The sequence below is a fragment of the Chaetodon trifascialis genome, chromosome 6 (assembly GCF_039877785.1).
Source record: "Chaetodon trifascialis isolate fChaTrf1 chromosome 6, fChaTrf1.hap1, whole genome shotgun sequence".
Classification (NCBI taxonomy): domain Eukaryota; kingdom Metazoa; phylum Chordata; class Actinopteri; order Chaetodontiformes; family Chaetodontidae; genus Chaetodon; species Chaetodon trifascialis.
In genome coordinates, this window is record NC_092061.1 from 18,670,047 (window position 1) to 18,742,135 (window position 72,089).

General features: G+C 42.4%; 2 protein-coding genes and 1 pseudogene across 3 annotated transcripts in view; 2 read left to right on the plus strand and 1 right to left on the minus strand.

Annotated features, from left to right (window-relative positions):
- The first annotated feature begins 560 nt into the window (after positions 1-560).
- Positions 561-29,554, plus strand: LOC139332196 (coiled-coil domain-containing protein 60-like; annotated as a pseudogene).
- Positions 29,555-39,975: 10,421 nt separating this feature from the next.
- Positions 39,976-42,879, minus strand: xbp1 (X-box binding protein 1). The gene is given in 6 exon segments (XM_070965106.1): positions 39,976-41,039; positions 41,136-41,219; positions 41,222-41,302; positions 41,424-41,540; positions 41,904-42,000; positions 42,521-42,879. Coding segments are annotated over 6 exon segments (1,188 nt in total). The 5' UTR covers positions 42,757-42,879; the 3' UTR covers positions 39,976-40,466.
- An 18,553-nt stretch (positions 42,880-61,432) lies between these two features.
- Positions 61,433-72,089, plus strand: part of znrf3 (zinc and ring finger 3) — a 62,334-nt gene continuing 51,677 nt past the window's right edge. The window contains exon 1 of one of the 2 annotated variants that reach the window (XM_070965274.1): positions 61,433-61,883. In XM_070965274.1, coding sequence (XP_070821375.1) covers positions 61,653-61,883 — 231 coding nt within the window. In that variant the 5' untranslated portion in view covers positions 61,433-61,652. The remainder of the gene's footprint in view (positions 61,884-72,089) is intronic. The other variant, XM_070965275.1, reaches the window with a different exon arrangement.

Genomic DNA, 72,089 nt, shown 5'->3' on the forward strand with positions numbered 1-72,089 from the left:
GCTTTACTGTGACATAATGGAACAGAGCCATAATACTTGCTATTAATTGCACTTGTGCTTTTGCTGTAGGGTGAAGTTAAATAATGAAAAAGGCCTGTATATTAAAAAAAAAACAAAACATCTATTCTTAGAGGAATTCATATCAACTTGCTCTTCATCTGACATAGCTTACTGTGACACAATGTGAATTGTATACACATCTGAATATAATTGGTTCCTGACTAGCAACCATGAACTTGAATTTATCATAAACTAAAGCTCAAATGTTAATAGCTTAGTAGGGTCGCAAACTTTCGGCTGTTTCAGGCTTTCTTACTGTCATAACGGTGTTTAGGAGTGTCCGCATACTTTTGGCCATATAGTGCCACTGTCACTTCCTTGTGGGCTGAGCTTCAGTGTCGTTACCATGGGAAACGGGGGGCAAAAGCGCGTGGAGCTGAAGTTTGGCGTCTTCGCAGAGACGTTTCTAAGCTGAAGCTCATTTCACCAGTTTATTAACGTCAGGGATGTGTCGCTGCTTCTGTGCAACTTAAGTTTCTTTCGTAATCAACAGACTCACCATGGCTAATAGAAATTGTTCGCTGGTTCCGCGTCGTTTGGGCACAGGAAAGCCCGCCTCGGTCAGTGGACATACGGGCCGCCGGGAGACTCATGAAGGCCGCAGGCTGCAGCCGAGCCGGCAGAGCTGCCCGGAAGCAGCCTGCAGACTGAATGAAGCACCCTCACATCTCTGGAAACCAGGCCAGTGATCCTGCACAATATGGGACAACAACATGTGGGAACGGTATTTCTCTTATTAGCCTACATAAACTGTAGAAGTACAGTCAAAGTCAGTTTACTGAAATACAGTTTGTTTTGTTTGTGTTTGTGTGTTTAAAGGAGAATGAGAGACTTCATAATATCTTCTCTCATATGACTTTCCCCACCCCCCCGCAAACACACCATCACCAAATCATTTTGATGTCTTGAGTCAGGATTAACTTCAAAGATCGCTGACATTTTATTTATCTCACCCAAAATAAAAAAGGCTCATTTGAAGGAATGCAGAATCCATCTGTTTCTCTCTCTCTCTCTCTCTCTCTCTCTCTCTCTCTCTCTCTCTCTCTCTCTCTGCTATCTTTTTTCTGATTTCTGATTCATCCCATTCCATCTGGCAGCTGCTAAAGATCAGAAAGTCTTCATGGACCCGTCTGCTTTTCCTGCCTTGAACTGCTAATGCCCTTCTCAGTTGATATTTTCATATCTTTCTCTCTGTGTATGTGTGACACACACTCCACCAAGCAGTCCCAGCCAAGACCCGTCGCCACATCTACTTTGAATGGACGCTGACCCTCCTCTGTGCTCAATCACATCAAATCTGTCACAAATCAGATTTTCTGGCCAAGATGAAAACACATTTCAGACTTGCTGAGAAAGGATGGGAAACAAACCCATGACCCAGTTTACTTTACCATCCTGTGTGTAATTTGAGTTGGAGAGGATCGTCAGAGATAGTTTTGAAGGCCTAGTGGGCTGTGCACAGTCAGTTTTCATAATCAGCATCACAGATGCTGCGTCTGATCCTCCCAAGCCTGTTCCCACTAACAAATGCATTTGAAGTAAGACATTGCCATTTGTAAGATGATTACAGTCACCTATGCTCAGGGGAGGGCTCAGCAGAGGCCAGTCGCAGCAAATCACGAGGCCTCAAACAGCCCGCCACGAATCCACGGGATATTAGCAGCTAATGCATCAAGGGGGATGAAGTGTCAAATGGCTGGTTTGTCCCTGTGGACACTGCATTCATCATAGTTATTGTGAGACCGGCTCTGTCGCTGAGGCAGGCGGACTGGCCGACCAATAGAGAGACGTACGTATCAAAACTGACACATCAGAATGGAGTGGCTTATCTATGGAAATGTATTTTCGGAAAGCCGTTTTACAGCAGCCAGCAGTGAGTCAGAAATAATGGGCAGTGATGCTTGAACCTCGATCTAACGTAAAACAAGACTATTGGTTGAAGAAATTCATTCGCTGAATTGGTTTAGCCATGCCTGTTGCCAATCCATTGTCTCTATGACTACAGTGAACAAGAATAGCCCAGTCTGCCCTGTAAATCACCAAGGACGGAAAACAAGGCAGCCCCATCTTCTGCAGTTTCCTCCTCTATGTTATTGCATCTGCAGTGCTTTTGATTCAGCTCTCTGCGGTGCCGTTAAGACAAATGCAATACTAACAACGTTGTTTGCTGTATGTGTGTCACTCCTGTGTGTTGATGGAAACACACAGGCTAAGGCCACTTTACAGACCCCCTTTTTTTCCATTACTTGTACGTATTGGGAATGTGCTCTTTCTGCGAGTGCTCATGTGTGCACATACAGTATTCATACGCTGAGGTCTCGATTGTCTTTGTCCACCGGAGTAGCAGAGAGGCAACAACAGTGTCCTGGTTTGACTCGAAAGAGATTTGCAGTAAATGAGATCATCCATCAGGAGAAGCGTGCGGGGACAAGGGTATGATGAGGAGAAGGGGGGGTGAGGAGGAAGATGAAGAGAGACGGCGGGGCGGAGCAAGGGCAGAGCAGAGGCAGGGCTGCTCAGAGAGAGGCCTCACGGTGAAATATGACGGCTGTGGCATTTCCATGCTCTCCGGCACGTCCATGTCCTTTAGATGCTGCAGCTTGAAGACTTGAGCTCAGTTTGGTCCGTGTCCAGTTCATCTGTAGCTTTGCCACCAAAGTCATGACATTTAGGGGAGCAGCATTTTTAACTACACCCTTCAGATCCGTTTGTTCCAACTCTTCTTTGAAGGTACTTCATGTTTACACTGAGTGAAATATTCAAACCCAAGACTAAATGGTTTTATGGCTGCAACATCATGAAATAGAATTATTCTAGACATCCATCATTTTACACACATTTCCCTCAAAATTCAGCCATATTTGCTGTCTGGGATCTCCACTAGGATTTCAGATGGAGTTGTATTTGTTTTTGTGTTAATTAAACCAGTAAGTAAACCAGAGTAATGAATGCCCTCGGGCAGCAACAAAATTTGGTTTCTGGAGCTGAAAAGTGGCTCTTGTGTGGAGGCCTGGACAAAGCTAAGCAGGCAGAGGACTGATCGGGAACAGCAGATAATCTTTGGTTTGCTTTTAGTCTGTGGTCAGAGTTTGAGCGGTGGCTTCATTAAAAGTTGTGCCAGCTGTTATCAGGAGGGAAGAAACACTCCTGAGTAGGCATTCTAAGTTTTAAAGCTGAAGTAGCGTTCTTGATGATGGCGCTGCAAGTGGTGCAAAGACAGAAGCTTTTATTTAACTTGCCAATAGTCCAGTAGAGCTACTCAATTATAAAATGACTAACTCCAGCTCTCGCTGACTTTTTGGTGTTTCCAGTTGACTTGTTTTAACAGTCGTGTTAAAAGGAGCTTAACACTATGCACTTGATGGCTAAATACATATTGTGCCAAAAGCCTGAGGCTTAAGCTACATGTCCTCAAGTTAGCATCCTCACAAGTGAATTGATGTAGCAGACATGGAAATAAAGAGTTTGTGTAGTATTATAATGAGGCTGTATTTGGCTGCTTAACGTACATCAGCTCATATTGTCAAATTCTATGTTTTCATTTTTAGTTTGGAGAGACACAATTAAGGGCTTTTTAGGTAGTTAGCCGGACATGCTATCGATTGAAGACATAACCCTCCGAACTCTTAATTGTACGCTGATTCAGCATGTTGAGAAATCTAAAACTGGACAGACCTGCTGTGCCAAGTTCATGTTGCTAAGCTATGATTGGACAGTCACCTTTTGGGGGAGGGCCTTGGTGATTTTGTATTTTAGCATTTTGATACAGATATTTATTTTTGGCTGTGTTCATACTTAATTCCTGCTTTTAAAATCTGTTTTTAACAGCTTGAGATAGTGTTGAAAATAAGTGCTCTTTTGTTATCCCTTGGATTTAATGTGTTTTTTTGTAGAATGAGACTAGAATAAATAATAAGAATATTTAGAATAAATAAAATGAAAAATCTAAATATAAAAAATCCTCCTGAATATCCAGTCCAAGCTACTGCCCCTTTGCTTCCTCTCTGATGATCTCTTCGTCATCTGATGTGACTGTAGATGACCCACAAAAGACTGTCGAGCCGTCCATTAACAGAAACCCTCCAGATTCCACAGGAGGAAGCAAGGTGCGACTGTTAATCGTTAAGCCCACATTTATACTCCTCTCACACCATGTTATCTAATTTATGCTGTAAAAAACATCAAAACATCGGTTTGTCTTGTAAAAGAGTTTTTTTTTTAAACTCAATGCAGTTAATTACGTAGAGATTAATTGCTTGATTTTCTGTCATTTCCATAAGCGATGTCATATTAGAGACACAATTTTTACTCTTGGCCCGCTGCCCACTTTGCCTCTGCAGAGGTCACATGGGGATACGACAGAGTCTTTCATGGGTGAAGAAGTGCTCTGAGCTCCAGAGCAACTCTGATGATGAAAAGATAATAACTGCTCGTCCTTTTGTTTTTTATGTCTTTGTTTTTATGCACTATCCCCTCAGAGTTTGCCGGTTTGTCGTACCCAGGCTGGGAAAAGAGCAGATATCGATTCCCTGAGGAAGCATCTGGACCACGCTAGGTGAGAATTCCATGGGTGTGTGTTTGGAAGGGGCGAGGGCTGCAGTAGCACCTATGGAAAGAGTCACATTTAACAATAACATAGCTCATTAAAAAAGGAAAACTGCCACTGTTTGCTCACTGCAGGTATGCTCAGCTTTCAGTGCCTCTGTGTCCTGCAGGCAGTGGAGTCCTGCCACTGAAAAGGCTGTGGCATTTGGTCCAGTGTGTGTGTGTGTGTGTGTGTGTGTGTGTGTGTGTGTGTGTGTGTGTGTGTGTGTGTGCGCAACCCTGTAACCCTACCACAGGGTGTAGAGACAAGATCCTCTGGGGGCAGCCAAGGGTACTTCCAACCGGCTGACATTTCTGACAGCCTCTGATAGAGCCCAGAGTATTGAATTATTCATACAGGTGTTATGGGGAAAGGTTGCCTTTTTCACAGGAGAAACTAACCCCCAGATGAATTGTGGCTGTTTACCCCCTGCAAGCGAATACAGTAGTAATGATTTGGGGCTGTGATGCCTTTTAGGCCAAATGGCAGCCCATTCTCTGTCAGCTCACATGTGGGAAGCTCATACATCTCACTGCTACTCTGGCCAGCAAATCTCTTAGACTTAATCAGCCTGCTTTTGTTTTTCAGCTTGCACAGTTTGGTGGGAACATTTGACAGGCAGTGATCTGCTTTTCAGCAATGCTGTATTTCATAATGGAAGCCTCCTCCGACCACAGATATCACAGTAAAGGGTTAGTTCACCCAGATCACTAAAAACACATGTTATCACCTACCTGTAGCAGTATCCAGCCATGCTGGTAGTTTTGGTTTTATTTGTCTAGATTTTGAGGTGTTTGGGTTAAACAAAGTCAATATGTGCTAATTAGTGAACTTCAGAGGTGCCAGTAGGTGTGTTTTTTAACTTTGGAAAGAGTAAGGCCACCTGTTTCCCCTCCCAGTTTTTATGTGAAGCTATGATAATTACCTCCTGGCCCCATCTCCATACTTAATGGGTAGACATGAGAATAGTATTGATTTTCTCATTTAACTTGTTGCAAGAAAGCAAAAAAGCTTATCTTAAAGTGCCAAATTATTCCTTTGAAATGCTCTCTAATGGAGAGATTGTGTCTATGAAAGGATTGACAGTGGGTTGTGTGAGTTTCATGCATACAGAACAGTCTCTGTGACATCCTCTTGTGTATGTGAGAAGTGACCCATACAGATACATTTCATACAAAGCATATGCAGATGACTTGTGGCAATGCATCACTTTGCACTATTAAAATAATCAAACGTGCTGCAGGGTCTAGCATCGCTTTTGATGCTTATTGTTAATTGGCCGTGTGAGTGTAAGTAAAACTCACATAACCACGATGTTACACTGACTGCAAACAGATTTGAAAAAAAAAAAAAAGAATAATTTGAACACAGCTTCAGGACATCCAGATACAGAACATAACAGATCTTCATAAGAGGAGAATAAAAAAAAACAATAATTCGACCTCTTTGATTGAAGTCGGAAAGGAAGATCACAATTCTCAGATAAAAGCACAAAAACATCGGAAAAAGGAATGATGATATTACATAATGTCAAATAATGTATTTCAAACGGCCTTAATCCTCTGTAGGACAGGGATTTGTCACATTATTTAGGTAATCCCAAAAACACAGACCCAGCTGTAATAATTGTCTTTCTCTTCCATTTGAAGATGTGGATGGAAATTAGGACACAAATTGAAAGATCTACACATGAATTTGATTGTTTACTGCCTGTCATGTGCACCATGTGAACGTAGGATCACAGAATCCTGATGTACCCACAATCACTCTTTCTGTCTTTTTGCTACATGGAGGCCAACTGTGAATGAAATCATCTGAGGTGTAGGTACCGCGAGAGCCCCGTTTGGTGTCCTATTTCTTCCCGTTTCCGTCTCAGTAGACGCTACAAAGCCGAATCAGTGTTTTGGCTCTTACCCGCGTCTGTGCTGCTGTTTCATTTATGACTGCGCCAGCTTGTGGTGTCGCAGTCTCCCATTTGTCTCTGCCGATGTTGACATGAAACATCCCTTGCTGTCTTCTCAACACCACTGAGAGCCTCGCGTCTCATCACGTCGTACCTTACAGATAGTACTTCCCAATTAACGTTCTTCTGCTCGAGTTCTAATTAGGATTTAATTATGAAATGTGTTTGAACCCGTTGACATGTTGCAGTGTCTTACCCTAAAAAATTCCCCAGGCTGGTGGAGGAAATCAGAAGTTGCATATTGAAAATTCCCGCGTTGGAATTGATGATACTTTGAGAACAGAGGCGATGACTAGATTCAATCCACGTCTTAGTTAGTGTAATCACTGTAAAGATTCTTTACCTACCACCAGCCTTATCTCTTTTGTTGCCTGGCAACAAGCTGCCACCCAAGGGTCTCCATGATCTGATCTGTTAGAAACTGTCCCCCTCTTCCACTACCCTCCCCCAATGCACAAATATCTAAATTTTTCACATTGCAATCAATTTTTAACCAGCTATCGAGTCCTCCTTCCAAGCATTGTCAACTTTGATGAGCTTTTCAAGCCAGTCTCTGATTCGCGCTCATGATTCATCCTCACAAAGAATAACCTGTCATTGACTGGAAGGGCAGATGGTCGTGATGAGAAACGGCATAATGGGGTTTCATTAAAGAGCTTCTTAGCTTTCAAACACAAAAGTTTCATTGTGTCTTCGCGTATTGATGATACATTGCTTCTTCTCAATGCCTTTTATTTTCTTGTCACACCAAATACCGCAGCCTGTCATTGACTCGACAGCTTTCTTCTGTCCGCTTCTTTCTGTCTCTCTCCTCTATTATTGTTCAGCTTTCATGTTACACTCAAGCACAACCAGTGCTGTTGTCACAAACATTTGTACATGTGGTGCATCAAACACAAGTCGAAAGACGCCCACTTGCCAGCCAGTTATAAGATATTGATCAATTTGAATAAACACATTAGTTGAACTAAAGTGAAAAAGTCACTTTAGCACAAAGACCTAATGAAATTAGTCACGTCTGAGGCAAGGTCACTGTGCCACCTCCCACACTCCTGGCAGCCGGCAGCTACTCCGGGGAAAAACTTTTTGCACATTTGAAGCTACGAGTCATTAGCGATGCTGATAGAAACACACTTTAATTAAGACTGCTGCATTTTGGACTTAGATGTCACGTCTGAAGATTAATAAGTAATATCAGGGGTGTGGTGGTATGCAAATAGAACAGACATGCCTCCGAGCTAAACTGGTGCACTCGTATCACTGAACAGAGCCAAATTAGCATGCTGCAACACAAGGGCTTGGTGCCCCCCCTCCTAGAATGAAGTGCTTGGCTCCACTTGTGGGCGAAATATTACCAGCCAGCTGCTCGCTAGATAACAAATAAGAACTGGAGCAGCAGAGGGTTGGAACATATGCAGGCGTTTGTGCCTTTGCTTGTCTGCTTTCACCCTTGCAAAAAAAAAAAAAATCTGGTTTGCCTGGAAAGGAAAGGTCACAAGAATATTGTAAGGTCACTGGCCGCTTCTTCTTGTTGGTTTCTTGTCATGTTTATAATCAGGAAATTGAAGCTGCCTCTAGTTACACTCACTGTAAGTGGCTCTGGACAGCTGGGCTAGCCAAACGATGTCTAACAAACCTAATGAATGCATTTCCCTCCTCATGGAATATTTGCAATTCTGATACTTTGAGCATGTTGGAACCTGCATCATTTACATCATGGCTTTATTAATAGAGCTGGACACTGTGTAGCCCGTTCGTGCCAAAGTAAGTTGCTCACCGGGCACATACTCTGAAATGGTTTTTCAGGCTTGCTCTGAATTTTTGGGCTCATAGAGCACGAGTGCTGGAGTTGTTCTCCAAATGAGCCATTTGAAGGCATGCACATCAGAGACTTCTGTGAGCACATTAGTGCTTCTTCCACTGGCTGGTTCCCACCCGGCCCACAGACTTTCCATTGAGATGACTTTACATTCAGTTTAGTTTAACACTTATAAAACCTTCATGGATTGAAAATCCATAATCCAAAGAGTAATAATGGACAGTTTGTGGTTCGGGGCAGCACGGTGGGCCAGCAGGTAGTGCATGTGCCTCACAGCAAGAAGGTCGCTGGTTTGATCCCCAGGTTGGGCAGGGCCTTTCTGTGTGGAGTTTGCATGTTCTCTCCGGGCACTCCGGCTTCCTCCCAACAGACCAAAAACATGCTCATTAGGTTAATTGGTGACTCTAAATTGTCCTTAGGTGTGAGTGTGAGCGTGAATGGTTGTCTCTGCATGTTGCCCTGCAATCGACTGGCGACCGGTCCAGGGTGTACCCCGCCTCTCGCCCGTCGACAGCTGGGATAGGCTCCAGCCCCCCCGCAAGCCCGAAAGGGATGGTTGGTATAGAAGATGGATGGATGGATGGATGGATGGATGGATGGATGGATGGATGGATGGATGGATGGATGGATGGATGGATGTTTGTTTGTGGTTCCAGTTCAAATACATCTATTGTTTACATCCATTTTTGCTCGTCTAGCTAGCTGTCTTTTTCGTCTTTTGCAGGACTGGCAGGAATGTGTATCACCTGTGTGCACAAATATATGTGTACTCGTGTGTGCTAGTAGAGCATGATGTCCCAAAAAAACCCACTCATCATAAAATGCTTCAAAACTCCACATGGTACCTTTAAATGACTCATATTGTGAATTTTCCAATTACAGTTAGCTTACAATTATTCATTTGGACAGAGGACTACTATACAACATATCACAATGCTCACTGAATTGTTCCCCAACGCTAACATACATTATTCTGTAGATATTGCCTTCGCTTATCTCAGTCACAGTCATATTGAAACTCCAGATGACTGCAGAGCTTCCTCAAACATCAAAAACGTCTATATAAGATGAACCACAGCCTTCATTTCATTTTAAAGCACTTACAGCGCTGTAATATTTCTTGTGAATCCCAGTCAATTCCAATAACAAAGGATCATACAGCTGGTGCGGTGTACCCGCCTTGACTCTCCATTCTGGCTCGCTATAATGAGCTTCATAGCAGCCTGCACTTTGACCTGCTTTTCTCTGCCTCCTTCACTCACAAGAAGCCAGACGACTCATGGAATGATTAAGAAACACAGAGGTGTTTTACCTTGGCTGGTCTCCTGGCAAAGTCACCTCGACAGTTGCTTCTGCGCGCGCGTCTTTAGTAATTTTCCACCACAGCATTAATGCAAAGGTAATTACGCGTGCAGTACGAGAAAAACAAGCAAATAGTATTTGAGGAAAGGTTATGGTTGGAAGCTAAACCACCATAATTAAGTCATTAATCTGGCCAGACGTAACACGTTTCTCCCATAATGCTCCAGTTAGGTGTCATTTGTGCCTGCCTGCTGCTTTGGTGTGCTCTGATTTGGATGATTTACAGTGTGCTTGTGTGTGTGTGTGTGTGTGTGTGTGTGTGTGTGTGTGTGTGTGTGTGTGTGTGTGTGTGTGTGTGTGTGTGTGTGTGTGTGTGTGTGTGTGTGTGTGTGTGTGTGTGTGTGTGTGTGTGTGTGTGTGTGCGCATACATGGTTGTGAGGGATTATTGTAATGACATGCAAGCACTTTTGACTGTAACTCATCGGCTTTGATGGTTTTTGTATGACTGACAAAGACAGGAGATTAATGTGTAGGCTTGACATTTGTGGTTTATGCACATCTTGTTTTTTCCTCTCTGTCATTTACATTGTTGGAAAGTGAACATATATCATTATTAAAGCACGCTGGTGATGCTCCCGTTTTTATGACTCCAGCTTTGCGTCTGGCATCAGCAGTTAAGCGGGGCCAGAGCTACTTCCACCTCCTGCAGAAAGAGGAAGAGGAGGAGCAGGAGAAGGAGAGGCAGCGGACGAGGGAAGAGGAGCAGCTGAGAACAGAGCCTCGACCTCCCAGTTTCTCCTCTGACTCAGACAGCGACTCAGAGGGGTGAGGCAACAACTCACGTCAGCTCAGTTTTATCTCTTCTTGTGGCGTCTCTCTCTGGCGTAATTTATCAGCATGGACGCAAGCCGTGTGTCGTCTATAATGTATGCTGTATTTACTTATTTAGCTTCTGACTTAGGTTCACTTTTTAGCTACTTAAAGCTGCATTAATGAAATTTTTATAGTAATGTCAAATATATCACAGAAATTGATCACCCGCCTCCGTCCCTAGTTTCCAGCAGCGGCAAACAGACTCAGTTAGCAACTAGCTAACTTTTTGTGTTTCCATCAAGGAGGGGCAATTAATGCAGTACTTTACAATACGAAGTATTTTATGTGCGTACGTTTACTCTGTCTATGTAGCGCTATGAGTGTTGCTGCCTCTGTCTACTCTACTTCATGCTCTGATCCTCAGAGTCCTCAGTCTGTTCCTGGAGATTCTCACTTTCTGCTTTTTTACAGTACTACTTGGCCTATATTCCCTTTGATTAAAATATCACACACAACACACCATGCAAAGCCTATACAAACATTTTATCAATATAATTATTCAATAGTTAGTTTTTTGCTTATTTTTCATTTAAATACCTCAGAATAGTGTAGCCTATGTATGAATTTCACTGGACATTTGTAGAGTCACATGATGTACGTATAATCTTGTGATAGCTTTCCTTCCTCAAGGTCCCTTCCACCCTGTACAAATCTCCTATTTTACCACCTCCAAAGCACCCCCAGACCATCACACTGCCTCCACCATGCTTGACGGATGGTATTAAGCACTGTTCTTGCATCTTTTCATTTGTTCTGCGTCTCACAAATGTTCTTCTGTTTGATCCAAAGACCACAAACTTGGACTCATCTGTCCACAACACCTTCTTCCACTCTTCCAGTGTCCAATGCCTGTGCTCTTTTGCCCATCTCAGTCTTTTCTTTTTATTGGCCAGTCTGAGATATGGCTTTTTCTTGGCAATCCTGCCATGAAGTCCAGCATCCTGAAGTCGCCGCTTCCCTGTTGATACTGACACTGGTGTTTGACGGGTACTGTTTAGTGCAGCTGCCAGTTGACGACCTGTGAGGCGTCTTTGTCTTAAACTACACACTCTCAGATATTTGTCTTATTGCACAGTTGTGCATCGGGGCCTCCCACTCCTTTTTCTGTCCTTGTTAGACCCAGTTTGTGCTGCTCTCTGAAGGGAGTAGTTAACAGCATGGTAAGAGATTTTAAGTTTTTTTGCAATTTCTCGCATTGAATAGCCTTCCTTTCTAAGCACAACAATAGACTGACAGGTCTCTAAAGGAAGTTCTTTCTTCCTGGCCATTTCGAGCCTGTAAACAAACAAACAACTGCTGATGCTTCAGACAATAAACTAACCTAAAGAATGCCATGCTCCCTTTTGTGCTCCCTTATTAGTTCAACGGTTTTCAGTTGTGCAACACAATTGCAAAAGGGTTTTCTAATAATCAATTAGCCTTATAAAATGATTAACTTGGATTAGCAGCCATACCAGGAGATTGATGCAGAGGACTGACAGTTGTTGATAGTAGGCCTCTATGCAAAAATGTAGATCATTCTTTGAAAATCATCTGATTAATTTTAATTGTTTGTGAAATGGATGAAAATGTTTGTGAAATGGAAAAAATTGTTTGTGAAATGCATGAAAATGTGTTTTTCTTTGGAAAACAAAGAGATTTGCAAGTGATCCCAAACTTTTGAGCGGTAGTGTATTTGCAGTTTATTTAGCATTTAAGCCATTAGTATTAACATCAACTTCCAAAACATCCAGATTTCGAACTCCTTACTGCAAGCTAATATAGTACAGATGTGCAATAGATCAGCAAAAGCTAATTCTTTCTGAGCTAATGTTACCACAGTGATCAGTTGAATCATCCTCATCCTCATGTTACTGAAATCTTACAGCACTGTGTCTCTGCTGCGATCAGGTGGCCTCAGGAAGCGGCTCGCCAGGTGTGAATGAAGCGAGACCACACAGGAAGAAGAGCCAGTCAGCACGACCTTTCACCCCTGTCCGTCATGAGGTAAGGCTACTATGTAGTGTACAGCCTATTCCTGAAGCAGTATTCAGCCTTTAAACGAGCCATTATCTAAGTATTTTAAGGTATTCAAGATCAGAAGCTGTCCAAGAGCTGGGGTCTGAGATTGGTTTATTGTGCTTATGACAAAATCTTGTTTGAGGGGAAATTACAGTCTTTAGGCCACACAGACCGCAGAGAGCTCACTTTTGGTTGGTGCACTATGCATTTGCGTAGGTGAATGTATGCTTTTTGATATTTCGTTCAGTGACTCTCTTGACTTCTTGACTCAACGGCTTCTACGCTAACAGATGGAAATAGAGTAAGGGTGACTCTGCCTCCACCCCAGCAACAGCTAGAAAACAGCAGCATGTTTGTTACTTCCAGAGAAATAGGTGTAAGCAGTGCAGCTGCTTTTCTTTGTCCTTTAGCCTGTCACTTTCAGTTTGTAACCTTCAGATATACAAAGCTCAAATAATGTTGCTGTACTTCACTATACAAAGTTTTTACAGTGAGTACAGTTGTGTTGTTTACTCATAGTGTGCTGTTCGCTATACGCAGGAAGGGCTTCAAGGTAGCCAGATAACAAAGTTCAAGACAAAAAAAATATATATTTAAACATCAAAGCTAAAAGGTTCAGTTAGTTCCTTTTATTTCAACCATTTCCAACCATTGATTTAAAAGAATCACTGCACTCAGTCAGCCAGCGTTCATCCACTTGATTCATGTCAAACAGATATGTTAGTACACCTCAGCAAACATCAAACAAAAAAAGGCAAACAGGCAGATTGCTGAATATTTCATGTAAAACATGTGAGTGAGAGATACTCCTGATGCTTTCCTTTTGTATATCTTTTGTACAGCTCTTCCCTTTGATGCTGCGAGAACCAGAGCTAACCTTTGTGAAAAAGACACGGTACTAGCTTTTTAACAAAATGGTATGTGTCACAGATTATGTCAGGACAAGTGTCATGTAGATGAAAATTATCAAATGGCAAAGCAGGAACGTTTTAGCTTAAAAAAGATGTGTTTGCACCTCTGTGACCCAAATTGGTAACCCTTATTTTACCCACATATTTAGATAGCATTTATGTAGTGCAATAAGAGGTTTGGAAGCAGGAGTTTATAACACAGTAAAACCTAAGTGTAGCTAGATAGACACAGTTTTGTCAATAACTATAATTCTCCCTCTGAAGCACCCTTAACTGGCATGTTAACGGTTGATGAACGCTCTATAAAGCAGCATAACGTTAACACACGTATATATAATGAGATGTCTTCAGTAGTTCAAGAGCTCTTCAGTCATATTACATGACCTTGATCAGGAGATGGATTTTGCCCCATTGCCATGGAACTGTACATATTCAGCTTTCTGTTTTTGTTAATAATTGATTTATATCAAGCTGGGAACATATAAAGCTATATGCTGATAATAAATGTAACTAAAGGCAGTGGGAGCTCAGGTGTTCTCTCAGGCCTGTTCCCTCATCTTTATGGACACAGGAGTCTCTCTCTGTGTTTTACATTTGTCTGTGCATTGTTCCACAGGGACAAATCTACAGCCTGTGTTTATGATACATCACCTCCGCCTCAACATGCATTTCCTCTGACACTGCATTACTGCCAGAGCCAGAATACAGCCTTGTTTTCTGGCAAGACCTCTGGAAAATAACAACCCTGTACAAAGGCTGTTACCTGACATCTGACAGATCCTAATCTCGCAGACTATCTGCCCGGCAGACAAATGGCGTGGTCGATAATGAAAAGAGCTCGGAGCGACCCGGGGCAGCAGCATTTGTGGGCAGGGGGGAGTGAGGCAGGAAAAGAGGCAGAATTCATATTGTTTTGTTTGATGTGTTAGGAGAGATCATGGGAATGGATGTGGTCATAAAGTCTCAAAGCGTGAAAGTGTCGGGTTGATGGACGGCGCCGCTTGACTGCAGGTGACACTGTAAGCAAAGCTTTTAGAGAGATGGCATGTTTTGCATTTGTTCCCACCACAGCAGCGCCTGTGTTGACGAGTCGGGCCTGTGTTTTCAGCCACTTATTTTTCCTCCAATAGCAGACTTGTGTGGAAGTGAAAGGTGTTTGGTATGATTGGTTTTGCAGTGGCTCGTTTTGCCCATTGGAGGGGGCACCACACCATTGTCTAATCTCCTGACGTCGATCTCAAAGATCTGTGTAACTTGGTCTAAGAGGGGGGTTTCAGTCCAGATAAAGATCTGTTTTCCACATAAAGAGAAACAAAGAAAAACGTTTACAGTCAGGCGCAAAAACACAACCATGCTACCAACGCACATGAAGCTATGACCACAAGGCACCAGACAGGACAGCAACAGTGAAGTTACAGAAAAGACAAAGTCAAATTTATTCATTCAGTCATATGCGTCTCTATATTTTGCTTCAAACAGAAAGAATAATGAGTCAAAACTGAGTTGTGTTCTTGGAAAAAGATAAGATATTTTTCGAGGGCAGCACGGTGGGGCAGCAGGTAGTGCGTGTGCCCCACATCAAGAAGGTCGCTGGTTTGATCCCCGGGTCGGGCCTTTCTGTGTGAAGTTTGCATGTTCTTCCCGTGCATGCGTGGGTTCTCTCAGGGCACTCCGGCTTCCTCCCACAGACCAAAAACATGCTCATTAGGTTGATTGGTGACTCTTAATTGTCCTTAGGTGTGAGTGTGAGCGTGAATGGTTGTCTGTGTATATGTTGCCCTGCGACATGGCGACCGGTTCAGGGTGTACCTCGCCTGTTGACAGCTGGGATAGGCTCCAGCAATGGACGATGGATGGATGGATGGAAGATATTTTTCACCGGACAAAATACTGCACTGAAACTTGAATCTTCTAATATCATATTTATTCTTTAGTCATTGTTGGAAAAAGTGACGAACATGAATCATGAAACCTCCATATGAATATGGTTCTGGAGTTCTGGAATATAAGTTAGACACTGAACCCATCAGTGTTAGAGAGCGCATCAGAATTAGTGGAAAAATATTGAAAAGATGTTGTCCTGTAATGTTCTCCCCTCAAGCAAGAAACTGGTGGAAAATACTCTCAATGCACCCGCTGTGAAACAGTTTGTACTTCACATTTCCTGATTTGTTGGTCCTGACGCTTAAGGCCATAACTACGCACCTGATGTTTCTCTCTCTCCCTTTCTCTCTTGCATTGCCTTTGAATGAAAGTAGAAGAAGAAGCTGTGGACAAATGCAATCAGCGAGGCCGTTTTCAGTTGCTGTAAAACTTTATTAGTTTGAGAATGTGGGGACAAATCTTCATCCAGAAAAGCGTTCAGTTTTTAAAGCCGTAGTTCTGCTCGTGAGATGCTGTGAGCACTAAACAGAAAGACTCTTCTGTTTCTGATTCTAATAATCAGACCCCTCCTTGTGTGTTGTTATTGCCATCCAAGCAATCGTGATGTGTCCTTCTCACATGCTTCATGCTGACCTTTGACCTCTTGAACTAAGACACTTTAGTGACATGACCTGACAGGATTAAAATTTCCTGAAAGTTACTTTGACGGTGCACCATCATAGCCCTCTGTCTCCTTCTGCCTCTCCACCCTGTCAGATCAAGGTAAAATGCCAAAAAATAAGCATTTCAAGTAAGTTACTTTGCCTGCATTTTTTTTTTAAGTTTATTTAAAGAGGACAGCGCACATCAATCATACATTACTGTAAATGTGCCAGTGTTAGCCAAAGGCTAATTTCCAACTGTAGTCCTCCGGCATGGTGTTAAAAGCCATTGAGGCATACAAGGGTCATAATACATAATAATAATAATTTTGAAATGATACATCGATATTTGAAGCTCAGAAAGGGCTCTTTTGAGATGCAGAATGGAAGTGGTACAAAAATTTTTTTTAGCCTAGATTTAATATGGCTTTTTAAAACTGTGTTACTGTGATTGTGGCAATATGAGTGGGATGTTTTATCATAAAGAACAAGTGTTGTGCTCGCTGTATCTTATGGAGTCGGAACCATTTTTATGGATTCTTTGGACGCATAGATGTTGAGCTTTGTGTCTTTGTGTACTGTTGCAGGAAGGTCATTTACCGCCAGCTCTGCTGTCTGAATTGGCTGCTGGAGGCTTTGACTCTGGATTGCTCCAGCAGAGTCAGCCCCCTCACCGCCTGCTGGGACCCCAAGTAAGTTATTCTGGGGTCAAAGGTTCTCACCACACACAGCAACCCAGTGGTCAGTTAAAGTGAATACGTGAATAAGAAGTTGCCTTTTAAAGCTGCCTAAGGCAAAATCTCCATCTAAAAATACACCTGATCGGCCCACACGCCTGTTTAAAACCCATAGACTGATTTGCTCAAACTGTCCAAACAAAATGTAACATTTTTTACTTTAACACCAACAGAAAATGTTCCCAACACCTCTGCTGTGAAGCAGTTTATTGCTGTCATACTTTACAATTTCTTGGTACTGAATCTTAAGGCCTCAAAGGTGCATCTGAAACATTTGTCAGATTATGCTGTAGGTAATTGTTAAAACCTGACTTATGTAACTTACATGTTTATGAATTAGTAATCCTTCAGTTATTAGACAATGTTCACATTTGACAGGATAATGATGCATTCACATTGAGCAATGAGACACAAAAGCACCTGGAGCGTTAGGATTATGACATCCTAACTCATGCTCTCAAAAATCTCCATACATAATACATTAGCTGTCATTTTTTATTAAGGAGTGAGCCCACTGCCCAGAGCCCCAGTCCAGAGGCTAAAACGCAGCAGCATGAGTGACATATCCATCAGCGATCGGCTCATTATGGCGCTGACCTCTGCGTGCTGACAGACAAGTCATTTCTGTCAAATCCACACAGTTTTTAAGCGAGCCACCTGAAGAGATGTTGCATCTGTACTGTAGAGCGCCGGTGATGAAGGGTGGTGGTGATCAGGGGCTGCAGGCGTCGAGCTGACAGTGCTGGATGAAATATAAAGTCCAAAGCTCCGGAGGGGGTCCAGGCTTAGCGAGGAGATTGCATTCTTCCATCTTTGTCCCTCCCCAGGTTTCAGCTCCCATGGTACTGACCCACCACGGGGAGTCCAGAGTGAGGAAATGGAGAGAAAGTGCAGAAGAAGCAGCTGTGTGGTGTTTGAACTCACATGTTTAACCCACAGCATCACACTTCTGTAGTCTGCTTTAATTCCTTAAACGTAGCTCTTCCCTCTTCAATGTTCTTTCTATTCATTTTTTCTTGCCTTGGTATTGATCTATGATGATGTTTATGGTCTATCTCCAAGTGTCAGAGGAGACCGGGGCTGTGAGAATAGATGAATTCATAAAGCTTAAAGGCGACTGCGCGGCGCTCAGTCACAATGGCTCCTTGTAGAATCTAGTACAGGAATATTATTGGACACCACTGTAAGCCTTGAATAATTGATCGTAGAATGAAAAAGAAAAGGAAGGAACGGAAGGAAAGGACGGAAAAGAGCTACAAACAGAATTTTTTTGTACCCAATCGTCATCATGTTACAGCCTCCAGGGCCTTCGTTCAGCTTCAAATCCAATTTCCCAGAAAGTCTTAAGCTTTATGGGCCAAATGATCCAGCTGAGGTATTACTGTACAGGAAGACAGGGAGAGGATGAAATGAAACATTATCACAAGGTTACGACACTGCTGGGCCCTCCACCGGGCGGGCAGCTCTGATGTTGGGCATCAATCTAAAACACTGCACAGTTTTTACGATAAGATGAATTATGATTTTGATAATGGCCGGCGCAACTCCCGAGCTGTCTCTGCCTCGAAGGGTGGTTTTGACTTGTGGTGAGTCGCAGAAGGTCATCGGAGTGATGAATGTATCACAACAGCGGCTATTACTTTCCATTCGCAGAGACCCTGACCGAGGCAGGACCACGATAAAGATGCTGAAAAAAGAGAGAGCCGTCGAGAACAAATGGGAGCAGTTTGTTTAAACCAAGGTATCTCTGCCTGTAATGTCCTCTTTAGATTTTAATTATTATTGTATGAGTTATTTAAACACTATGCGGACACCCCTGTCAGCATGCTTCTGTGTACTGTTGCTATCGGGCAGTTTTTCATGTTTTGACCAGGGACCCTAAATTCCAATTTAAGGATAAGTTTGGAGATATTCTCTTTCCTTTACTGTCACTAAATCCCATGAAATGACCAAAACCAACAATGAACTGATCCTACTAACAACAAAGCGTGACACATCTTATTCCTCTGTGCCACAGAGCTTCATTGTTGTCCAAAAACTGTTAAAACACACATTCATTCATCAGCGTGTACACAGGCACTGAAGTTTATTTTGATGGAAGGCCGCAACCGTACACCGTACTGCTGCTGGAAACACCTGCTGGACCACTGAAGTAGTTGCCAACGAATACGTTTATTTTGTATTCATGACCTGTTTTAAAGGCTTACATTGTCGTCCAATGGGCTTGGATCTGACTGCCACAGACAGGATAGGCTTGCTTACAGACTTTTCATTGGATTTGTTGACAACAACAAAAACAGAGTATCATCAGCCTTATTCTTTAATAAAAGGTCTTCATGCTCTGACATATAGTGATGCTCTAAACAACAATCTGTCTCCATCTCCATCCATCCAATAACCCTGACCTCAACCCCATCCTGCACCTTAAATATGAAGCGGAATGCCGACAGACGGCCAAGACAGGCTTTATCACCCAGCATCAGTGTAGTACTGATGCCCTGGTCGGTAATCCCTGCAGCCATTATAGCAGCACATTAATGGTCGTGGTTATGCAATAAGATATTCAGCAATGATGTATGGTCATGAATTTCAGCCGTCTACATATTTTTGGCCACAAAGAAAATTAATTTTCTCCATCTGTCCTTGTGAGTTCTGGACAAACTGATCTCAGCAGAAGGTTGGAGTTTGCCCAGAACTTGTCTTTCTAAGTCCTGTACCTGCCACACTCTGCAGAACGAGAGAAATCCTGCACGGTGACACCTACATTCACAGGTGCACACACACACACACACACACACACACACACACACACACACACACACACACACAAGCACAAACACACATGGGAAGAAGGAAAAGTCAGAAGCATTTACTCACTTATGCTTGAGCACAACACTTAATAGACTAAACCTTAAATCTTGATGCATAGGCACAGTCAAACGTGTATGTTTACACCCACAGACTGTCTCAAATAAGCATCGTGACACACACACACACACACACACACACACACACACACACACACACACACACACACACACACACACACACACACACACACACACACACACACATGCACACACTTTCTCCTTGGGGATGGCAGTGTGTGGCAGTAGAGGACATTTGGAGAGCTTTTGCTGCTGTTGCTGACGTGTTGTGCTTCCTTCCATCCTGATAATTAGGCTGATGGGAGCGTCACACACACTTAAGGCCCAGGTCTTCTCTGACAGACAGATGGGAGAGAGGGAAGGGCGTAGGGGAGAGAAGAGGGAGGGAGAGACGTGTCTGGTTCCTTTCGGTTGCTCATATGTCGTCTTGAGTTGAGAGATGTTTCTACCTAGTATGTGTGTGCGCACAAAGACAAGCTGCTGCCTGCCAGCTTGTCTATGTGTGCATGTGTTCGCATACTTCTGCACTTGTGAGGATCAGATATCTCCACAAGGAGCAAATACAAGTTTAAGACTTTGCTTTTGGCTTCTCATTTAGAAACAGTTATTATTATCATAGGAATGTTTTGCCATTTCTGCTCTTTTTGTTCTTTGCTGGCCCAACACAGATGGCTAGATATCACACTGAGATGGGTCTTGCGTGGCTAAAATGGAGCTTGAAGCAAAAAACGACACTTTCAAAGACCTAAACCATCAGTTGTTAGACAGATTTCGGACAGTCCCTCAGACGTAATGCCAAGAGCCTCCATCACAGAGAAAAGAAGCATCCTATCAGATTGTCGGTTGACAGAAGCCTCAATGGAGGACAATGTGAGACAGCCATTGGAGATGTTATGTTTTGAGTAAAGGGTGTGGTCGTCATTATTGACACGTATTTGTATGGCGAGCTATATCGTGTTTACATGATTAATGTCTGCCTTTGGAAGCAGCAAATTAATGACCATTCTCATGGGGGTTTCAAAGTCAACCTAGGAAATGTAGGAAATGACTAACCCCATTAAATGATGCAGGTTGAGATAAGGTGGATACAGCAGAAACAAAAATGACAACACCTCATCACTGATTACTGTTACTCCAAGAATGACTGTTTAAATTAATATTCTTTTGACATTTCAACTATAAAAGGTAGAGCTCAAATAAAATCATCTAAATTAATCTGACGTAAATGTATATGCATAAAATTATCTCACATCATCATGTTATTTAAGGGTGGATTTGTCTTTAAAATTACACTTAGGACCCAGTTTAAAGATTAGGATTGGATTAATAGGTGAAGGTTAAAGAAGGGACTCCACTGTAGTCGAAAAGCTTTGTTGTACTGACCTCTATGGGTTGAAAGTCTGTTGCATTTGTGACCACAACAAACAGCGGTTTGTCAGTCCTGTGTGCGTCTGTGTGCATTCTGCATGTAGGTGATACTCTAGACTGGAGCTGAATGTTAACCTGCAAACTACCTTTCAGAAGCCTCAGCGAGCTCATCCCAGGCGCCCTCGCAGCCCCTCTGCTTGCCTCCGCACCCACGGGAAATCTTCCTTCACCTCACCTCCACCACTGTGGGCTGCAGTGTGTCCTGTCTGGTCCCAGGTGCTGAGGAGGACACAGAGTCTTCAGGAGCTGCAGAGGAGGCAGGCTGCCCCCCCTCATACAGTTAGTTGTCAAACGTGGAAAGAAAGTTTTGCTCGTGGAGTGAAAAGCAATGGCGAAAATGGTTAACAGAAGAGGTGAATAATTGTTTGACACTCAGCACCTGACGTGGATGACCATCTGAGCTCATATAAACAGTACAGCTATCTCAAAGAGTAACATAATAGTCAAAATGAGTCTCTAAGCGTATGTATGGAGGGAGGATATGACAGACAAAAGCAACAGAAGCTGGCGACTAATGTTGAATGAATGTCCATAGTCTGAATATGAGACACATAAATGAGTCAATGAGTCACTTCTTTATGCAGTGGCATGTACAGACATTGGCTTATGCAGCAGTGGCACACACACACACACACACACGGAATTTCTCATATCCACTTCAATTACTAACATTACAGTATCTTGCAGATTCAAACTATGTTTCAAATTTTCATTTAAAAGCTAAATAGTCTTACCAATCATAACTCTGCAGAGTGGCGCCATACAGTACAAATATAAATAATATAAAGCTTCCATAATTTGTTCTAGCGGGCTGCATACAAAATAATGCAAATTCAAAACAACTAGTCAAACTGTCGATCCTGCCTCTCAGTGGGCAGATCAGCCAATCATACTTCAGGATAGTGGGGTGGCTCTTGGGGTGGCCAGGCAGATTTCAGGGGTAGCCAATGCACCCCAGGCGTTGCATTCACTCCTTTCCTTCCTGTTGTAGGAATGCACAGCACCCTTTCCCATCAACACTGTCACATTACTGAGACGTGAGTGGAAGGCACGATAATGCATTCTCATTTTCTATGCTTATAAGGACTCTGTTTGATCCCTAAACGCTAAGACTAACCTGTTTTCTGATACTTATTCTTTTTTGTGGGACCATTAACATGGTTTAAAAGAAAAACTCTTGGAAGATTACTCATGTGGTGTTTTTTTAATCTGTAAGTTTTCTGAAAGCTCATGAGTTGTGACATATGACTGTTTTTTAAATAAAATCACCTTTAAGTTATTGTATTAACTACGCCCCTTTCCTTGTGTCTAATATGACGATGGAATACAAAAAAAATAATTTAAGAAAATGTAACAAGCACATTCAAAACTTGACTTCTCATGTCAAAAACACAATTTCACAACTTCTGTTTTCAAGGAGAATCATCTTAAACTCATCCCTTCATCCATACGGTCTAAATCTAAGCTGGACCCAGAGCAACAACAGCACCAGCCAAAACAATCTCTCTTCAAAAAACACCCTGACTGAACATTGAAAGAATTGTTTACAGAAACACACATGCTCGCAGAAAACTGACCTCTGTTTTCATAGAAACAGCTATTTTATATGAACTAATGGCAACAAAGCCTAAAAAAGTCATTTTATTCCAAACATGATGGCACCTGATAAACATGATGGCACGTGAATTACCTGTCCAACCTCATACACACACACACACACACACACACACACACACACACACACACACACACTTACCCACCACCTGCTGAGTCTGAAATGGAAACCAAAATAAGAGTTGGGTCTGTTCGATACACTACTCAGCTGGATGATCAGAGCTTTTATGCCAGGGCTCAGCCCCCCCATGCCCTGCGATGTTTCCCACAGTGCACTGCTTCAGGCTTCAGAGTATGGTATAATTAGTCATCTGATCTCTCCCACCACCTCCACCTCCTGTAGATTACAGGTTTCATATCATTACCTCCTGATGAAAGACTGTTCGGCTCGCTGTCGCTGCCGGAGCCATCGTCAGGTTGTTTCTTCTTTTCCCTCTCCATTACTCTCCCTTTCTCACGTTTTTTTCTTTCTCCCTCTCTCCCTCCCTTCCTCCCTAATCATAAAAGGAGTCCAAAAATCAAAGGATTAATTCAGCGTCATTGGTTTAAAGCAATTAACTGCTGTTCAGGCTAATCCCCAGAGTTATGTTTCAAATCCAGAAATTGGCCACTGGAGATGTGCAGCTCTGCCCACACTACATTGTTTTGCCTGGTAAATGAAGTTGAAAGAGGAGTTCTTTAGTTTGAGGGGGGGAAAAAGTAGTTTTTCAAACTCTTTGATGAAAAAAGCAATTGTAAAACTTTGAATAATTAGGAGATTTATCTTTGCATTTCAATGCCTCCCCCAGTAGTTTTTTTTTTAGCAGCACAGATAGTTAATCCGGCATATTCATTTGGGATAATTAAAATAAGAACTCTATTTATTCAATCTAAAGACAGCCAATTTGCAAAAGTTATTGGCTATTATAGTTTTGGCTGCAGGTTTTTATAGCTACTCCTCATGAGAAATCGTGCTATACATTTTAATAAGTGCCTCATCTGTCTGATTTGCCACACTGTGATTAATTTTGTCACAGCTCATAGAGAAGTAGAATCATTTAGGCTGGTATTTAACATTTTAATGAATGCTTTATGCCCTCAGTAAGCTTCATGAAGATTTATTCTGTCATCACTGTGTGTGACATCTATGTATGAACTACTAGCTGCTGCGCCAGTGATGAGCTTCTCAGTTTCATGGTGTAGTAACAACATGTGAACACTATGGGGAGCTATGAGCCTAAATATGAAAACTATTTCAACTACTTTTTGACTTTTTGTCCTTTAAAATGAAGCCGTGCCTACTTCACCAAAGACATTTTCCATTTGAAAGATTTTTAGGCCTTAAGTGGTAAAAGCTTTCAATATTCCACAAGAAAATAGAGACAAGAAGAAAAAACATCCACATAATTTTATGGAATAGATTATTTTTATTGTTCTTTTTCGTGTTGCTACCTCTCAGGTTTGTCCACAGACCTCTGCGGGGTTCTGACAGCACACAGCACGAAATCTATCAGGAAAAATATTAATAACCATTCATAAGAAGCACACAGGAATCTGCATAAGTCATTCAAAATATGTACTATTCATCATGAAAGGCAAGAGAAATAAATGTTTTAAGACTGCTTTAAAAAGTAGAAGTGGGCACATCTGAAGCCCTCAACAAAGAATTAGGAGCATGAAAACTAAATGCAGCTTCACCTGTTTATGAACTGACCCTTGGTACAGCAGGTGCACCAGGTGACCTGAGAGGTTATCCATTACTGTAATACACTGCCGTGTATAATGAAACAGGGTGGCACACAGTAAACTGCAGCTGCATTTAAGAGTATGAGATTGCATTTGAACAGCAGGAAATGCTCTGTATGGAGGGAAGGCATTAAAAAGTGGCAGACAAAGACGTTTTTCCTGAATCATAGTGTTTAAAGCCTGCTTCCCTTCATCTCCACATCACATGAAAAATAATGCCTTCATCCTTCTAATCACGAACAATTAAAAAAGAGAGTTACAGATCTATAATACAATGATAAAATAAACTCTTTTTTTATTTCAGGTCTAAGCATCCTCTTAGATGTGCAGGAGAAAAAGAACCAAAGTCCACAAGACAACAGCTTATCAGACAGGTAGGCTCTTTGCAAACCTACATTTTATTAGCCCTCCATCTCATGCCTTGTATTTCAGCAGCCATAAATCCTTAAATTCTGCCCCTGGTGACATGTGTTCCTCAGGACTGTGCTCCTATTATGATTTATGCACTTGCTAGAACTGTTAAAAAAAAAAAAGACTTTGTTCTCTTGATCAACAGCAGTGCATTATATAGAGGACAGAAGTCCAGGGCAATATTCCTGTGAGCCTGGGATGATTGTGTAAAGAGGAGAAGATGATGGGAAGACTAAAGTTACAGCTCAGCCTGTACTCTTCTCACCAGCTCTGTGGTGACCGCCCTTCAATTTGTGTTTCTATTTTTAGTCCCCTTCATCATCATTCTTTCTTTCTATTCACAGCTTTAAAAGCAGTGATCTGAAAGGCTATGTGAGGAATTTGTGGTAAGGCGTCAGTGGCATTGTGCTGTGGATGAGGGGACAAAAGGGCACGTTGTAAAATGTTATCACAGACATTTCATTGGTACTTTCTCCCACCTAATATTTACTTTGGCTGTTAAAGGTTTGAGAACATGATTATACCCATTCAATGACTGATCACGTGCCAGGTGACTATTTTCTCAGTAGTGCAGCCCTCAGTATGAGTTTGTGCGAACATAGTTTGCGTCAACATTTGACTTTGAATACTTAATGTGCAAAATTTGAACACTGCAAGAAACACGATGATCAGATGATATTTTTGGGCGCAAATTCACCTAAAACATCTCAAAAGAAACCGTTGATCATTAAACGACACGTGAAAGTGTTTCGCATTCCTATCGCTACATTTTTTAATGGGAAACCAACAACAAATGGCCCCATTAGAACCAGTCTTACTAAATACTACCACTAAAAAGCAACAAAACACAGGACCCATTTAGCGAAAGGTAAAGCTAATATGATTTTAGCCTGTAGACTTAAAATGGAACTGAGATTATTTTGGCCTTGAGGTGCTTTTGGGAAACGAGGCCCAGACGAGTTTAATCTGTATCTGACAGAAATATCTCAGGCGACATACTGACATATCCAATCTCAGTTTAAATAGGCGTGACGCTTTAAGTCAATTTGAGCCATCCCCGTTTTAACAGACTCTATAAACAAGTCTTACTTGTTTTTAACCGTCCCCTGTTCCAGTCCGACAGCGTCCGAGTCCAAGACACATCTTCTATTCCAGAAAACAACCAAACTTGCTCCAAGCCTGCAAAGAGTTCTTGGCCTGAAAGCTGCAACTGTAACCGCACCCATGATTACATATGTGTCAGTGAAGATACAATCCTGAGTCCAAAAAAAAAAAGTTGGGACGCTGTGTAAAATGTCAGTAGAAACCGAACTGTGTTTCCCGACAATGGTTTTACGAAGTGTTCCTGAGCCCATGTGGTGACATCCTTTATACAATGACCTGACTCTATCCTTGCTTGTGAACATCTGACCTTTTCGAGGACGCCCCTTTCATAAAAACCAAAAAACCTGGGCCGTTGGTTTTAGTTCATTGTGTCTGTCAAAGTTTTATACGGTTTCATATTCTTTTTATATTAATGTTTGAATGATTTGTTAAAGATATAAAGATACAATTCTGTTATTTTCTATCCACACACAGTTCATACATACAGTGCAATCATTGAGAATTTCTTCTAAGTATGTAATGTGTTCAAGCATGGTTACATTCACAGCCATTTTTATACATAAACTCCCAGTTTTAGCGCAGTTTGTATTTAGTATACAATAAACTTTTTGCCTGAGACTTGGTATGTGCTTGTGACGATTTTTTTCTGTTGAAAAGCTGACACAAAGACACAATATATAGCATAACCATGACTGTAAATCTATGAACACAACAATAAATATTGTTTGTGTTTTCTACATTCAGCTGTCCTGCCAGGCCCCCATTAGCCATCAACCATGTAATCTGCAACAAGGCCACAATGCTACGGGAGCTGAAAGCTGCCCTTGACGGAAGGGTTGAGGAGATGGCTCAGAGCTACATCGTCATCCTGGAGCTCAAAGCCGGGTCTGGCACACATCCAATCCGAACAAATTCCCAAATTCCTTCTTAATGGTTTTCCCAAACTACCACTCAAGTATTAGAAGGAAGATTACCTGCTAGTGTTGTCTCACAGGCATCGTCTTTACTGAGTCATTCTTTTCTCCCCAAAATGTAATCTTCAAGGGATGAACAGATTGTCAGAATGACTAAACAGAATAGTCTCACGCCTAGAAAAATACAATAAAGAAAAAGCTTCCTTGCTGAGAAGACTGATATCACTGTCATGCCTGTACATTAATATGAAGCAAACAGCAGCAGATTATTGTAGCATAAGGACTGGAAAAGGTTTTAGCACCTCTAAATCACATCATATCTTGTTTGCTTATTCCATACAAGTAATCCTTACTGATGAAGCCAGTCTGTTTTCCCTTGCCTCTAGTCTTTAAGCTAAGCTTAGCTAGGCTAAGCTAACAGGCTACTGGTTATACTGTAGCTTCGTATTTACTGTGCGGGCACTTGCGTAGAATGTGAATGCATATTTGCCAAAATATCTGGCTGTTCCCTTTAATTTCATAGGAACGTCTCTGTTCAGGAATTGGAAATGGCCATGGAGAACAGTACTCAGAATTTGTCCTGCTACCTGATTTAGTTTCTTCACTCATTCATTCTCAGAGATGATGACGAGCTGATGAAATCAACTGGGCTGAAGGTGTTTTGCCATAAGAAATGAGTCACATTTTAACTGACTTTATCTTATGATGTTTTATCATGTTAAAGACTTTGACCCACTTTCTGAGCCTTTTCTCTCCTTTGGCTCTGAGAGTAAACACCCTTAACATCTCTCAGACAGGTACTACTACTTATTGAGCAACCATATTTGCTCTGTCATATCAGTCAGTGTGCTTAATACATATTTAAATAGAAGTCAAACATAGTTAATGTGCCATTACTGTATAAACCGTGTCCACGGGCTGAGTTGAAGATCACATGAGCTCTCTCAGCTTCTTCCAGTTCTTCTTCTTTCATTCAGCTTTCTTCTCCCACACAGGGAGAGGTTGAACAACGGCCTCCAGAGATATCGAACCCTGTGTCACGTGACCGAACCCTATTGCCTTCCTCACCATGTGACCTGCATGCCTCAGGAGACAGACGCAACAATAAAAACAACCACAGCAACAATATGTGGTATGCAGCCTGTTGAAGACATTATGTAGTGTGGAATGTAGATGGGGGGGGGGGGGGGGGGGCAGGTTTGTGGTTTGCACACATCTGTGGAACTGCACGCACATGTGGTATTCATATGTGTTAACATTAAAACTAATAAACACCATATTCTTATTATTCTTATGTGTCATAGCATGATGTTATCAGTGGGGCTGACGCTCATGATGGTTTGTTCTGTCGTTTTATTCAGGCTGTCCGCTCTGCTGAGCAACCTTCCTTCCTGAGGTGGTATGCAAGGAGCAAACGGTGAGCTGGGTGCTGGAGAAGCTGAGTGGTTTTGCAGAGCAGCAGACGCTCAGTGTTCAGCCTCAGCTCTTCCTGAAGGTGCTGGGGGGTCTGGAGCCTTGGGAGCTCTGTCTGCCTGAGCTGTGTGTGGCCATCCAGGTATATGAAACCCCTCATACCACACTGTACAAAGATAGCAAGCTACTGGAAACTGGCATAAAGGAATAACATAAAGGAATTTCTGCAGCAAATGATAATTTAATAATAGAAACAGCTGGTATCGTGGCACATTTGAATGAGGCCCTGTCTTCTGAGCAGGATAAAAAATCTAAATCTCGATGGACAAAATCCAAGATTATTGCTCTTTTTTTTTTGCAGTTGGGTAGCATGGAAATGAGGGATTCAATTGTGGGATTTTGTTGAACTCCTCTGATCTTCCCCCAAACTATAAGCCCAACAGTAAACTCTTGGTCACTCCCACCAAACCATCAATTAAGGACGAGCCGCACTCCAAGACTAACAGACTCCAGACCCTCTGAACACGCCCCTACCGGTCAGAAATTAGGGGTAATGCATCCTTCACAGACTTCTGAGCAGATAGTTGAAGGTGTAATGACAGGAAGCTGACTGATAAATGACACCAACAGACAGCAGAGTTGGCTCACTGATTCAGAGGGTCGGTGGGGAGGGTCGGCCACTGGGTTGGTCCTTTTCAGGACAGTATGTGGCAGCGTCCCTTTCTGAAGCTCTGAGCTGAATCAAACAGACCACAGATGATTTGCTTGGGTTTCCATTTGGGACTCAGCACGGGACACCAGGGTGGGCTGGGTTGGGGGATGACTGGGATTACTGGTGTATGAGTGTCTTTAGGGGAAAGTTTAGTCAGGGTTTGGGGCCACAGTATAATTTGGTTTGGTTGCAAGGAACTGTTTTACAAAACCAACTTAGAGATGGTGTCCTTTCATTTTGTCTGTCATCTCTTACATCAGGGTCTCTGTGATCACCAGTTTCAGTTGTATATTTGTGCTTTCTTGCTTACTTTTGTCTGTATGAGATATCAACACACATTTCCATCAGTCTCTTTCTGCCCGTGCCTGTCTCTACTTAAACTATCCCTCCTCCATCCCTCTTCATCTGTCAGATTGTCACAGAGCACGTGGTCCAGATGCCCACAGAGGAGTACGATGCCTGGCTGTGTTCAAAGGTCACTCTGCCCCCACAGTACCACTGTGCCCCTCAAACACCAGGTGAACCGAACTCATCAAGAGGAAGGCGACAGCCATGGACAAGTAAATAAAGAGAACACACGCACACCAGGGCTGTAAATTAGATGTGAGGTCAAGGCTGAAATAGCTTAAAGTCTTAAAAGTAATGGGACAACAAGTGAAGAATAAACGTGATCATTGCATTTCAACCTATTCACTATTGACATGATTGGGAAACTAGAATATGCTTGCACCACACAACCAGGCAGCAGAGAAAATGTCAAATTGAGACAAACTACTGAGTCAACAACAACTGAGAAATAACACAGAAAAGATATAGATACAGATTTATAAGTAAATAAAATTGTCCAAAGAAAAGGAAGAGTTAGATTAAAGGTCTGATACTGTTACTAATAAGCACATAGTCACAGGTGTACAGGTGGGGATGTGCACAGAACACAGACAAACACAATAAAGGGGAAGCAGGAAGTTGGACCAGTACATACCTTTCAGTCCTTTGCTTTGTCAAGACAATCAATAGTCAATTGTTACAAAGAGCAAGCAAATGCCTTCCTGGATGCCAGCATGCTGTTTTTCTAACGTATTTCACTCTGTCTCTACAGATAACTCACAAGATTACATGTTTTCTTGTAATCTTCAGTTCTTTAGTGCTATGATGCATTTATTTTATATGTGTACACACACACACACACACACACATATGTGTGTGTATAATTTATTTATTTATTTGCACTTTTGTGCTTTCTTTTCCTTACTTTTGTGGTCTCTTGCATTTTGTGGTGACGGTGTTCCTGTATGTGACACTCTTGTTTGTCTTGCTTTGTAATGGCAGCTATCTCTGCTCATGCAACAACCCAGTTTATTCTAAACACACTGCTGTAGATGTTGCTAAATGTGAAATTCAGTAGAAGTCCCACCCCTTCCTGTTTGCAAGAACATTTTTCCCGGAATGACCTATGTGACTCAATGTTTGGACCAAAAGCAGAAGTGATTTAGCTGAAACTACCCAGTAAAACCCAGTGAAATAGACATTTACTTGAAAGTATAACAGGCTTCTATTTGAAATACTTTTGTTTTTCCGCTGAGGCACAAGCCACAGATGGCATGAACAAGCCAGAGTGATAATGGAAAAACAGTCTAATACACTGACACTCTGTTGTGCTTTTGAACCCAGCCAAACATTAACAGTGACCTTTATCCCCCGCCTGGCCTCCTGATGGGGTTGTGAAGAAAAGAACCACAATTCTGCCTGTGGTATAAGACGAACTCACTTATCATGGCCTCGCTCAGCATTTAGAGAAACTGAAAGTGAATATTGCTGAAAACAGGTCTTGTGACTGTGGATATTTGAATCCGAGGTTGTTGAGATCCCTTTTTTAGACATGAAAATAATGTTTGTCTAACATGCTGCATATCGTGGAGATTAAAGAAGTAGACCTTTTACTAATATACATACATGTAGTAACTTGTAGTCTTCCTTATCCATTTGTGATAACATGTACTGTAGTTTTTCCCATGTGACATAGGGCACAGCAAATCTGCTTCAGATGGTGTGTGTGTGTGTGTGTGTGTGTGTGTGTGTGTGTGTGTGTGTGTGTGTGTGTGTGTGTGTGTGTGTGTGTGTGTGTGTGTGTGTGTGTGTGTGTGTGTGTCTCAGTAGTATTATAGAGTAAAAGGAGAACGTGTTGCCTCGTGAGATTGGGAACGGGTTCAGCAGCGAGCTAGCACTCATTTCAGGAATGCCACACAGTCTGGAAGCTGAGCTCAACCCACCCCCATACCCCTGGCGTAGCCCTGGGCAGGGGGGATGGTGGGGTGCAAAATATGAGGGGGAACTTCTCTCTCAGGTTTTAGAGCTCATTCCTCAGGGTGCAAAGTCTAGACCAAGTAAAGAGGAAGATACCAAACTTAAGTGCAAATAATAAATATATATAAGTAGGTTGTTGTAAACTGGTGTTCTTATGCACATAAGTAAAAGATTAAAGAAATTAGAAATTAGCAATTGCATCCTTAGACGACTTTAGGCATCTATGTATGTATGTGTAATAATAATGACATAATAAACATTATTTGTATAGCACCTTTCATACAGAAATTGCAGCTCAAAGTGCTTTACAGGAAAGAAATCACATGCACCAAGTGAGTGCTTTACTTAGAGAACAGAACAGAATGGACATAAAAACTGATTTAAAAAAAAATTAAAATAAGATTGACATAAGGATGAAAATAAAAACAAAGACAATGCATAAAACTACACAAGAAAATATTAAAATCTAGGTAAAAATAGAGCCAAAAAAAAGGCAAATCACAGCATAAAATGATAGGTATGTGTAGGTTAAAATAGAGTACACAGAATGCATAAAATCAAGTAAAATACAACATTTTAAAAGAAGTGCAGTAGTGGATGAGCGTGAGGCAAAGCACAAAACTTTCAGGCCAGTATCAGGAAGTCAAAGCTAGTGAAAGACTAAAGTGAAGAGATAAGCTTTCTTTTGGAAATATTCAGCAGGCTGCTTCCCTGATATCTGTAGGTGGTGTGTTCCAGAACTTTGGAGTGTAATGGACAAAGGCTGCATCCCTAATTTTCTTTCCACTGTTGCTGGAAACCTCCAGCAGACCAGCAGCAGATGATCGCAGTGTTCTTGAAGGTAAATAATAAACAAGGGAGTTAGCCCGAGCTTGGTCCGAGTCCATTAAGGGCTTTGAATACAATGAGGAGGACCTTCAAATCAATTCTGAATGTTACTGAAAGCCAGTGCAGAGCAGCTAAAACTGTATGAATGTGCTCTCTCCTCTTGGCTCTGCTTAAACTCCACCATTACAAACAGCAGAAGTAAAGCATTTCCTGAAATCATTTCTGTTAAAAAGTACCCAAAAAGGTGTTCAGTTAAACCTGACAGAACACAGTTTTCTGCTTCACGGTGTGGACGAGGATGAAGTCATGTAGGTGTTCTGATCTTAAGACCTTGTGTTCTTTCCACCACATCTTATCAAAAGCACAACGGCCGAGCCACAGGCAGGAAAATTCAATATTTACTCTCCAGTTTACCAGCAGCAGGCTCTCCATGCTTGTGTAGTTATGGGAGTGAATTTGGCTGCATGGACAGGAACAGAGAAGAAGTGTTTGCTTAGTGGTGAAAAGTTGCGCAACCGAAAGCCGGGCCTCGAAATGATTACATAAAAAAGCTGAGCTGCAGTGAAATCAGCTTTGAACTGATATTTTGGGCTCGTGAAGTTAAAGCCTTATGGTGCTTTTGCAGCAGTGCTCCAGCAATCTTTGACATTCAAACAGCTACATGGCCATTTGTTCTTCCTAATCTCTTGTGGCTTGTTAGTGATGATAGAAAACAGGACATTACTCTTGTATTTTAGTTACACTCATTGTTATGATATGCTATTATCAGTTCCTTTATTATGTCTTCCTACTCCTGCATGTTAGCCCTTTGTCCTTCTGATAAATGCCCTGCAGTTGACTCTTTGCACATGTGGACACACTCTTATCACTGCTCAAACAGTTAGGAGTTCCTACTCTGCTCAGAAAGTCACGCACACACTTGAATTTTCTGCCTAAATATTGTGTCCACAGGTCACAATATTATATACAGAGATCAGGTCAAAAACTAGTGATTCACTGGATTTTCCTGTCACTGTGACAAATGTCATTAAGGTCAAGCTCAAAGTAACTTGTCACAGTGTCACACAGGCGAGGCTAAAGGCTGTCTTCACCACTCACCAAAATAGCCGTCTAGCATTAGCTTCAAGTACACACATGCTACACTTGTGCAGCTGAGGCCACTGAGGGAAACCACCTGTTGTGGGTGAAAGTGTCTGACCATGACTTTCCCGCATGTTGGCTTGGTTGTGACTTTTTATTGACCACATTCTCTTTATTGGAATATGAAGTAAACATAATATCTGTCCACGTGACATTATGACTAAGGCAAATGTTTTTTTGTAGCTGTAGTTTTGGTGGGTTTATTGTTTGATTACGTGATTGTCTATGGGCTGAGAACATTCTGTGACCAAATCTCCAAACATGTTTTAAATTTTTAGCCATGCTAGTGGCATGGCTTTGTGGCAATGTCTGACCATCGGACTTGAATATCTCAGCATCTAGTGGATGGATTACATAAATTTGTACAGACATTCATGGTTTCCAAACAGTGAATCCGAATGACTTTGGTGATCCCTTGACGTGTTGTTCAGCACCAACTTGAGGTCAAATGTTCAATTTGTCCATTACCTTACAACCAAATACATGCAAAACTAATGACATTCCAATCAGCTTCAGCTTTACTTTCGTGCTAATTAGCAATGTTAGCATCCTAAAACACTAGACAGATTGTGATCATGGTAAATATACCTGCTAAACATCTGCTGGTTAGCGTTGTCATTATGAACATGTTAGCATGCTAGCGTTTAGCTCAAAACACCACTGTGCCCAAGTACATCATCACAGAGCAGCTAGCATGACTGTGGACTCTTGGTCTTTCTTAAAAATGTATATCTCAAAAGGTTGTGTCTCTGAAGTTTCCAAAAAGCTGACACACAGTACAAAGTTTCACCTGACAGCAGTACTATTGATCTATGACCCCTCACCTGGCCTCTGCGGGAGTGTTCAGTATTACAGCAGACAGTGCAAGCTGTGACAGCTACGACATGTTTGTTGTTTATTGAGCGTAGGTGGTCCTGATGAAAACACATGGCAGATGAAATTTCAAAAAGGAATTACTGTTCTTAGCTTGCGTATGTGTGTGCATGCCTGTCTGTCTGTCTGTGCTCTGTGATCATGTTTAAGCAGACTCTGTAATTGCTGGCTGACGCATGAGCCTTTAACCTCAGGGGCCTGGTCGGAGCGAGCAGTGAAAGGCCGTCCAAAAAGTTCTGGTTTGTGGTGCGACTGCAGCGTCTCAAAGTTGTCGAGGAGAAACTCTACGAAAGTTGGGACCTGAGAATTTGAATTAGATTGCAGATCAAGTAATATGCAAAGCTGTGTCAAGGTTATAAGAGCTGAAGCCATTTAGATGATCAAAAGATATTCATGATGTGTAGTTTAAATCCCCTTGATGTGCTCTGAGTCTTTGCAACGTGGGCTTGCTGTCTTCGTGGGAGCTTCAAAGAGAGCGTCTGCCACGCTGTGTAGGAGAAATCCAAGTGATTAATGTTTTCTTCCAGCAGACAGGCTGCCTCTTGCAGACCTGCCACGAGTACAGGAAGTGAAACCATGGCAATGGAGCCTTGAGTAATGCATAACGCCAGTTTGTCCACAGCTTGCATTAGCTCGTGCCTATTAAATATCACTCCAGGAAGCCTCGGCCAGCCTGCTGTCACTGTACAAAATGCCACATCGCCTCATTTTTTCCCCACAGCTGAACTCAGATTTTGTACCAAAGAACATGTTGTTGGTGTTAATTTTTTTTAATGAAGGAGTAGATGCAAGTGATGTTTAAAGCAGAACAGTACACATCCATGGGGAAGTTAAGCAGCTAGTTGACAGAAAGTGCAGGGCAGCAGAGGAAAGCACAAGGGGGAACAAGCGTTCTGTCATTTGAACTTCTCTCTTAGTTAGTAACCACAGGTTTAAGGTCTCATATTATACTCTCACCATTTGGTTATCTGTGATGTTTACAGATGTTTATAGCCTCAAAATGGATACAAGTACAGCCACTTGCTCACACATTAAAGGAGAACTCCACCAATTTGACACATGAAGGTCAGTTTACTGATCATAATGATGAAGAATGACCTCAGTTTTGGCACAAATTCTGTTACGAACTGAAAATGTCAAGTTTAAGACATCATTTTTCAAGCAAAACATAGTTACAGTATGTGGCCTAGCTTTAAGATGAGACTTTATTTCTTCATTTATCTGCTCAAAAATGTATTTTGCTTATCATTTCACTTGGACGGTTGAGCTTCACTGTGCAGAGCGTCAACACTACAGTACGTGCCAGGTTTGACACTTTAAGGCTGTTTTCACATTCATCCGCTGAAGGGGAAAGTTCCTCTGTGCTCTGAACTTGATTTTAAGACAACTAGTTTGGTGCTAATTGTCGTCCAAATGGCAACTTGCACAAGCGTGATGTGGAAACTTGATGCTTCTGGCCTCAGACTTTCAGGAACACATCTGAGTCCCGTAAGTAGCCGTACTGTTCCGTCTGTGGGCTTTGGCTCAGCGCCGTGGATCAGACATGCATTAACACACTCGACTGACCGTCCTTTGTTGCCACAGGTAACTGACGATAACGATCTCTCTCACAACTCGAGGCTCAGCCACCTTGACTGAGCACAAGAGCAAAGTGTGTGTGAGTGCATGCTGGTATGTGTGCGTCACTGCCCACGTTTGTATGTCTGCAGCTCTTTGTTTGCACACACGTTCGAGTTGTGATGCAACTAAGAAACGGTCGACTCAATCCTGACGAGGCCGGGGGTTTGGGATATTCATGCCAGTAATGTTTTCCTTTCGGTTGCTCAAACAGGAGGATGCAGATGAAACACTGATGAGTGATGCCTCTTTTCTTTGAAATGATTTACTGCCTTTTAAATGACCATTTGGAATCCGGAAGAACGAGCCAGGCCAAAAGAAATAAGAAAGGCAACACACCTTTGGAAGCAGGAATGCAGGATCAACAAGCCCTAACCACACTGAGCAGGTGATGGTGTGCAGCAGTTTGCCTTTGACATACTGCTCAGTCGTGTTCCTCGTTGTCCACGCACAGAGATCGACAGATGTTGTTTGCTGGCAATGACGGGGACGGTGACTCACTTTTCCCCAGCTGAATCATTCATAAAGTGCCCTAAATACCAAGGCTATGGCCCCCCTTCCTGTCCCAGCTTGTGATCAGCCACTTATTAATAAAGAAGGCCAAAGGGGGTCATTTGAACGATTTTCATTCCTCATTCGGGTCAGGTGACTGAGCCTTTGAGGCACGGCGACTGCTCAGTGTGACCCCAGCTCACCCCCCCGCCCATCACCATTACCTCTCACATGAGAAAACTGTCACATGAGCCACATTATGCGCTTCTGACTGCCTTGACCTCTAGTTTGTTTTGCACTTGACTAACTTTGTCTTTGAATCTGTATTTGATCAGCTGGTACGTGCTTGTCCATTTCTCAGTATCCTTCTTGTAAGGCTAAGTTAAGATAAGTCAAAACTTAAAAAAGGTTTCTGTTGTTGTGTCAGAGCAGATTCACCCTGTTGCTCTTAGATGAAATGTACATTTTGAGCGCACTGTTTACAGCTTAGTCTGAAGAGCTGAAAGTTCCACCTGTAAAACCTGTATTTACACTGAAGTGGCAGCTGCCAGTGTGGGTTTAGCAATCCTCTTCATAATACTGCTGAGCGTAGTAACTGGAGGCCTGCAGTGACGTTTATCCAAATCCACGCGTAGGTGACGACAGTGTCATATTAGCGCGACAGATCTGGCTCTAATTTAAGCGTGAACTTTGACACCCAGAACCAGGTTGGTTTCATACTGAGTTAGAGGAACACACCGACCTAGAGCCTGCCTTTATCAAGTCATAGGCAACAAGAATCATTAAAAAAAGAAGAAAAAAAAATTAAGCTTGCAAAATATCTCACATGCCAGTTTTGACAATAGCAGGAAAGGGACACAGAGATGTCAAATATCTATAAATAATCACACAAAGAATTTTCATATTTTGGGGCAAAGTAACTTAGATTTAGATGCAGACTTTTTGCAGTACATCAAAGTGTTCACCAAGTTGACTGCAGTGGCTTTTGACCACGGGGGCTGTTTTTTATTTTACAGGCTGTAGCACACGGGAGCACGCTGGAGTGGCATTTGGATTTCTCCGACACATCGTCGCTCAGTGGTTGATTGTTGCATGTTGTTTGACAGGTGATCGTGTTGTATATAACTGCATTGTTTTCAGCTTTTCTTTCAGACACAAAATGTAGCCACATTGCAGCACTCCCTCAGACGGCCTGAACACTGGAAACTCTATATCCCTCCACTGTAAGACATGGACTTTAAAAGCTCAGCACAGCCGCAGGGTGATCAAGAAACCTCCTCATACGCCTGCTGTAAGAGCACTGACAAGTGGCCATGTGCTCTTCGCCTCTCCTTGGCTGTCCTAAATGCTTGACATTTTTGTTTGAGGAGCAAAAAATGTGGCCAATAGCAAGATCCAAATTACGCTATTTGATGCAAGATCGCCACAGATGACGTGGAGTTGGTGCTGACACTTTTCTGCCTGAATGACTCCTTTTGCAATTTTGAATAAATTTGAATATAACAGTTCATATCTTGATTGTGTTACAGCACCCAAAAGATGCTCCGTTGTTCTGCTGATGGTTTGAATGTCAGCTCTGAACCGTGTGTGAGAGGAAATCTTCTGTTCGCCTCAGGGGGAATTTACCTTCAAAATCTCCAGCAATGATAAAAATGTGCTTCATCACAAGAATTTTGGCAGGGCTCTTGTTCTGGCAGGAATCACTTGGGGTGGATCTTACTGGAAAGGGGAAAAACAGGAAGACCAATGGCGGCTGAGTGACTTTACGGACTTATGCATGTTTTAGTATCTGTCAAAACGTCACCGAAACATTGTGCACTTATTTTACCAAACCATTGGGTGAAGAAACGAAAACTGAAACTTTCGCACACATACCCCGAGCAGAAACAGAAATAATGCTGTTGTCCTGAAATACACCAGAATATACAGACTGAAATTGAAAGACCTGCTCCAGCAGATATTTTTCGGTTTCAGCTCAACAGCTGTTAGTCTTTGCTGTGGTTTGCACCTATGAGTCAGGAAGAGGTGAATTTCTCACCGCACTCTTTCGGGGTAGCTGAGGCAAAACTGCGTCAAAGGCTGGCGCTGCTTCCTTCAACCCACCACAAGAACACAATGTGGAGATGAAATAGCTGAGTTGCATTTTTTGTTTTATGTAGTTTCTTCTCTTCAATGTCTTCCAGATAACTTGCTGTGGTGCGCACCTACGTCAAAACTAGAGTCACTGCTGTGAAACATGATGGATGGCGTCACTAATTCAAAGCTTTGCAATCAGTGAACACGAGCTAAAGCTAAAGCGAGTGGAGACAGGCATCCAGGCCCCGCAGAGCAGATCAATTACATCAGTGTTGCATCTGAAAACCTGATCTAATCAGCTCATACAACAACAGGGACTCCAGGGGCTTTTGTTGAATGGGTGGGTCGTGGCAATCACAGCCTCAGGAACTAAAGAGGGGCATCTATCTCCTGCTAACATACAGAATGAGACCTTGCGATTAGTATAAAGGCCTGGGGGGAGAGGTGTGTTCCCCACTCTGCCTATTCTCTTCACACCAGGCCAATTCACCAACAATACTTATGCTGACCTATTTCTGCCGGGAAGCAAAGACTAAAGCGGTCTCAGGTCAAACTCCCAGGAAACTCCCAGTTATATTAGAAGTGTTATGTAATAGAAGCAGGCCCCCTTCTCAGAAAAGCAAAGTTGTTCTGCAACATGAGAGATAGGGAATATAAATGCTGTGTCCACACATGTACAAGGTTATTTCACCAATGAGGAAAGGACGAGTATATGAGAAAAGGTTATACCGATGGATCTTCAAAGACTCAAGAGTATAGTGAAGTTATGTATGATGATTTCACATATTAGAGTTTAAAATAACATAAATAACATTTGTTAGTTTGCTAAACTCATACCATAACCTTTGACCCCACATACTGAGCTAAGAGCTTAGTAAACATTCAACTGTCTAATTAACACTCATTGGCATTGTTGAAACTGCTGATTCCACTGATGGGATTTAAAATGTAAGATCAAGCTACAAGCACGATTCTCAGGAGGCGTTTCACCGAACAGTGTCATGGTTTTGTTTTTTTATGAAACCTCTGTGTGGGCAGAAACAAAATGTTTCATTAAGGCTGAAAACTAACATTTATTTTCAGTGTTGACATATCTGTTAGTTACCTTTATAAGTAATTGCTTAGTCGCATCATTTCCAACCGTTTTTGGCTTGTGACTCCTTAAAATGAAGCTCTTTCTACTTCCAACCGCTCATCACAAGGGGTGGGGTTAGTGTGGAGTTCAAGTGATTTTTTCTTTATTAAATGTCAGACCAAATAAAATGTGATGTTGTGTAACATGTTTTTGTTAGCACCTCCTGGGAAATGTCAAAAAATAGTGAAACACCCACTTCACATCGCTGGTTCTGTGACACCATCAGTCCAAAATCGCAAAATATTTGGCGTACACTGAGTAAAGCAGTAAAATGACATTTGAGAAGCTGTAACCTGTCAATGAACTTTCTGCGAACTAGCTGCTTAACTACTTCCTGCATAGAAATGTGTACAGTTCTACTTTAAACGTTACCTGCATCTATTCCGTCATTAAAAAGTAGAATAAAATCTTGCGCTCAGTCTACATATTCAGGGGAATGATCCAATATGTTATTCAGTTGTAAACAGCCGTCAAAACTTTCTCCCTGTACAAGCAGCTGCAATGAATGAAACGAAGAAACGAAGTGCAATGCAAAAAATTTTTTAATGCAGTAATTAGACTACATAGAGAGCGTTCAACAAATCAGAATAAAGCGTTTTTACATGTGGACATACAATGACTCCGAAGCAGAATACACAAATAAATAATATTTAAATGATCGGTCCCCGTCCCCCTATTCATTTACAGAAATACTGAGGTCCACCCACGTTCATCTTGAACGGCGAGTGAAAGATTTGTCATCAATCTTCAATCCCCTGCAGTAATCAAATGATGCCAAAATAAGCTGTCATGAACTCCATCTCCCACAAGTCAATGCAGCATCGCCAGTGGTACAGACCTGCTGTAATAAAAAGGAGATTATGTGCTTAACTTTAGCCAATATATGAGCAGGTTCTGCAGTGTTCTATGTTACTATGAAGCATTATGTGCTTATCTGTAGTTAGTTAATGAACACTACACATTAGCTCTTACGTGTACATATATATCTTATAACTTATTGGGTTAGGGGTTGGATTCAGACACTGATAAGCTGGGGGAAGAGTTCATTGGCAAACATGTCGTCCCAGGAGCTCTCAGAGCACAGGGGAGAGGACATGTCGCTGAAAGGGGAAGGGGACCCTTCGTATCCGGAGTCGCTGTAGGTGTCCGCCAGGCAGGCTTCCTTATCCAGGCCACTGAGGGCAGAGGAGGAGGTTCCAGAGATAAAGTCATCCACCTGACTCTGATCATTACAGCTGGGGATGACCACTTCCTCCGGCTCGTCCTTGATGCAGACGGTCTCCTCCTCAACCACCACCTCGGTAAGGCTGAAGGTAGCCTCGTCAATCTTCTCTGCCTCACTCTCCGAGTCGCTGCACTGCCCGTCGCTCACCTCCTCCACGGGCTTGGTGTAGATGTGGTCAAAGTGGATCAGTTCATTAAGGGCCTCCAGCTTAACTGATGGGGACCCCAGAGTCGCAGGTGTGGTGGGAGGTACTGGGTCCCCCCCTCCGACCAGCTGCACCTGCAGCTCCTGGCACTCCTGCTCACAAGACTTGAGGAACAGCTCTGGGTCAAGGATGTCCAGAATGCCCAGGAGCAAATCAGACTAGGGAGGAGGGGGAGAAAACAGGAGATTAGCCGAGTAACCCATGACCTGAGCTTTCTTACAAACAGGATTTAAAGCTCTTTATCAGTAACGTACCTCATTGTCTGTAGAGTCAGTACTGTCTGTATCCATTGAGAAGTCTTCAGATTTAAGGACTGCTGGGCCTGCACCTGCTGCGGAGGCACACGTAGCCTGAGTGCTGCGGACTCAGAAGACCCGATCCCCAAACCTGCTTCGTTCCCGGTGGACAACAGACCTTGAACCTGTGACAAAAACAATGGAAAGAGGGTTCTTGAATTAATCTTACTCCACTCAAAAGACTTGACGGTCGCCACACGCCAAGCCCGTCCCGCTCCCCCTTCGCAGCTCGCATTGCGATCTCACCTTCTCTTTTGAGTCGAGGGTGTCCAAACAAAGTCTCTGTCTCAGTTCCTCATTTTCTGTCAGTAGGCCACTTGTCTTTTCTCGAAGCAGCCTGTTTTCAATGTGAAGTTTCTGATTCTGCGGGAGGAAAAAAAACAAACAGATGTTTGTACTCGAAACTTGCAACCGTTTCTTGGGAAGTGATGCATGAAGTGTCCTGAGTGAAAAACCACTAGACATGAAACCGCACCAAACAGAGGAAAAAAAATGCAGCTTCATTTTCCATATGAAATACTAAACACATAAATTAAGCTGATTAAGTTTATTTACTAATGAAATATATTCAGTGAGAGCTCAATAGAGGGGATAACAGCAGATGACACTGATGGGGTGGTGTCGAGAGGAAAGTTGGTGGAGGTGGGATCCTGTATGAGACACCCTGCATTCCTAGCAACACCCCTGTCTGAAGATGACAAATAAAAACAAAAACAAATAAATTACCTCTAGCTCCAACTCTAGGACTTGCTGTTCCAGCTCCCCCATTTTGGCCTTTTTCCTGTCTCTTGCTGTCTGAGCTGCGACTCTGTTCTTGAGTTTCCTGGAGGGGAAAAAAAAAAAGTAGGTGAAGGGAAAAACAAAAAAAACAGGAATTGGACACATTCTTTCCATGATGCTGACTAAGCCCACTGACATGATTTGGGTTCAGTGCTGCGCAATCACCGGCCATGTTGCTGCCACGCAGGCATACAGGATATCAACGTCCTGCTCTGTCTCAGCAGAGCCGGGGGGGCCGCCGATAGTCAAATCACTCAGACAGCAGTTTGACAAGCTAGTTCAAAGTCCTCAGGTGATATGGCTAACACGTTAAAGGAATTTAAATACTTCACGAGGGAAATTTAGCCTAATTGTTGTAGTGTATGACGCAACAATGGCCTTATTCCTCTGAGCTGCGATCTGAGCGTCACACCATTTTATTAACGTTATTGTTCTGCAAATGGATCGATTTCTTTGGGCGTGTCCCCATAGTAATCCCTTGAACAACGGCCGGGGTTACGCTTTAAAAACACAGTTTACCCCTGAACATAATAATAACTAAGGGATATTTTCATGACACTAACCTGCGAAGTGCTTTCTCCTCCGGACTCAAGTGTGTGAGTCTCTGTCTTTTTCGTATGGGCGGCCCCGCAGAGGAGTTGGACTCTGAATCCGACGACGCCTGGCTAGCAGCTGACGGTAAGACGACAGAGATGGGCCGGCTGAAGCCTGCCTGTGAGCCGCCAGAGGAGCCGCTCTGTTTCCCGGATATCAGGAGCACTTTGTGGCCTCCCCCGGTCCCTGCTGCTACCACCACCATGTTGGTATATCCTTCTGGCGCTGTCTGAAATCAGAAATAATCGGGTATCCGTACTGAATTCACTGGAAACCTTGAAGTTTCCCTTGTCACCCGATGCCTGCTTACTCTCAACTGTTCAACAAGATGGGCTGCGCTTGCGATCTTTTTCTACTGTCGTGGTGACATCCGATAGGTTCTCAGCGGCCTTGACGTTTTCGGTTTCTGGCCTGTGATTGGTCGCTGTGCCGATGTAATTTGCATTTGAAGTTTCACTCCGCTTGCAAAGTACATGTAACCCATGTCCCATCAAGTGAAATTTCCAAAGAAGAGCCCGGGACACTTTCTGTTTCAAGTCAACACTATGACATTTCAGCCGTTTCATTCTGTTCAGTTCTATGAGCTGATGGAGAAAAGTGGGGTTTCAGTGTTTACTCAGGTCCCTGTTTCCAGGGGTTGCATCAGATTTTACCCACACACACTTATTAAGTCCACAGTTCGCATATGAGCTGAGAGTATTTTGACTGTGTTGATCATAGAACTGTGATGCTGATTTGATGTTTCCAGGATCCACTGTTACTATTCCACCTTTGGACGGCATTTACAACCTCTGCGTGCAGTAAAAACAAACAGCACTGAGTACTTTATGTTGGGCCAATTGTCTCTGGATGTTTTAGATTTCATATCAGGTGACATAAATGCCACTAAAGAATAGCAGGTCACACTGTTTTTATCAAGGTGGGAAATATTATTCATTTGTTAGTTGACCTCTTTGAGACATTTCAAGCTCCCAGCTCTTTGTCTTGTACACTACAATATCATTTTTCTTTTATTTGAAAGAGCAATGCAAACCAATAAAACAAGTTTTACTACTCTGGTGGCTTTCCATGAAATACTCTTTTCCTACTTCCTGTAAAGGAGTGTTTACCAACTTTTATTTCTTTCCTCCAGTGAAGGAGGAAGCTTTCACATTATTGGCATAATGTTATTATCTGCATGCTATGGCTTACAGAATTTAAAGTTCAGTTGACCTTTGAATTACAGCAACAGGTGTCATGAAACAGTGTCAGATAATTGTTTGGTGTTTTTATGTGGATGATTCATTTATGCACATGTTTGTTACGTTGTGATCAAATAACAAATTATGATAACATTACAATTTTTGTTCAGATTTTTAAAACATTGAACATCATGAAAGATTTGGCATTTCGGAAAGATTTGAAATGAAACTGTGGTTTGCTCAACCCAAACTAGTAGTTGATCTTTAGAGAAATACAAAAACAAGCTGATGTAAAGACAGTGACCTGAAAGGGCAATCACACTGTTGCTCAACTTTGAACAAAAAGAGCCCCCCCACCCCACCCCACCCCCCAAAAAAAGCAAACAAGCATAGGAAGAAACACATGAAGTTCACGAGTACGCTTTCTTCCTGAAACTCCTATTTGTCCTCAAACAGGAATTCACATTTTTTGCCGTATCTGGCCACCGTTATTGTTTACGGCTTATAGCCCTTTGCCCCTGACGTCTGGCACCTCAGCAGGAGTTACTACAGCAGTTAGAGCAAACACTGGCCTGTTTGTGGAGCTTCACCGCCACTACAGAATCCACATCTGGGAAAGTAAGAGCCGTTGTTTATGATGGCATGTGTGTGTCATAGTGTGGTGTAGTTCTGAAGTCATCTAACAGGAATTGATCCAGGATCTCCTTTATTCTTCAGCAATATAACAAATAAGTAACACTCTTGTAGTCACCTGAATGTAAAGTTAACACTAACTTGCCACAAGCTTTAAAGGAAATAGGGAAATAGGTGAGCCTTTGAACTTCCTTGTGAACATTTCCTGTTTTTAAGTTTCTTTATGTCACTCGAGAGACAGAGCAGGCAAAGATAGTTAATATTATACACAACCCTCTTGTCATAAGATGAAACACAGTTAGTTATTTTTGAGTTGGAAAGTCAGTTGGGGATCCCCCATCATGCATGAGACAAGTGTCACAATTGGCATCATGCAATGACCTCCTCTCACAGGCGGAGAGTAACCAAATACATTCACTCAAGTACTGAGGCTATTTTCATTTCCACTACTTAATGCTTTATTTAATCAGTTTGGTTCATAGTTACTTGCAGACTGAAACTTAATAATGCCAAATATAAATATATATATTACTGGTAAAGATGAGACTTTATTGATCCCAGGTGGGATCAAGCTACCCTGCAGTCATTAAAATGAACTTTAGCCACAGCATTAAAGTCATGTGTACATTGATTAATCAGTAATTATAATCTTGTAGTATACGTTATTCTGAAATGGGCCATTGTACATATTGTAGTATTGATACCTTTACTTAAGTAAAAGATATATTGCTTCTTGCACTACAACTTCATATCTGTTGTAGCCTGCATAAGTTATGTAAAACTCAGAGTGGGACAAAAGTGTAACAGCTCCAGAGAATTCAAACTGAAATGACAAATATCCAGAGGGATTTCTTCCTTTGTGTAGCGGACTTCAGCCAGCTACATTCTGCCCTCAGTACATCATCAGGTGTTATCTGTCAACAATCGAACTGTGAGAGCTCCTGCAGGGTGGGCGTTAATCGTCAAATGATTTCTTTTGTTCTGCGAAGTCGATACATTTCACATCAAATCATGCAAATCGTGTGTTCAGTCCATAGTGTTTCACAACATTGCATGGTAAAGTGTCCCAATGGAGTCATACTGCTGTATTAACCCATAGAACAGAGTGTTGTAACACCAAACAAACACTCTGTACTTAAAGTAAAGTACTTAATGAAAATCCTCTTAATACATGATATGCTTACATGGGTGTAACAACACGGTGTAAGCACAAACAATTACCACTTGCTGAATACAGTGTGAGACAAGGAGATTCCAGAAACTCTTCAACTTTAAAGTGTATTTACTGCCTGACTGGTTTAAGAGATTCAGACTGCATTTGGAGAACACTTCAGCTAGACCTTGAACTACAGCTGCATTAAAGATGTTTGCCCTGAGCAGAGGCCTGGAGCTTCTTGATACTCCTTATTCATTAAAAACAGCTGTTCCAATTCAGAACCATCTTCAATAAAATGCAACCCAGGAGAATCTCACTCGGCGTTATTTGTTCTGTCCCTCAAAGAAGCTACAGCCCGGTGACGGTTAGCATAGCTCAGTACAGAGACTGAAAACAGCTCTGTGTGTCTGTAACAAAAACCGCTCACCCTGAATTTCTATAGATCACAAATTAATGCGTTTTATCTTGTTTTTTTTAAATCCTGATCAGGGCTGAGAAATACTCCAGCACATAAACCCTTTCTCCTTTGTTTCCAGTCTTTATGCTAAGCTAAGTTCACTGGCTGCTGACTGTCGCTTCATTTGTAACGATGCTCAGTCTTATCACCTAACTCTACCAGAAAGCAATGGATTGCCCAACATTTCGAACTATTATTACTAACTCTTTGTCTTTTACATGTCGAATTATTATAAGATTGAGTAGTTTGTGATTGATTCAACAGTTTTTATTGTTGGAAGCTTTGTACTTATGTTGCCAGCACTCAGACCAATCTGATGAATTGACATGTATGCAATCTTGAAAAAGCAGGTTAGGTGAGAGTTTAAGGGGTAAACTCTATAAATAATACCAGAGGATTTTCTTTTCTGAACTTTAACTTTCATTTTTGCCTATTTAGCCATGAATTAATAGAAATACTAAAGATTTGAAACCAAGTTTTCAAAGGCTTTAAAATAAGAAATGAATTCAGATACCTTTAAAGTGAGACTTTTCAATGAAAGTAAAACACAGTCTTCCTCTTTAAAGCTATGATTTCACTGAAGGAACTTTCCCCAGAGACTAGGAATCTTTGGAGGAGCTTCACTGCAGGGACGGTGTTGTTAAAAATTCAAAAATTCCAAAAAGTCCCTGCTGGTGGGTTCAGGAACTTTGAAGGTTAGTTTTTTGTTCATTGTGCTTTGACACATTAATATGCAATTACAGAAGAAAGCATATGACAGAACGACAAAGTCCAGGCTTCCTTTTTGTATAGTCTCATGCAAAAACAGTGGTCAGTTTTTCATACATCTGCAGACAAATTAGCATAATTTTCAGGGGTTTTAAACTGTGGTGGAAATGTTGACAACATTGGGCTGAAGGAACTTTTAGTTCTGTGAAAAGTTGTTGCTGGTATCAACAATCCCAGGTACTTTTGGTGGAAACGTTACTTCACAAATTAAATGTAAAATTCTTTGCCAATAAAATGGTTCCAGAAGTAAAAGTCCCATTAATTTTTTTTCAAAGACAGCTCCAGTGATTAACAGCTGATGCACTTCTACGTCATGGAGCATTTAACTCCGGCTTGAATCATCAGAATATTAACACCTGCATCCAAAAATGTCTGGTTCTTTAATAAAAAGTTGAAGTTACGTACAACTGTGCGTACACAAAAATGTGGGAACACAAATTAAGCACAATTCCAGTGGTGCATTTTGGAAAGAAGCATCCAATCACAAAGCTTAAAATGGTCTGATGTGCATCACTAATGTGTCTGTAAGCTAAGGATTGTAGTTTTCTAAATTTGTGTGAGAATTGCTGTCATTGTACTGCCTTATTCTTGCTGACAGGAGTGCTTACTTACTGCATTTTAAGAGTAATTGATGTTTTGTAACATGAGATAAGCTGACTAACATTATTTGCAGTGTCGGCATTAAATCACTGGTTACATATCCTGGATTCAGATAATCTCCCCTGGACGCTCTGAGAGACACTGTGTGCACAGCTAAAGCCCTGGCTGCTAGACTCGGCTCAGCCAGTACTTAGACACAATGACACACACACACACACACACACACACACACACACACACACACACACACACACACACACACACACACACACACACACACACACTGAAATATAGATACACTGACAAAAGCAGAAGTGGGGATCGTCCCTCAAGCTCAAAGTTGGAGTCTGTCATGAAGGTGGGTGGATCCTGAATACCACAATTCAAAATGGACCACTCCCAAAAGTGTCAAAAGAACATCTCAGGGCGTATAAATACATTTTTCCAGATGGTGGCGTAGCTGTGATGTAAGACGCAAGCAGGCCTTCCACATTAAAACTGCACCCTGCGGTATTCAAACTGCTGTGCCGAATGAGGGCGTGCTTAGTGTTCTGTCTTAGTACATTGTGTCAAACCATTTGTCTTCGACTTTTATGCTCGTCTCGATGGTCTTTTCTCAGCCAAGTCTCCTCCAGCAGGGACAAGCCTGGTTTAGTTTAACATTAATGAATTCATGCATTTAGCTTTCAAGCTGTGCCAGTCATTTTCCTCCTGCCATAAACAAAACATATTTATTTGATCATTTGTATATTGGTATTTATCTGTCTCGCATTTGACCTCAAGGCATCAAGAGTTAAGCAAAGATTTGAAATGTTAATTCAGTGCGTTTTGTGGAAGGTATGCAACTAAGCATAATGAGTGTCTTGCTGCTAGTATGATATTTACCTATGTGAACAACCCTGTAATAATGACTCTTGATATGTTGTAATGACTCATGTCACCAATTAAGGTTTCTGGCTGATGTTTAATATTGCTGACCGTTACTTAAAAGCAGCTTATACAACCTACAATTGAATATTATCTCATTTGTATATCTTATGTCCTTGTTAAGGTTTTTCTGTAGATTAATGGGTCATATGAATTCAGCAGAATGTGATGAAGTGAACCACCAGCCAGTGACAGAGACGATAAACAACCTGAAAAGAAGTGCATTATTTTGAACTGTGGATAAGTTTCACTATTAACATTCTGTTTAATTGATCTGTGGTTGGAATCCTGGCGATCTGTATGTTTTTATTTATTTATGGCTTGAAAACAAAGATATTTGCGTATTGCCATAAAATATTGAACACTGGCAGCTTCAGTTGGCGTCAGCAGCATCACTTGGATATCTTACACTGCATTCTGCAGCATTTTCTCTTAATTATAACCTCACACACACACAATATTATTAGATTGCAGCGTGTCTCAGCTGCAGCACACATGTTGTAATTAAGAACAAAATACTCGTGTGTGTTTGATTAGAGGCTGCGTCAAACTGGCAGGGTTTGTTATTTTTTTTTCCAGGAAAAGCCTGGTTTCTACAGTGAAGGCACGCCATGCAGGGTAAACAGTAACACCCGTGTGCGCTCATCGGGGCGGACGCTGTTGTAATGTTTCTGGGGAAAGCTGGGCTGGACAATAGGGGCTGAGCGGGGTCACACCCTGGGACAGCAGCCAGCTGCAGGGGGCGGCTTGTCGGAGTGTTTGCATATACGTCCTCCTCTTCTCACACCTCACTCCCTACCCAAGATCCACTGGGGTGTTTGTTCGTCCTGGAGCCTTCCCACACCCTCCACCTCTATATCTTCCTCTGTCACTTTGTTTGCCATCTTTTCAGTGCCAGTCTCTGCATACCATGAGTTTGCTTTCTCTACGTGCCTTTGTTCCTTTGTTTCTTCTTATCATCATACATTTGAAAATTGCATTTTTCTCTCTGGTTGTTCACAGGCCAAGTCATCATTTATATTGTATCACATCTACTTAGCATCAGTGTGGGTGGCAAAGCCTTCGCTGCCCTGCAAAAGCAGCACTGTTGACTTGTTGCAGCGTTCTCCCAACGTAACTCTGAATAAAAATGCTGCAGTAACTCATTCAGATCTTTAATATTCCCACACCAGTTACTCTACAATCAGTTGGCTCTTTATCTGAGTGCATGTGTGTGTGCAAACCAATGTACTGATATGTTATCCATCAATTTGCATATACATTATGTGTGTAAGCAGGCAGAAAAACAGATGAGAGGGACACCAACGGTCCATAGTAACACATAAATCTCCCCGCTCCTGAATCAAACAAATCCTCTTTGTCTTTGATGCATCACAAATTGTTTAATGAATCCATCCATCATACAGTTTCTGCACCAAATGACATCTCTGCCTTTAATTGAGAGACATCACAATTAATAAAACAATCAAGCCAAATACATCTTTCAGCACAAATTAACCTGAATCCAACCAGTGGAACAGTGCTTGTTGTCTGTCCTCTCTGTAATTGTCTTAGGGTCTCTGCAAACACTTTGTTTGCCCAGATAGGTCATGCTTTGTTAGTACAGAGAGCTGACATAGCTCTCTTTTTGTTTGATGGGCCACATTTGCTCTCACTGTACTGGCAGAGTAACAACAACAACAATACTATTTGCCAGTGACAACACTGTAATGTCACAGAGAGGCAAGACTGTGCAGCAGCCTCATAATAATCTGTTGATGCTTTTGTGCTCCTTCCACATTATCCTTGACTTTAGGGTCTTAAAGTATGTGGTTAAAACCAGATAAAACAGAACATGTGACCCACACTGTCAGTCTATTCTACTTGCACACATTTAAGACTGTTTGAGTCCTGTATTATTTTCAGAAATTACACTAAATACCAAACTCAATCTACTAATTGATACTAAAGGAAAACTCCCATCAATCATCATCATATGTGTGCATTTAACAAAAACGTGCATGATTTGGTCTACTGGGGCAGATCAGCTCCTCTATGATGCAACATTAATCTGATGCAACACAGACGCAAGAAGGAAATGATGAAAGCCACGTTTATCTTCAGATCATCACCAGCTGCATCTGTCTTCATGACTTCCTCCTTCTTTTGTGAGAGTCAAGTCAGATGTGTGTGGTTCTTACATCCTATAACAGATAACACTAACGTGTACTCGACTTCTGCCGCTCTTGTCTGGTTAAATTCTGGCGTGTACTATCAGTGCAAAAGTCATGTATCATACTGCCCTCTGCTGTTTGTGACTGCGAATTACACACAAAATGAAAGGTTTTTTTGACCTGAGCTGGTTTATAATGTACAGAAACAACGTTTTTACTGAAGGCAATCTCTGTTTGTAAAGACCTTTCTGATATAAAACAACAAAAATAATAGTGCTGTTTAAAATTTTGATTGTCTCTTTCTATTCATACAAAAAAAAGCATGATTTTTTTCAAACCGCTTTTACAGTGAGTACTTTAAGCTGATGAAATTGAGAAACCTGCATGACCATCAGCTCATTTCTGCCTCACTGTGGTCAACTGAAGAACAGCTCCTCCACGTCCAGCAAATTAATCCAATGTATCTAACTTGTCATCCCAGATCTGTGTGTATTATCACCGCTGGACACAGACAGATGATGTTAATTTACTAATAATACACACAATCCAGTGTTTCCTGTTGCTGTTGAACTGAAGTGAAATTCTGAAAGACAGACGAGGCACCTCAGATATTTTATTGAATATCTCAGTGAGTGTTCTACATCCATTCATTTACATACATCCTTCATTCATATTTGCTCTCAGGGCTAAAGCAGTAAAAGGCATCTGTACCTCACATGCCCAAACTGACTTCACTTTTTTTCTTTACCCACATAGTGCAGATGTATATATTTCAGATTAAACAGTTTCTGAGACTGTCCTCTTGAAACACAGCAGCAGTTCAGACAAGGTGGCGTCAGCAAACAGTTTTATTGATTTACAAAAGGAGACATGACTTCAAACTGTGTTTGGACACATGTTAACCAAATCTTAGGCTTTTTTTTTTCCGAGAAGTCCCCGTGAGGGTTCAGTACAGTTCAGATGCCGGAATCCTTTTCAGTACAATTGAGTTTAGTGAAATATGCACACATCAAAGAGCTGGGCTCTGTTCAGTTCAGACTAACATGCTGTTATTGGGCCAAAATTATCCTGTTAATTCTCATCCAGTTAATGCAGTTCTTTGAAAGCAGATTGACTTTCTTTTAAATCCTGGCTGAAAAGTCTTTCTTATTTTGAAAAAGAAGGCAAAATGAGTATGGCACCGAAACCACGATCAGCATGACTGGCTGGGTGCCGATCATGTGATTGCAGTTACACGAGATGAATGTGTTAGGACCCTTCCCAGCATGCACTGGGGCAAGATTCTCAGACATTCAGGAAGTCATATTTTATGTGTGTTCGTGCATTTTCACAGAGACTATTTGCTTGCCTGGGTCTTCGGTGTTTCCATCACGATGATGCTGGGTCCATGATTGATGGGGGTTCCTGCTGAGAAACTTTTCAGTGATAATCAGAAACCCGCTATGAAAATGAAACCTGACGAACATCAGCTTTAATGTCATGAACAGCTCTCAGTAAACTGGGTTGTGCAGTTCCAGTAAACATTTAATCAATTTTATTGTGTAAATGACAAATTCCTATTTTAATGCCACATGTTCTGGCTGCGGTGATCTTCAGTCAGACTCTTTTAGTTGAGTTTATTTCCTTTTGCTCATATTTTGTTTAAGTATAGGTCAATCTCTCTCATGAAAATGTAATTAATACCTTTTGGTTTCCTCAGCTCCTGTTTCCACAGTCAAAGATGAACTTTCAATCATAACTACTGTTGGACATAAGACTAAAAGCAAGTCTTTGTCTTGCAGTACTTCAGAATTTTGGTCCACGTTTGAGTTGAAAATAACAGTAAAGTAATAATTCAATGAGCCGCCGCTTCATTCAAAGATTTGAGTCTCAGGGGAAATTGAATTTGTGTCTACCGGCGACGAGTTTGAACTGAAGTCTCTTTGATGTCTCCTTCAGCTGAATCCTACACAGTTATGAGTGTATGTGTGTGAGTCTTTGAGCATGTGTGTGTGCACCCATTACCACAAAATCAGCAGAAAACAAAATAAGTCTCTCAGACATCAAAGAGACCCAGGAGGGAAGATGATCTGTTTTCAGTCATGGTGAACCACATTTCACATTTTCCCTGGCCAGCTCTCCAGTCATCCCTCGCTCCACCCCCATCCCATCCTTGCATCTCTGCTGCCACCCAACCACTGGGTGGCACATGTGGCAAAGTGTTGTACTTTGTCAGCATGTCCTCACACGCAAACCAAAGATCCCTGCTTTGAGACCAGCTCGTGTGATGTGCAGACCAGCTTTTCATTTGGGGATTTAGATGTTTGGGATTTGGTGCTCTGACGCATTGTTTTGGTCCTCAGAGTGATGATCTGTGTGCGTAGTCAGAAGCAGTTGAATGGGAGGCTCGGGAATATGTTGAAGCATCAGAGAGCGAGATGGGGAGGGAGTGAGGGAGAAGGGTGAGGAGAGATGGAGACAAGGCCACTGAGAAGATGAATGGAGATGAGAAAAAGTGGGTGAAAGTGTTAGAAAGACTGAACAGACAGAACAATTAGAGAGAGGGAGAGTGTTTGGCAGCAGGAGATAAAACCTCCTGGCTGTAAAGCCCATAAATCTAAGCCTGTACATTTCTTCTTATTTATGTTTACGAACAGCAGTTTGTTAGTCAGTTCTGCTCTTTAGCTGTTTAGCTGTTTTTAAGGGGATTTTTAGGGGATTAATGTATTTACAAATCATGGACACTACATATCTACATAACACTACTAAGAAAATCATACACTTTAGATGTGAAAGTATATTTCTCAAGCAAGGAAGAGCAATTTTTTAAAAAGTAAGACAAAAATACATCAATAAATGAACATCGTAATGTGTAAATGAATAAGTCATAAGTGTAAGTAGCGAGGAAGTAATGATGATATTGTTGTTTACAAGAAATTTAATGGAACTGAGTAGAATATATATTTTAGTTATGAAATGAGGAATGTATGACTTACTCTTTAGTTAGCGAAAGGCTAACGTGAAGACATCATTTTTAGCTTTCTTTTGGAAATATTCAGCGAGCTGCTTCCCTGATATCTGTAGGTGGTGTGTTCCAGAGCTTTGGAGTGTAATGGACAAAGGCTGCATCCCTAATTTTCTTTCCACTGTTGATGGAAACCTCCAGCAGACCAGCAGCAGATGATCGCAGTGTTCTTGAAGGTAAATAATAAGTGAGGGAGTTAGCCGAGCTTGGTCCGAGTCCATTAAGGGCTTCAATCCTGAGTGTTACAGGGAGCCAGTGCAGAGCAGCTGGAGCTGGACTAATGTGCTCTCTCCTCTAAGCTTTGTTTTGGTCTCCACCAGAAAATCTGACTCTTTAGCTGCTAAATGCTCCACTATGTTCACCAGCTCGCTGTTGACTCTGTCTGATTTTTGGTGCTCGGCGGGCAGTGTGCAATTGGTTTATCAGAGCTTCTTTCACTGACAACAGCTGCCTGCTGCGGAGTCAGGTAATGATTCTCTGTGGGTTAGTGATATAACAAATACCAAGTCATGCAGCTTTAAGGGGAAGGATTTGCTGTCCTTGTTAGTCAAATGAATAGTGTGACATTCTGGGAAATGCACTCATTTCCTTTCTTTCTGCTGGTTAGATGAGAAGGTTGATACCACTCTCAACCTGTCCTTTATATATGAAGCTTAGACTAGCTCTATATGAAGGTAAGACAACTTTCTATGTAGCAGCATGGAGTATTTAACAGACAGATAGGAGAGCAGTATCAAACTCTTTGTCTCATTCTTGGGAAAATAAAGTGCATTTGATGTTAAACTTACTTTTTCTTGTGCGTCAACATTTGGAGCCAGTGACCACAGAGACAGCTACTTGCAATTTATGTATATGACACAAATGAATATTTAGATAAAAATCTTGTAAAATGGAAGAAGTAACCAAACATTAAAACAGACTTGCAAAATTGAGCATGTATGTGCACACACACACACACACACACACACACACACACACACACACACACACACACACACACACACACACACACACACACACACACACACACACACACACACACAGAGTCCTGAGGGGTTGTCATCCATCTCCTGTTTCCAGTCTTGTTTCCTCATCCACTTTCCCGTCATGTCGCCACAAGGCAAAGCCGACTCACTCTTTTACTCTTTGATCATTGATGAGGACATCAGCCACCAGACTTTTTTTTTTTTCTCCTCTTTGTGAAATATTGCATTTCCATTTTTTTTCTGGATAAAGATGACCTACATATTGTTCTCTGCACTTTTCAGTCGTTTCCAGCTCCTGTTCAGTGGATGTTTATTTTGTTTTGTCTTGTTGCTGTGTGTGTGTGTGTGTGTGTGTGTGTGTGTGTGTGTGAGAGAGAGAGAGAGAGAGAGAGAGAGAGAGAGAGAGAGAGAGAGAGAGCACAGATTCCATCCATCCATCCAGTCCTTTGAGAACATGTTCACGCCTGTGTGAGTGTATCAACATCATATCCCTCCTATCCTCCTCACTTCTCAGAGCAGATTAAGAGCGCTGGAGCTGACTGAAATGACTTTGAATTCTCCAAAGCCCCTAACCCCTGGGAACATACCTGTTCTTGCAAGCCTCAAACGTACAGGTGCCTCATTTCAAAAGACTCCAGCCCTCCTCTCTTTCTCTCTCTCACTCCTTTTCCTCTCTCATTTTCTCCCTCCCCCATTATGGCTGCAACTTTACCCCTCCACTGAACTAGAGGCCTATTGAAATACCTCCCTCTGGTCTAGTCTGCACTTCAAAGTCGACTTTCACCCTCGAGCCAGATCCGAGGGGGCGGTCCGACCAGGAAAGGGCCCGGCCCCTGAGTAGTTAGGACTTCAAAGCCTGTAACATTTAGTTATGAGCTGTTTGAAAATTGGAGAACACTTAAAAAAAGCAGGTGATTGATGCTATCGTTTGTCCACTGTAAAGCTGATACTGTAATTATAATTGTCTGACCAAAACTTCGGAAAGATCGAATTACTTTTAGACAGCACTGCTTAATTGACTTCAGAGACACGGAGAAGTGAAAGCGTGTGTGTTGTGTATGTTGTGGTCAGATAGTTTGGACTGATTGTCTTCTACACAACGTGTGTATGTGTTGCTTTTTCGTCACCGTGTTACAAATGTTGGCAAAATTTCTCATAGTTATGGTTTGTGGAATATTTAAACAAAAATCAGCGAACTTTCTAGCAATACGTAATACTCAAGCTCCATTTACTAGCTTTAATCCAGAGTTTTCAACTGCATCTTGTGGTCTTCATCAGAATACAGCTGTTATTTTAGCCTGGATCTGCTTTTTAATTCTGCATCATCATCAGACCGTTTCAGTGTTGCTGAACAGCAGCTACTGTGGCCACTAGAGCTACTTAACAGGTAAAAGGCACATTGTATTTCCTGTCACTTCCCTCTTTCTTGAAGACATCATGATGAGGCAAACTTGCTGATCTTAAATGTGTCACAGAGACACATGCAGAGAAAAGCAAACTGATGCAGAAATGTAAGTTACTGCATAATCTGTTTGAAGTTTACAAGCCACCACAAGCTACTGGTCATACATGACCGAGTCAGGCTGTACCAGCAACAACTCAGGGTGTGTTGAATTACGCTAGGTTTAAAATTTCTAAAAGGCAGATTTTTTTTTTTTTTTTCAAGTTACACAGTCTGACTTTAACTTATCAAATACTTTCTTATTCGCACATCAAGCAGTTACTGAGCAACATTATCACTTATTTGCGGCCGTGTTTCTTTCCTGGTGAATGTAAGTCCAGTATTCACCCCCTTTCAGCTCTGTTTTTGCTCTCTACCAACTCCTGGGGAAAGTATCTGGCTCTGGCTGAATGATTCACTATTTAACAGTGAGTTGGAGAGAAAACAGCTGCCTGCTGTGGCCAGAAAACAACGCTATGATAGCAGTGAGGGTGAAAACAGTAAAGTTGTGGGCCGGACAGCTAAACAACGAGCTGAAACGCATTATAAATCTCCATAAAGTAGAGGGGAGCTGCGTGGGTGATAGTTCACTATGAGTGACCCCGTTTACATTCTCCGTCGTTTCACAATGTCATTTGGTACATTGTTATTAGAAGGACATCGGTTACAGCCACTTTAACTTCACATCTTAACGAAACCTCATTTTTTTGGCACATTTTTTATTATCATTATGAAAGGACTCTCCACCGTCCCTCCCTCAGTGCTGCAATTTTCCTCCTGTGTCCTCTCAACTTATAATTCATTGCAGAACATTTCATGAGAGTTGCCCACTGGGGTTTGTGTTGTGACATCATTGCAAACATGCAACATACTCTGAGCCGGCTGGAGTCAATAGTCATCACCGTACTGTCATCATGGGGAAAGCATCTCCCATAATCTGGGGGCTGCGGGGCCCCCTAATTGCTTTATGTAATAATATGCTGCAGTGATGCTCTCTTCTGGGAGCCATGAATGTAAATGCTCCCCCTCCTCATCATCTCCTTTCTTCATTAAAACATAACGTCAGCACCATGCCAACAAAGGGGCAATTCACAGAGGCTGGGAGCCCCGTTGGTACGCATAGTGCTGCACTGAAGGACTGATCAAACACATTCAAATGCTGGCTTTGGGTATTATTAGTAACCCATGATCTTGTGTTTATTTCATATTTATTTATTTATCCACACAAGTCAGTTAAGGACACGTTCTTATTCACAGTGGCAGACTGGAAGGGGGGGTTGGAGAAACAATAAGTATCAGCGCACTGATACGATAATGACGTATGTGAATCTGTAAAAGAGTGAAGTAGCTCGGGGATATGGTGGACACGTGAGGGCTTGGACGCAGTAAACAACACAGCAGATACGTTTGCAGGACAAGGGCGCCATTAAAGCAAATATTATATTTTGACCTGTGGCTGAAAATCAGCAAACACACAGCAACACTTACTTTTGAAAAAGTGCCAAAACGCTTTCATCTCACTGGAAAACGCAGTCCTCCTTCCATTAGCTGCTTGATGCTGCCTCTCGTAAGATTAATTCATCTAAAAATGAATGTCCATGTTGGATAAAGTTGGGTGAAATCTAGTAAGCAAGGTTCAGGATTGCAACTAACCAGTATTTCTATTATCAATGATTGATTAATTGATTAATACTCATCACAATTTCCTAAAGCTCAAGCTGAAGTCTTGACCTGACTCACACTCCAAACATAACCAAACCAAGAAAAAAATCTCATAATTAAGAAGCTAGAGGCATAAAGATTGACTCAAACATTTAATCAACTATCACAATTTTTCTAACGGGTAACAAATAGATAATTCAGCCATGTGTTTCAACTCTAGCAAGGTTGAGAAGAGATTTAGTATTTCACTAAAAAAGAAGAGATAAGAACAGAGGAGCTGTGCAGTATTTTAATACCACGTGAAATGTCTGAATTAGCCAATGAATCCTACAGGTTCAACCAGAGAGAGAACAACCCACCAACAGCCTATGGGGAGAGACGCCACATTAATGCACGGGGCCGAGCCAAACGTCATCTCTCAAAGTCACGCTCGTCCTCAGCACTCTCTCAGCCTAAACAAGTGGACAGCTGATTCTTCTCAGGGTGGCCTGAGTTTAGACACCGGTGTAGAGAGAGACTGGAGCGTCAGGAGAGGATGCACAGCTGCTGTCGGGGAGTATTTGTTGGGAAGGAAGTGAGAAAAATATGTCTTCTTAGCAACTTTAAAGGGTGAAACGGTCACCAGAAAGTCACCTTACTCTCTTTGAATAACCTGGAAAGTAGGCCATTCAATTCAAGTAAGTTAAAGGGAACCACAAAAGCAGAGTTTAATCTTTAAAAATCTCTCATGGATTGAAAACTTGCAGCAGCCAGCAGAGGGCAGACTTGCAATAAAAGAGGAAGAAGTGAGTAATTGGATCACTAGAATGTGTTGCCCTAATACATTTTGAGGTCCATTAGTAGGCTGATAACATAGGCCTAATTGAATTTCATAATTAAGCTTGCAGGCACTGTGCCTTTAAAATCCCATCATTTGTGTGTTCCCTCATAATGTGTCTGCATTCAGTGTGTGAGTGAGTGAGAAAGTGTCACACGGCAGATATGGGACATGTGGAGTGGATCAGGGTTCATAAAACACAGTGACGTCCAGTGTGATCTGTAAATTATTGTCATGCTGGAGGCGCTGAAGATCTTCTTAAGTTTCGGCTTTGAATGGCCCCCCCCCTTCCGTTTTTTTGAGTCCGAACACATGTTGACCATCAAGCTTTCTTCCAGAGGCGGCTGCATTCTTGACCTAAAACGTCCTCACAGTTGGTTTTCATAATCACGCTGCCACACAGCTGACAGCAAGATGAGACCTTGTTTTCTGGGCTTTTTTGGACATCTATCATTGTGCAGAGCTCACCCTTCTTTAAGTGTTTTCTTTGCAAGAGGCCAGTTTGGTGGGATTACTGGAAATAGGCCTTTCTAAAGTGGTGTTATTCAATTTCAGTGCCTGGCTGTAATATTGTGAATAAAAGCCTACTTTCACATTCAACTGAGCGATTGTACTTGGCATTATACTGTCATCTTTAAGTCTCGCAGCTGACATGAAAGGCAAAACAATGCACGTACAGTATCATCCCTCGCATGGCACTGTGAGCTCTTTTCATGAATTGTTCAGCCGCACAAAGATTCAGATCGTTGTCTTTTGTAGGACTGAAAAGATAGCAAGTGTTTATCTGCTCTTTCATTGTCCTTTCAAGACACGTTGTGCTTATTTGCAGACGCATAACGAACAGTGTGACGCACTGGAAGGAAAGGCAGCAGGCAGAAGATGTTCTGCAGGAACTGGTCAGCGTGGAGGTTTCACAATGGACTCTTTAGTCTGAATAGAGAATGACTGGGAAATAAGTGTCTTCTTCTGCAGTAAATGACAGCAAGAGCTTGTTTAGAGGGATATTCCTGCATATTTCAAAGAGCAGATAATGAAACTAATGTTTATCAATAAACGCACGATGAATCATAAACTCGCTCACAATTATAACTTCTCCATCCAGCCACTAATTTGACTCTGTGCACATAGAAATTATGTCAAATTACATTTAAACATTTAGAGATTTGTAAAATGTTGAAATGATCTATGATTAGCGTGTTGGGCCTGTCTTGATGATGACAACTTTGAAGATCAAAGGCAGTGGTTAATTGGAGATCCATCTGTTTAAAGACTGGTGTGCAATTATGTGCAAGTGAATTGCCTTTAATTCACGTGCAATACAACAGCTCATGACTAAATTGCATCTTGGAAGAGAAACGGAGATGATCAAACAAGATTTCCTTCAGTATTCAAAGAGATTTAAGGGAGCTCCTCTTGATCTTTAAAACGATATAAAAGACATTTAAAGATACAAACCCAATTCCAAAAAAGCGTGTAAATAATTTATGTGACGATTTGCTAATTTGCTATCCATTACACAACTGAAAACAGTACAAAGATAATACATTTAATGTTTTATCTCATCCACTTCATTGATTTTTGTAAATATATTCTTATTCTGAATTTGATGCAGCAACACGTTTCAGACAAGTTGAGTCAGGAGCAACAAAAGACGTTTGTGGAATGCCCCAAAAACATCTGTTTGAGATGTTCCACAGGTAAACAGGTTCATTGGTAACAGGTGAGAGTATCATGGTTGGATATGAAAGGAACATCCTCGAAAGGCTCAGTCGTTGGGTGAAGCGAGGTTCACCACTTTGTGAATACATGATTGTACAAAGGAGATTAATACATGGGCTCAGGAACACCATTGTTGGTCAACACAGTTTGCAAATGATTGCATTCTGTCTTTATTTATGTTTTACACAGCGTCCCAACTTCTGGATGTAAATAGACAGATAGATGGATATAGGTAAAAGAAGTTTGGTATTTTATCAATACAATACAACATTATGGACTCTGAGATACATTAGAAAAAATAAAAACATGGAAATTAAAATGTTAACTGAAAAAAACAAAACAGGACCATATGCTAAATCTAAAGGCCTATATACAACGATAGTGCCTGGTAATATTCTGCACATGGTGACGATTATTGTCCTGTATTGATATGGCAAGGCGTTTCATGAGAGGGTGTTGAAAATAACTGCACCATTAAACTATTATGACCAGTTATTTGTATGTATTACATAGAGAGATGTATTTAGTAGACATGATGTTGAATGAACAGACGAAACAGAGACAAATACTGTCTGTCAGTTAAAGTATGATAATGAATGTAAGCCAATAGTTTGTGCCTGTTTTATAAGAAAAAAGATGAGCGTGATTCCAAAGAAGCGTGGAAACATCATCAGCATGTGCAAGTCAATGCAAGTCAATGTATCGTGCAGAGGCACTGTGAGGAATATTAAGTTGATTTTCCCCATCAGAAAACTTCACATAAAGTTCCTTATGATAGAAAAAAAAACAAAACAAAACAAACAGGTAAAATCTTGATATATCGGACCCCAAATGAACGTGTCAAACTCAAGCAAACTGCTAACAGTGTGTAACCTGCAGGTGATCAAATCAGAATCAGATTGAAAAATTAGCCCGGTTAAACCATGAAGCGTCCTGAGGAGGGTAGTGTTTGTTTTAAGGTGGTACGAAAGCCAAAAACGTGTTAAACTCGGGAAAAAACGCCTCTGGGCGGCCAGGGGTTTCCACCATGGCTAAATGCATGGCTTCTGCTTGACAATCAACCCGGCAAAACTGAATCAGCTCAAACTTAAACGCACAACTTCAAGATTTTTCATACAATAAATCGCCACTTCCCCTGAGCGGCGGAGTCCGCGGCGCCTCCTTAACTGAGTGCTGGCACTTCAGAGCGGGGAGTGCACAGGAGAGGGTCACAAAGATTGGTGGGTGGGGATATAACCCTTTTGGGAGAGAGAGAAAAAAAAACTAAAAAAAAAAAATCACGTGTTAGGAGATCAAAGGAGATCCGCTTTGTGGAGGGGGAGGAGGAGGAGGAGGGGGTGAGAAAGAAAGAGGGAGAGAGAGGGAGGGAGGGAGAAAGAGAGAGAGAGGGAGAGGGAGCGTTTGCAGGCAATGTAATTGACAAGGCTTGCAGTGGTGAAATAAACACGCTGGAGCCCAGGCTCAGCTTTTATTGCACAATTCTGAAACCTTTTGACGCATCGCTCGTAGCGCGCGAGGACCTGATTTCAATTACCTCCACCCGATTAATTAATCCGTGAGAAATTATGTCCCGATCGGCGCAGATCCAGCCGGCAAGATGATGATTTTACCAAGGAGAGGCTCAGATCGCGTACGCGAGTCGGTGGTCCTGGTGATCTTCGTGATTGCCGCTTCTCTTGGTACCGTTTTCGCCAAGGATACTGCCTTTGTGGAAGTGGTCCTGTTCGAGTCCAGTCCCAATGGAGATTACACTACTTACACGACTGGCTTGCAAGGACGGTTCTCCAAAGCAGGAGCCACGATCAGCGCGGAGGGGGAGATCGTTCAAGTACGTGTGAAGTGTCTTTTCTTACGGGGGAATGACAAGCGGCAGCCCCGAGCAACACCTACCGGGGCACGGCGTGTGGTTTTACCAAGCCGCCCGTCCTAAAACTTTTTCCACTGGGGCTGGGGGGGGGGGGGGGGTTGACAAGAGTTGTATATGCTGTGCAAGTGTCTGTGTGTGTGTATGTGTGTGTGCGTGCGTGTCTCTGTATGCAGGCGGTGTGAGGATGGTACTCGGCTTGCAAGCATATGCGGTCACAAGATGGCTCCTATCTTGTGGAATTCATTCACAGGGAAAACATGCTCTTGCAGGTTATTTTGTTGATGTCTGGAGCTCACTCTTTACACCCCGCTGCCCTCCCTCAGAAACACGTTCGGGAGCGGTTTTCCTAAAAAAAACGTACGAATCCCGCATCGCTTCCAGAAAGTTAGCAAACTTTCGCCCAGTAGACTTTACGCGTTAAGCGCAGCGGGGCCACCAGGCTGCTGGTCGCGCTCCGTGTCCACCGATTATCCGTTTCAGCGGTGAGCTTTGGGAGGTATCTTCTTTTGGATCCGAAAAGCTGGTTTTAGTCGTGGAGTACGTTTGTTTTTCCGGAGCGGACCGTGTGGGAACTGTCCCGCCGCTTGCTGTCTGTTACTACGTAGCCGTCATGGACGCTGCCTGTGAAGATGCGTGTTTTTGGTTTAGGCTCGCTTGTGACTATTTGTGAGGCTTTTGTAAAACATGTGAAGAAGAATTGAGTAATAATGGAAGAAGCCTCCGTGTTCCACGTTTTATTTCCTGGCTCCCACAAATGATGAGTGCGCTTGGCTGGCTCTGCTTGGATCAGCCACCCGACTTTGATCGAGTAGAAGTCACTAAAATATGAAGCTTTTCTCCAGAGCCAAGTGTTTATTTGAAGTTTTCTAATTCTTGCTTAATCCACTTGGCTGCTGTTTGTGAGGCAGCTAAGAGTTCGGGGTCCAGTCATGCGCCAAAGATTGAATGTTTCATGTTTTATTTCCTGGCCTGAGCATGCCGTGTGTTCTCGGCTGGTGATGGAGGGACCGTCAGCTCTTTCAGCTCTTTGTGAATAACTGGAGGCCACTTGAATGTGAAGCAGTCAGTTTATACACGCCTTCCCGCCACCCTTTGAAGTTTTATCAATTTATTCGGAGGTATCTGTAAAATCCAGACCGCATCTAATGCACATTAAGTTCATTTGGATGAAGTTTATGGGCGGGCCAATAAGTTCAGTCCGTTGTGACTGATTGGATCCTGCTTCGCTGTGAAGGCTTTTTCTGATGTTAATGTTGAATATTGCATCACCAGGAGTTGAAATCTGTCGGGTGTCACTGCGCGAGCCGTGCCTCACCTGCCGCAGCACAGAAAATGTTTGAGTTATCTGTCTTCATTTGTTGTGCAAAGGCCAGTAGCTGCTGAAGTGTGACCTCAGACTGAAGAAAGCATTGAGCTGCATGAGATCACTGGTCTGTGGTGGGAGGCCAGGTTACAATGCAGCCTGTGGGGAGAGCGAGTTGAGGGATGGGGGGTGTTCAAATGCTGCAAATACACATTTGAGTTTAATCAAGTTCACCATGTTTCGTCAAGTGTGGTCTGGTGGGCCTGCATCACAAGAAACCTCAACTATGTTGTAGAATTTCTGCAGCACATCGTGAGCCAGATCAGTTCAGACAGCGATGCTTTTGCACATTTGTCTTTTTGTTTCTTAGTGCTGGTACTGAATTTGCACATCTGGTAGCATCCTCCCTCCATCCCTCGCCACTCTGTAACAATGTCCGTATCAACCACACAGCGGCATCTTTTCAGTGCGCGTATGCATTTTTGTTTTCCTCAAAAAAAATGCAGAATCTTACTTTGAAAGATGATATGTGGGGATCAAAGTAGGGGATACTCAGCACAAAAATGGCCCCTGTTTATACACAGTGATGGCCATTTGGCGCCACTCTGTAACCGCACAGAAATGTCGGACCTCAGCTTTACATTGCAAACCACATCTATTTAGGTTTGCTTTCTTTGCTAACATTGCTTCTGACCACTTAGAGGCAGCTTATATTTTGTCAGGCTATAATGAGGGCCAGTTTGTCCAGCAAGGCGCACTGTCTTGAATTTCTTACAGCATATATTCTACCAAAGATTTATGAAAGTTGAAACTGACGATGAATGACAGCCATACAACCTGAAGAGTATAATTTTAAGCTGGTATCAAATTTCCCACTTGCAAATTCTATACTTGTGAAATAACATTGCAGCAACGTGTTGGGAAATTGCTGCGGTGTTGTAACAGATTTAGTCTTACGCTGGAGTTGGGTTTAACACAAATATTTAGGTTGTCCATTCAGTTGTCTGCAGTGACCTCTGCAACCAGTGCACTTTCCACACTTATTGCTGTCAAGGTTTGAGCCTTCAGTGAATTGGCTCTGCCTGAGGTTTATGGGGCCTTCTGGTCCTCTCTTCTGCTGTTTGAACAGTGCCCAGAGGGGTTTGCATTACCTTGCGTGTACAGTAATGACCAGACCTCAGCAGGTATGGGTTCAAATATAGGAGAAAGGGGGGGGCTTGGCAACGTTCCTGAGCAATGACCCAACCACGATCACCGCTCATACACTCCCCAACTTGTCTTTGCTAATTCCCCAAAGCTAACGCCCGCTCAGCTCTGCCTGAAGAGCGCGAAAAGTGGCAAACGCTGCCGGGGCCAAAAACAATAAATTAAGTTAATTTGCTTCTCGCTCTGCTCTAAGGGGGGAAGCATGACGACGCTGATCTGGCCACAGTGCCAAACCCCAGGCTTCCCAAGCCAGTTCCCTGATTACTACAGTTCTACTCTGTAATAGTAAAGTAATCAGTGTCTCCTTAAATCATTTTGTCAGGACGTGAGCCTGTGTGCGTCTCACCAGGCATTTCCCGAAGGTGACTTTAGGAGTGTATTTACAGCCAGTGGCTCTAATCTCAGATTTTTGCCAAAAAGACTGGTGCAGGTTGCCCATCCTGCAAGGTACTTAATTGGATTCACCTATTGTCCCAGATTTAAATACTTCCTGATTAGACAGCTGCAATGAAGAGAGCCTGGTAAAAGGGCCCATAGAAGTGAAGTCATTTCGAGGACTTGGACTTAGAGCACTCAGTGTTTTGGCGTCATATTTTACATGACTTAAAAGTTAGGGTCACCTCGCTATACCTTTCCACATACTAGCAGCAGTTTTGAGTGGAGTTAAGCCTGTTATGCAGGGCGATGATGACATGAGCAAATCATCCCCTGGTTGAGTCACGCAGGTGACATCTACATCAGCAGGGGTTAACAAAGCCATCTGATAAAGCACTTTGCTTCTAGATGCAATCTAACTTCTGGAATGGCCTTGCAATGCAGGACACTCAGTCAGACTCGTTAGCCACCATGTTTTTCACGTTCACATCATTGTTGACAGGGTACACGCAGCTCTCCTGATTAGTACGCATTTGATGCGAAGGGAAACACCATCTGCTGCTCATCATTCACTGTTGTGTCCCTGACGCCAAATCGTCTTTCCTGTAGCGAGATGAGCTGCGATGCTCTGCACGAGCGCACATCTGCCTCTGATTTCCAGCGGGCCCATGCTGTCAGCATGTGAGTGAGGAGCTGAGGCAGGGACGTGGCAGGGGCACCGAGAGGACCAGATGGAACTCACAGTGTCGTCGGCCAGAACCAGAGGGAATAATGTGGCTTTTGCCTGCTTCCTCTCAGAAGGGACACAGAGACAGGGACATCCCCTGAATCCAGTGTCAGGAAGAAGAGGCTATAGTTTCCCAACACCCATGAGCTGTTTCACCTTTTAACTTCATCTCCATGTTCATGAAGTGCCAGTAACTATAGCTGGGAGACTTCATGATGTGGTTCTTTGAAAGTGGCAGTTTTTTTTCCTGACTGGATGCACAGGGGGAAAGTGGTGGTTTTCAGCTAAGACAACGATGAGCTTAAATACTGGAGCTCCTACCTAGGAGCTGGCAAGAGTTGTGTCGCGCTGCATTTAGACTATAATGAGAGCTTTAGTGGTTTAAGGCATCCAGCGCGCTTTCTCACCACAGGCTGGAAACCCCAAGAGGCCATAATGGGCCGGTCCCAGACGGGAGGTGCCAGGGACCGGGCCACTCCCAGCGCCAAAGCAACAGTAGCAGTACACAAACGCTGGTTTAAAAGGTTAAAAGTGCTGCTCCCTACTTTTTTCCATTTATTGGCTTGGCGGTCGCAGCTGTATTTTAAGTGCTATCGTCTCTTAACCGCCACCCTGTTTCACTTTCATGTCCTGGCCAAAGTAATTTGAGGCTGCGTTTCTCCCCTTTTCGGAATAGAACAGACTAAACTGTTTTTCTCTTTCTCTTGCTTAACACCCCCCTCCCACACACACACTCTCACCCCCCACCATCAGTCTGCTCTTTTTGATGCAGCCAAAATTTGTCATGAATTGCACGTGAGTGACTTCAAGTGAGAGTTGCATCCATTTCTTAAGTAATGTGTCCTAATGAGTTGGTGACACTTCCTTTGTATGGGGGTACCCTGGTGGTCTCAGAGGTTCGGATGCCAACCATGAGCTGCAAATTTGCAGTGCCTGGACCTTTTGCATATCATTCCTCACCTCTCTCTTCCCTCATTTCCTGCAACTTTACTGTCAACTCACTAATAATCAGATAATCATTAGCCTATGAATAGTCAAAAAATAATGACACTGGTCCATTTCATATTCCCAGATACCAAGGTAACATCTTGAAATTGCGTAATATATCTGGAGAACAATGAAAAAACTTGAAGACATTGAATTGATTCTAAAATGTGAAAAAGCTGCAAATCTTTGCTTTTGAGAAGCAGGAACCAGCTAATATCTGGCATTTTTACCTGCTGAATTACTTGAAATGATCGTTACATTTTTTAAATGGTTAAATTTCTGTAAATTGACTGAAGAGCAGCAGCTAATTTTGTGGCAGTCTCTCAGCAGATATATGAAATCCTGAGAAGGAAAACGACTGAGTTCTATTTTTAGCATTAAACTGAAAGCACTGATTGCCCACAATCATATGCATCAATCTTGAAACCCGTTGGATCTCTCAGTACTTGTCCAGGCCTACTTTAGTTGGCCACACTGTCTCAAACCAGCAGTCCCAGCTCTGGTCTTCTGTGCCTCTCACTGCACAGCTCCACCTGGAGCAAGTGCATGTTGGTACTGGTGGCCCCAGTAGCTATGTTAGTTTCCACTGGGCTGAGTGGCTGAGTCGATCTTTGATGTTCCGCTCTAAGAGAGATTAGCAGTCAGCGCTGGTGCTTGCTGCTGCTCTCTCTCCAGTATCCAGGCCTGTCCCAGGGGAACCCTATTCCCTCATAACGCTCTGCTCCTGATCTGCTATTGATTATGTGTCCAAGTTCATTTGTATGAACACTTTGTGTTTGTCCTCTGCTTTACACTCCAATGATGAGGAAATGTTAATTCAGCTCTGCCCTGAGGCTGTGATTTTTCTCTGATGAGTGCTGGGAAATGCACCATAAGAGAACATCACACTTTGACAGGTGAAAAAGTGTTTTTTGTTCCGCCCGTTTCCACTCTGGTTATTGTTGAAACACATTTGTAATGAGTCAAAGATGAAAAAGAGTCCAGATAGGAGATTCTTTTTTTCTTTCTGACTATCCCCTGGTGTGTCTGTCTGCGTTTGATGAAACAGCGCTGAAAGCTGAAAGGCCCGGTCCATCCCCTCAGCCCATATTTTTATCCACCGGCACAGAGGGTCTGCAAAACAAAGGCTAAGGGGTCGAGGGTTATGAAATGACAATGCTCACAGTGGCTCATCCAGGCAGAGGCATGCTTTGTTGTCAGCCAGGAATGTGCTGACTAACCGTGGAAGGCCACGACGCCAGCCTCCCCTTTTGTTGTACGTTTTTTGCCAATAGACTAGGAAGGTAGCAGCGCAGGGAGTCCATTTCATTCTGAGCACGATGTTCCATCTTGCTTCTTCTCCTCCTACCTCTCAATATACTTTGATCCTTGTCCCCTCAGTCCTCTTACCGCTCATATTTGTTTTCATGAAAGGAGAGGACTTCGCATCATGTCAAAGATGTGTCCCATTCCCCCAAATTCAAGAAGACAGAGTTCAGAGTTCTACCTTTCGTGTACAACCCCAGACCAACCTAAGAAAGCAGGGATGCTGTGTGAAAGCCAAATAAAACAGGATGTTGATCAGTTGCTGATCCATAGTGACATGTATGCTGAAAACTCCTCCAAGACAACATATTTAATGTTTGACCTCATCAGCTTCATTGAGAAAAGACTGGGAAAGTAGTGGAATGCTCCAAAAACACCTGTTTGGATCATTCCACAGGTAAACAGGTTGGTAACAGGTGATAGTATCATGGTTGGGTATGAAAGGAGCATCCTGGAAATGCTCAGTCGTTCACAAGCGAGGATGGAGAGAGGTTCACCACTTTGTGAACACATGATTGGATAAAGCAGATTAGTGCATGGGCTCAGCAACACTAAACGCAGTTCATTTGCAAATAATTGCATTCTGTTTTTTTTTTTTTAATTTAGGTTTTACACATAATTACCAGTCTCTAACGCTGAAAAAACATATGTGAGATGACCCTCTACCCTCTTGTCATTTTGATTCATGCCAACAAGTTTTAGCCCCAGTTGCAATTTCAATGGTTATTTTTCAAGGAAGCCATTACTGGTTTTGTGCACATGATCACCTTTGGCCTAATGCATCATATTAATGTTGTGAGGGTTGTCCTGACAGGCCTTCTGTCAGAAACCCTGCCATTTTTCATTTCCCCTCTTTTGTTTCCTTTAATGGATTCCAACACAACTGTGGCAAAGGTCATTTACAGGGGTACCAGATGGGGACAAATCAGTTTCAGGTGGAAGCACCAACCGCCTCATATTTATCTCCACCCCAACCCTCTCATCCTACATCCTACACTGCATGTGTGTGTGCAGGTAGTTGTTCCAGTAATGAGGAGGATCCAGGCTGTAACACAATGGGGCCAGAGGTATGATGGATTGGGCTTGCTCGGTCAGATGAGAACAAGCTGGGTTCTCTCCACATTTCTTTTTGTCTGGTAGAGTGCTGTACATCTTTTAGCTCTACACTGAAGATATATCACTCATCTTCCCACCTCCTCCTCTTCCTGTTGTTAAAGATGCGCCCTAGATTTTCGAAATGAAAAATTGGCTTTCTTTTCATGTTGTCCCTGTATCATGGGTATACTGAAGATATTGGGGACACAGGGTTTTCTGTTTTCTGTTGAGTCTTTTTTTTTTTTTTTTTTTTTGCTGCTACTCTCTCAAAGTTGAATATTTATTTTTGAAGGATAGCTCATTTTTCAGTGCAGTTGCACACAAATCTTAGCTTCTGCATTACACTGCTTCTGTAGTTGTAGGAGTAAAACCTTCGCCAGTGCATTCTGATTTCGGCTCTTAAGAGAAGTCCCCAAGGGTCAGGTGTAACTTTTCCTTTCATGGTTCTACAAATGCAGTACCTTCACTAACATGCCATGCAAATAACAGCTCTGTAGTAGAGCCTTTGGCTTTGATAAAGCCTCCACAATTCCTCCTATCCTTCCCCTTGACCCCTCTTGGCACCTCAGGCTATACCGCGTCCCTCTCCAGCCCCTGGACCCTGATCAGGGAGGGGCCTGGAGGGCTGGTGAATAGCTGCTGGGAGTCGTGCTGCGGGTGTAAACCACATGAATGTGCCGCCTGAGCAGATAGGATCAGGCAAGGCGGGGAAGCCTGGGAGGCCGCGATGCTCGGCGCAGCTCCACGCGCTAACATCAAAGGCAGTGCTGAAGGGGAGTGGTGGAGGGGAGAGGGAAGAAGAGAGAGCGAGAGGGCTGGGCCAAACTCTTCAAAGGCCTCTCTGAGTAATGCCGGCCCTGATATGCGGCGTTGCAAACCTGAACGATGATGTAATTGCAGGCCTTCGAGCTAAATCCGCTCCCATACAAATAAAGGTGGAGGTGTTCCTGTGCACAAGCACGGTGAGAAAAATACTTTGAGTTTTCAGTGGAAGCCAGAGAGTTTAGAACCCCTCTCAGGCGTAGGTGTTCGGTCACTTCCTGGAGCAAGGCTAATGTAAGGATCCTCGTGAAAAAAAGTTTTATTTATGTTTTCCATGGAGGACTCGGAACGGGAAACGGTTTTTATCTGATTTCAGCAGATGGGTTAATCCACTGGGCGTTTCTTAAGTACACAACAGAACAGGTGGAACAGAGCTGGCTGTTCTTTGTAAAGTTTATACAGGACCTGTGTGTGTGAGGCAAAGAGTGTATATATGTACTTCCCTTGTCATGTGTGTTAAGCCAAGCATGACCACAGATTCTTTCAAAATGCTTGCATGATCGTCAGCTCGATAACTCATTGACAGCTCCCATGACAGTGTAGAGGCACGCGCTGCAGGACAGTATCTCCCTCGCTGAACGCACATGGCAATAATTCACTGTTGTTGGTTCGCTTTGCCAAAGGTTATTTGCATGCCTCTGATTGAACTTCTTTCTCCTCGACCTTGTTTTGTGATTTTATGCCCCTTCGATGTTAAATTAGTGGTAAACAGCTGGACTTTATTTATTTGGAGTTCGTGCTGAGGTCAGCCTTTTAGCTCCTGCGTCCCGGGTCATACGCGAAACTCAGGATTGCTGCTCAGAGCCTTTGTTGGTGGTTGTAAAGAAGAGACCTCGTTGTTTCGAGCATGTAGACTGTTGCAGCTCATGAGGATCACAAGACCGTCCAGCTAATGTCTGTACTTGAATGGATAGAGACAAAACACAGTTCATACCAGAACTAGGCCTGCAATTATTTTTGTTTTCTCTATCATTTCATAGCTTGAGTCCATTTTTCAATTAATTGTTCACCGTGTAAAAGGCCAGAAAATGATGGAGAAGTGGCTTACACCTGTTCATTGTCCTTTCTGCCTGAGGAGTGACTAAACAGTTGTAATTGATATATGCAATTATAACTTCCTGTTAACTAACTTCATTAACCAACAAAGTAATCATCAAATGGTTTGAGCGCTATGTCCATGGCTTTACAAGCAGCGTTCTGCACAATGTGCCGTTGGCAAATAATTTTAAGTGCTTTAATTCATAATTAAAAGAGGTATTTAATTGAAATCAGTTTATAAAGCCGGTTTCATTTGAGCTGTGCTACAAGTGTGCCAGCTGTTGTAACGCTCAGATACACCCTGTTAAAACATTGGCACCTGTTCCTGATGCATCATCAGTGGATGCACTGCACAGCATCATGAACTAAATTAATCGTAGCTGGCAGTTTCGTACAAATGCTTCCACTCTGATGTTGTGTATGAGTGAGATAAGCAGGCGGTTCTGCTGTGAGTTAATAATCGCATTGCTTCTATTTTCAGTTTGCAGCGTTCTTAATGCAGAACTTTTTAGGCTATATAAATGTTTCTTACAATTATTAATGTTGACCCACTTTATCCTCAGTTTGTGCCTTGTTGTACAATAGGAAAACTTAAATATTGGATTAGGTCTGCCTGCAGGTATTCAGTTTATGAATGACTCGGATTGAAAAATGTAGAGAGAACGCAGGTATTTCAGTCCATTCAGTATAGCATTTACAGCAGATGTCTTGTCCTGATGAGTGAGATAGAAAGGTGCAAATGGAGTAGAGATGTGCAGACTATCTTGAAAGACTTATAAGTTAATGGGTATGACATTTTTCATCATGCAAATTATATCCGCCCTCGGGCAGTCCTGGTACCGCCCCCCCCCCCCCCCCCCCCCACACACACACACCTGCAAACCACCCTGGTTCAATGTGAACCTGAGTGTATATGAGGTCATGACAATTACTCCTGTCCAGCTGTGTCCATTTCAGTACCCTTGCAATCCATCTGTTCACCCCTCATTGTCCCTGCATGTTGCTGTCAAGAAGAAATGTCAACTTTTTTTTTTCTTTTTTCAATTTAAATTATAGGTCAGTAATATGAGAGAAAATGGGAAGGAACGATCAAATTGTTTTTTGTGTAGTGAGATGGAGCACGTCATTTTTCATGTCACTGGGCTTTCTCAGTCTCACCCCTTCTGTATTTATCCAGATTCAGCCTTCTGTCATATGTCAATGTAAAAGCTGCACTTTTCATTTTTAGCTATTTTTAAAAGAGGCTCTAAGCAGATATCGGCTATTCTGTGCTTGACAGTGTATGTGTAGTTTGTCCAAACACTCTTGG